Genomic DNA, 72,089 nt, shown 5'->3' with positions numbered 1-72,089 from the left:
TTAATTATTACAGAAAATAATCCAATCATTGGGTTTGACGGTACCACAACAACCCCAGTAGGAAGAGTCTCTCTACTAGTCACGCTCATGGACAAGTCCATCGACATTGAATTCCTCCTGATGAATTGCAAGTCCCCTTACAATGCAATCCTAGGAAGGGACTGGCTCCACAGCATGGGCGCAGTAGTCTCTACTTTTCACCAGGCAGTTAAGTTCCCATCTCTTGACAAAATTTGTAAGGTGCGCGGCGACCAGATAGCTTCCCATAGCTGTCACGAAAAAGTCTTGGAGGAATATTGTCAGTCAGATATGCGGGGAAATACAATTCTCAGTAATTCGCAAGCAGTGTCTAAATCAGAATCAGTCCCACACAGTATTTACACTGCTAGTTCACGAAATGAAGGACCACCGACTATCGACCACCTCTTAGAAGTTCAGATTGGGAATTTAGGTGGAGAAACAACTTTCATATCGGCAGAATTGACGAAAAATGAACAAAAGGAAATGGTAGCACTCCTCAGAAAAAACAAAAAGATCTTTGCTTGGTCAGTCGAGCAGATGCCAGGAATTAGCCCAGAAGTTGCATGCCACACACTTGACATTGATCCTACCATCAAGCTAGTTCGGCAGAATCCTAGGCGCATGGCCCCGGATAGAAAACTCAAAGTCAGAGAGGAAATTGATTGTTTACTCTCAACTAAGTTCATACGGCCAGTTTCATATCCGTAGTGGTTGTCTAACGTGGTTGCAGTACCCAAGAAAGATGGTAAAATGAGAGTGTGCATTGATTTCATGAACCTTAACAAAGCTTGCCCGATTCATCCCTACCCTCTTCCACGAATATTAGAATTGGTGGATGCCACGTCTGGCTACCCACAATTATCATTTATGGATGCGTATTCGGGATACCACTAGATCCCGCTAGCTATTAAGGACCAAGAAGCAACTACATTCATAAATGACCAAGGGATTTTTTGTTACCAAGTTATGCCTTTCGATTTAAAAAATGCAGGGGCTACGTACCAAAGGATGATCAACACCATATTCGGAGATATGTTGGGCAAGACAATGGAGGCTTATATTGATGACATGGTTGTAAAATCCAAGCACAGTGGAGATCACATCTCTGACTTACAATCAGTTTTTGACAGAATTGACGAATTCAACATGCGGCTAAATCCTTTGAAATGTGCTTTCAAACTGATATCACGGAAATTTCTAGGGAATTTGATGACTCATCGAGGCATCGAAGCTAACCCGGAACATATCCGATCCATTCAAGCCATGCCCTCTCCAAAAACAAAAAAGAAGATTCAACAGCTCACAGGGCGCTTAGCAGCACTAAATCGTTTCATCTCTAAGTACTCCGACCGGTGTCGTCCTTTCTTTCTAACGTTAAAAGACTCAGCAAGATGGAATGATGATTGTGAAAATGCCTTTCAATCAATCAAGAACTACCTGGTCTCACCACCAATCTTGGCCAGCCCAGCTACAGGGCAACCTATTAGAGCATACTTGGTTGCTACAAATACTACAGTAAGTGCAGTCCTATTCATCCATCGATGGAGAAGACGGTCGGCCGATCTTCTTCATTAATAAGACACTAATGGGGGCGAAAACCAGATATTTGAGAATGGAAAAAATTGCTCTAACACTGGTTCATGCTGCCAGACACCTCAAGCCATATTTCCAAGGAAGACTGGTCAAAGTATACACGAAATATCCTCTTCGCAAAGTTTTCCGAAGTGCCTAGGAATCAAGTAGACTCGCGGAATGGGACATCTACTTGAGTGCTTATAGCATCAATTTTCAACCTCGCGTTTCAAAAAAGGGTCATGCACTCGCATCCCTAATGACAGATTTCCCTATCGACGATTTCATCCCCGAAATCAACCAAGATGACGGCATCTCTAGAGAAATGCTACAGTTGGGGGCGAGGAAGCGTTGCCAAAGCATACTAACCCTTCATCCGATTCATGGATCGTTTACACGGATGGCTCACATAACAAATCCGGCTCTGGATTAGGATGTGTTTTTATCAAGCCAGATAAATCAACCATTGAGCGCTCAGTTCGTTTCGGGTTCAAGGCCTACAATAATGTAGTAGAATATGAAGTTGTCCTGTATTCCATGTGCACAGCTTTGGACTTAGGAGTTTAAAAATTGCAAATTTTCACTGACTCACGGTTGGTGGCAGGGAAATTCTCCGACTCTTTTGAAGCCCGAGACGATAAAATGGCAGCATACCTAGATCTAATTCACAGACTTGCTCACCAGTTTGAAACCATCCAGATTATACAGAGGCCTTGGAATGATGTTCGGCATGCAGACGCCTTAGCATATCTATCCGTAGCAGTACACATTGATGGACCAAGACAAGTTAAAGTTGATTTCCAGCAAGACCCAAGCATTGACTTGTCCATAAAACAACTCGCAGACATCTATATTAATGTGTGTTGCTTTTTCAGTGTTGATATGGAACATCTACCATCAGACATTAATGTTGTCAGTACGAGGAAAAGGAAGTACGATATTCCCCTACAAGACAAACCCAGCGAAGAAGCTTCCTAGAAAGATAGAAACATGATTCTTCAAAAAAATGATGCAGACTTCTTCCATATACCTGCCAGTAACAATCAAGGTGACGACAAAATTGCATAAGAGCCCGACAACTTCACTTACCCAAACATCGTGGCAGATATCGACGATTGGCGCACACCGTTTATTGTATTACTACGCAATGGCATTGTCCCTTCAGAGCCCAAAATCGCAGATAGCCTCAAAAGAAACGCATGGAAGTTTATACTGGTATCTTCATCCTCAGGAACTCTGCAATTGTACAGGAAAGGTCATTCATTGTCTCCTATGCTGAGGTGTCTCACAACACAGTAAGGAGTAGCCGTGCTACAAGAAATCCATGCAGGGATATGCAGAAATCACTCGAGTGGTCGAAGTTTGGCTCATAAGGCAATGACGCAAGGATATTGGTGACCCCATATGCAATTGGATGCAAAACACATTTTCCAGACATGTATTCCTTGTCAGAAACATTACCATATTGGTACTCTTCCAGCTACTGAGCTGCACCCAATTTTCTCACCATGGCCATTTGCAAAATGGGGTTTAGACATCATTGGGCCCCTACCTAGAGCTCCAGAAAATGTTAGTTTTCTGCTCGTAGCTACAAATTACTTTACCAAGTGGGCAGAAGTACAACCCTTGGTGCACATACAAGCTTCGGACGTCAAACGGTTCCTATGGAAGGATATAATTTGTCGATTTGGTATCCCCGCTGAGTTAATATCAGACAATGGAAAGCAATTTGATGCAGAAGAAATACACAGGCTTTGTGCTAGTCTCCATATTCAACACAATTTTTCTGCACCCTATCACCTCCAAACAAATGGGCAAGCCGAAGCGACAAATAAATCTATCTTAGCAATCCTCAAACGTCGACTCAAATAGGCTAAAGGCAAGTGGACAAGAGAGTTACCAACCGTTCTATGGGCATATAGAACAACTCCAAAGCGCTCGATAGGAATGTCACCATTTAACCTGGCTTATGGAGCAGAAGCGGTATTACCCACGAAAATTTTTTGCTGGGACCACCCGCACCGCTGCCTTAAATGATGGCCATAATGATGAATTACTAGCTCATTCAAAGGACAATCTAGGTGAAGTGCACGAGGAAAGTATTGCTTGTCTCCTCCATTACCAAGCCGCGATGAAGAAGCAATATGACAAGAAGCTTCGCTTGAAGGTTTTTCATCCGGGCGACTGGGTCTTGTGTAGACAATCAAAGATCATTGATGCAGGGAAACTAGGTGAAAATTGGGAAGGACCTCTTATCATTGACCGTACTACTTCTAAGGGATCATATTTCCTTCACACAATTTCAGGAACCCCTCTCCCAAAACCATGGAATGCGCTCCATCTTAGGCGTTTTTATCGTTAAATTTGTTTTCCATTAGTACAAATTGGTAGCTTGATTGACAGCTCCTTAATGCTTGTCCATGAGACAAACTAGCTATGTTTTTTCAGATTTCAAATCATCAATAAAGTCCATTCTTCCACATTTAACTTCTTTACTTCCATTCAGCAAGGCAAACATAGTGTATGTCAATTACTCAAAAACAGTGTATGTCAATTACTCTAGTTTAGTCACCACTACCTTAGTTTAGGTGAGGTTAGTATTTAACCTATACAAATTCAAAGTCGTGGAGTTTGCGTTTGTGACACCTTACTCCACGCATCAAAAAGTCGTGGAGTTTGCGATTGCGACACCTTATTCCACACATCAAAAAGTCGTGGAGTTTGCGTTTGTAATACCTTACTCCACGCATCAAAAAGTTGTGGGTTTGTGTTTGTAACACCTTACTCCACACATCAAAAAGTCATGGAGTTTGCGTTTGCAACACCTTACTCCACGCATCAAGAAGTCGTGGGGTTGGTGTGTGCAACACCTTGCCCCACACACCAGAAAGTCGTGGAGTTGGCGTTTGCAACACCTTACTCCACACATCCAAAGTTGTTAAGTTTGCATTTGCAACATCTGACTCTGCACATAAAAAATCACAGAGTTCGTGTTTCCAACACCTTACTCCACTCATAAAAAATCATTGGTGAACATTTGCGACGACCCCTTACCCTATGCATCAAAAGTCAAGAAGTTGTCCTTGAAGAAAATTGAATAAATATTGAAATGTCGATATTACAACAAAGCTCAAGTTTCACCGATATTTTAGACACAGCTTAAAACTGGGGGCGAGCATTGGTCGACATTGAATAATTGGAGTTCCTATCCAACTACCGTAGAACATGGTTGTTTCTCTAATGAAATGCCAATAATTGGGGGCGACTGCAATACATTTAACGCCTAAAAGTTTCTCCATTTCATTAGTATATATTGAGTGTTTTCATACCACTGGTGTTGCCTGAACTAAGCAACGAACAAAAACAACGATCAATATTTCATGGTTGTACAAACAACCTTACACATTCATGTCAAGCAAACAACTTTTGGTTGCTTTCTTTTCACAATCTTCACCTCTGTCTATAACTTCCACTATCGCATCCATTTTTAACCAGTTTTTTTTATTATTCTTCACCACAAGGAACTAGTTCCATCCGGTAAAGAGGGGGCGGTGTATGTGACACCATATCTGCACCCCTATAAACAACCATCATTGGGTACCATTATAACGCCACTCACTACTAAGCATGATGCCCAAAATTATGGCATGCCAACGCCGCCCAAAATTATGGCGTGCCTGCACTACCCAAAATTATGGCGTGCTTGCCATGCCTAAATTTATGGCGTGCCTGTCCTGCCCCAAATTATGGCGTGCCAACGCCACCCAAAATTATGGCATGCCAGCACCGCCCAAAATTATGGCGTGCCTGCCCTGCCCAAAATTATGGCGTACCTGCCCTTCTCAAAATTATGGCACCACAAGCTAGATCGATATAGCAGGTTCATATTTAGAAAACATGTTTGTCAAGATATGCTTCCATATTAAGACTTTACATAATTACAGAAGATTTTCTAGCAATTAACAAAGGAAATTATATTTCTTATTATTATCCTATAAATACCCCATTCCTTTAAAACAAAGAACTACGTGCATTATTGAGACTTGATTCCAGAGAACAATTTGGATACGTAGGCAGCCATTGGTGGTACAGTCTCTCTCTCACTCCCTATCAACCTCTCCAACAAGATCATTGGTGTGTTTGCGTGAGTTCTCACCCAAACAATAACCATGATGATAATATGTGGCTTTCAACGTGTTTTCTATCTTTCCATCAAATACTTCTTCAATCTCCAATGATATCTTCTATCTAACCAAATTATGCGTTAAGTGGCATTCAATATACAACTCTAGGTGTCATAGAAATCCACATGTGGTATTAACCATACAACTAATTGAGGTGCCATAAAGAATCCAATCATCACACTATAACACTAAAAACTAGAAGAAAAGAATCTAGGGTTTGTGGTATTTGGCTCTACACAATTATGAATTGCCCTAAAACCTCCTAACCTCCACAGGAGCATTAGATCAATGGATGAATAAGAAGAAACTCAATGAGGGATTTAAACTAAAACATGATAGAAGAAGAACTAAACTAAAACATACAAAAATGGCTTCATCTCCCCTCCCAAGAGAAGGGAGATTAGCTCCTCATACTATGCCATGAACACAATATGAAAAGAAATAATCTTTATAGCTATTAATGGTGAAAAGGTTTGAACTTTCTTCTCTCTTAATTCTAGATCTAAGATGCAAACACTAAATTTCCTAGATAATGTAAACTAAGGTTTTTGTGCCTTATATATTGGCTTACATGCTCGTCTGGATAGAGATCTGAATCCTATGTTTATTTGGTGTCAAACTCTCTGTAATCTTTCTAGAAGAAATCCTAGAAAAGTTAGATTCGTTTGCACAAAAGTGAGACTTGGCCCACTTTGCCCTGCAGGCTATTTCGCAAGCTGCAGCTTTTGACAGCTTTCGGTTTCCTAATTCTTGTGAAACTCTGACTTCTTTTCCATGTTGATCTCCTCTTCCTATGAAGTTGAAATTAAGGCTTTGAGATCAGATTTAAAACTCTTCTAACTCAATTATTATCCTCTTTTAGAGTTTCATTAGGTTTGGCACTTATGAAGACAAATATGACGTTTTTGCCCTAGGCCTTTAGTTGTAATTCTCAATGACTCCTTTTTTTACTTGTTTGACTTCTTTTCCCTCCATATTTCACATTTAGGTTCTTTGACCTGCAAAAACTCAAATTGCATCATATTAGAATATTTAAATATAAAATGGATACTAACATACACATAATTTGGGATATTAATCATTACTTTTGAGCATTTATCAACCACCCACAGAATTATGGAGGGCTTCGATTATGTGGCTTCTGGCCCACTATTGTCTATCTCTTCTATCTCCAGCTCTCTGATAACCTCCATTAGTCCTTCGGTGAGTGTTCCTTGAACCATTGTATCCGAATTCTGAGGAATCTGAACCTCCAAGACTATGATCAAATCTTCTATTACCTCGAGCTGGTTTGTATTGTCCTCTCTGTGGTATCAGACTGCGAGAGCGTTGCATGTCACGCTCTAGATCGATTTGATCCGGAAAGGAATATTCGAAAACTGATCGACACTGATCGTTCCTTAGAGCACTGGGAACATCTTGATACTGATCTGCTTCGGTGATGTTGTGGGCTACAAACCCGTCCTAGTACAGCATCAGCACCACCTAAAGGTTCCACAATTGGAGTTCTGTGGTTTTGGGTGCGGCTGGAGGCGTGGCTCCTTGGATGATGCCTCCTCTTTTGAGACCTGCTCTCCCTTGGTATGGAAGATTCCTGCTAAGAGTTTTCTTCCCTAGGCATTTGGTCATCATTTCTCCTAAGTTAATCATTTTCTCCAGTCAACCTAAATAACATGGACATTAGAGTTTCTTCATCAGATGGGTGAGCACTTTGGCTCAAATCCTGAGGGCTCGATGAAGGCCCAAGGTGCTCTTGAAAACGTCTAGGCAGTATGGATGGTCCATATCTAGTGGAAATAGGACCCGACCTAAGTCCAAGGCATTGCTGCAGACGCTGATGCAACATCAAAGGTCTTGCCCCAGCAGATGCAAATCCGTCTATGTGTGTGACGACTCGAGTATCCCTAGTTGCATCTTGTTCCACTGCTGGAACAATAATTCGCAGGTTTTCCACCAAATCTTCTTCTTCATGTTGGACGTCTAGATTCTGTGGGGGAATCTGATGCGTATATTGATGTTGAGCATGAACCTCGTCAGTAATTGTGTGATATGCTGTTTCAGCATTAGGAGGAAGGTTTTGTGCAATTTCTGGAGCCTGACTGGTGTCAGCCACCTTTTGATTTCTTTTGGGTCTACCAGCAGTCATTGATTGTGATATTCAATAAAAACAGAAGAACGTGGTGAAGGTATTTTCCCCACAGACGACGCCAAAAGATGTTGGGGCAAAAATTGTAAGCTACAAATCTACCAAAACACTCTTGAGAAACTGATCTTCTGAATATCACCACCTATAAAATTATGCACAAAATATTTAAGTAACGATGAATTGGTTTGTTTGAGATGTTAAGACTGAACCACTTTTTAGTTCAGTGGCTGCCTACATACCCCAGAGGGATCAAGTCTCTGAAAGTCTACAAAGTATATAGATTTTCAATGTAGTTCTGTTGCTGAAAACTCTTCAATATGTAACCATCCGAAAAACTAGGGAATCTCTGGATATGGACCCCTATCCCTAGTTTTTAGTTACATTGGATGGAGTCAAAATCTATCCCTAGTTTTCAGGTACATTGGATAGTCAAAACCTCTGGATTCTGTGAGATCCATTTGGTCCTTGTTTTCAGCTAATTATGGGCATATAGTGAGGCTTGGCCCACATGCCATGTTGTGCCCTGGCTACGAACCAGGGCTAAGCCTATAGATATGAAGAGTCCAGTCTGGGTGTCATGTCCAGAGAACATGCCCAGCTGGTCCATTGAGACGTTGTGCTACTGAGCATCCTGTGCCCTAGCTACGAACTTGGGCTAAAGCCTGCAGATATGAAGGGACCAGTCTGGGTGCCATGTCCAGAGGACATGCCCAGCTGGTCCATAGAGACGATGTGCTGCTGAGCATGCCATCGAGTTGGAAGTCTCACTGCCCACAATTGGTCCAACGAAGCCCCAGAATAAGAGTATCAGACAATTCCATGCAGACCATTTATGAGGGTCCACACACTTTTCAAATTCTGACTTCAGATTCCATTGATTTAACTTGCTTAGGTGCTGACCACACTTCAAAGCTCCATGCTCCTTCTAAAACAACAAAGAGTCAATGAGGAGAAGGTTTCATAAAAAAAACAAATTAAAGTACTAAGTGTATATTATATGATATTAATATTACCTGCCCCTCCCAAACATCACGAGCCGTGCACTGCATAGTCATACAAAAGCTGCTCATAATCACGTCCATGCTCTCTATAAGGCCCACCACCATATACGCATACTTGGTACTCCTTGTCTTTCTTCGATTTTCTGACAATATTTTGAACTAGACATACTTCCACCGGTGTTTGCACTGTTTCCTCCACCGCTTCCTCCATATCATCATCCTCATCCTCTTCCGAATCGCTCATCCACTTATTTACATTTTGATTGTGCTCATGTGTACGGACCCTTTGGTAAAACCTGTTAGTCATTTAGACAAGTTATTGAATGTTAATTAATAGAATCCAATTGAAAACTTATAATTAATAAATAGTTGAAGATAGCTAGTTACCTATTGTTCCATGAGCAAAGACGATATATGATAATCTGGTAAGTATAAATGTTGCATAATTTGTAGTCTGTCCATGTTGCAGTGTGTAGTAGGAACTAGACTAGTAGAAAAAAGTTAGCCGAAATAATTAAACTAGAACAGTTCATACAAGAGATAAGAGATTAAACAAATTGATGAACATGGATTGAATATCTTATGATAAGGCAGTTAAAATTAATAAATGGAAAGTAATGGCGGGACTGCTGATTTTGTTATTTTTAGTACGGAAAGGTGGTGATCTTAACTCCATTTCAGTACAACCAAGGCAAAACAGCAAGCAGACACTTAACCATCAACAAAGAACCATGCAATTGATAAGAAATAAGTAAATATTTGTTTACTAGGCAATCCACATAATAACTTATATAAATGAGTGCATGAATAAAAACTTATATATAGCTTGATACTGACAATATCAAGGATACCATAAGAATGACCTTATTCATCTACTAGTATGCATGTAAAACAAGGAACTACCAACACATGTATATCTTATGGTCCCCAGCTGAACTTATATACTCACTAGTTGTGTGGTTCACCAAATTAATTCATTGGTCTAACTAATCACATTCAACAAATACACAAAGTACAAGTCAGTGCCCAAGGCATAAAAATTAACTTGAGAGCTAATATAAGAAAATTACACCATACTAACAGAGTTTCCTACATCTATGCATGCAGTTTCAATACAAAATCTTTAGCTTATTGTCCAAATTTGAAGATGAGATTTAACTTGATGATGACCTGAGATAACTCATTGTGTAAATGCTCTTCAATTTAAAACCAAATCAATTGATCAATCCAGGAACCTCACACATAGCTTACACACAGTCAGGTATCCCATACCTAGATTACAAAAATCCATCTCCCTTTTTCCTTAATGAAAAACAAGAGGCAAGAACCCCTTTCTAAGACGAGTTTTTCTCTTTTTATGAAAAGAAAAATAATCTCAATGACCCGAATTTCAAAAAACTCCTCTTCACGCAAATTATATCCATATATGAAATTTATATTAATTGTCTAATTTAAAAATAAAATATGAAACATGAGTATCACATGTATACATGGATGGTTCGATAATCAAACTATCTTTTACAAATTTAAACAAACAAAACATGCATGAAAATAAACAGGCTATATATTAGTTATGTAAGTTCCTACCTTAGCACGCTCCGTTTCCTTAATCCCTAACAAGCAAATAAAACCGTATCCAACTCCTATAAAAATCATATATCATAACTGTAAATCTATTCGAGTCCGAACAAAACTAACTAACATTTCCTTTCAACTTAAGTCAAAATGAATAATTAATCGTTGATTATATGAAGTATTGATGTTATTAAATAAATGTTCTACCCTTCTAGTTACTAAATTTTATGTCCTAGGCCATTTCCAAGCATTTTACAAGACACGACATTGGTGCTGTCTTTGCCGGGGCCGGGAAGTCACCGCATGCCATCACTAGGCCGATATAGGCCATATGATCAGTTCTGACATCTATTTTTATAAGTGACTTAGTTCCCTATTCCTACATCATCAGTACCTTTAATAAATAGATAGGAGAGTCAAATGCTAATTCCCTCCATTATATATCAATTCAACCATCATTTAAACCATACCCATGGCAAGTGATTATATGGCTGGACATAACTTATATTTTATGTATACCCTAATGTCATACAAGACCTATCACTTGTAGTAATCCAATACCAACATCAGGACTACCATCCACAATATATCATTTGGCAATAACTACATACCAGTCACTCATATGCAACTATAATCCAACAACTACCAAACCCTTACTCCATAGTTATGTGGCAGGAAAACAAGTCGTCCAACTAGGTAGCATAGTTATGTAAAAAATTCAGTTTACATATAATTAAGAGTCAATCAACACCACATGGTTCTCTTCGACTCTTTCGACAATAATTTACAGATATTTGGTCCTTGTTTCAATCAACACAAGTTCACTATTTCTAAATTAATAATAAGGGCCTAATAATAATAATAATAATATATATATATAAAAAAAAAAAACATAACTCTATGCAAGGCAAGGACTGGATACACTAGAACAACTTCAAAATCAGCTCATTGTTTTCTTCTTTAACAACGAACAATTAAAGAGCTTCTTACCAAGTCAGCAAGCAACTCTAAATTTAAGTTATAAACAACATATCGCAATCCAACTAAATTAACAGCTAAAACAATCTAATTTAAACTAGGCACTTTAAACTAACTAACCCAAAGACGAAATCGTTCTAACCTTTCGATTCCACAAGATGTAATAAAATTGATTAGGAGTTCAAGAAATGATTGTGTTACCAGAGAGAGAGAGAGTTTTTAGTAGTTGGGGGAGATAAACGTAGGGCTTATCTTAGATCATTGAGAGAGAGAGCATTTGTTTTAGGGGTTTGTTCCTTGTTTCGGTTGTTGGGGTTCTTGCAGAGAAAAATAAATGGCAGAGGAGCCAAAAGAACAGAATAATGATACGGGGAGCCTAATGATATTTGGGTCGTACAGTGTTTACAAGGGTGGCTTTTAGGACATGATTCAATTCAACTTTTTTGGTATGAGCGCCAACAACGAAAAAACAAGACCGCCCAAAAACTTGTGCCAAATTTGGGTCATACATCAACCGAACTCATATCATCAACCCACGAAATATCGGTCCTTATCGTCAATTTATCACATTCACTTGGGATTACACTGTTATATATACAAATTTCAACGATATAAGGTGAAATATCATTAAATTATCGATATTTCATGATACATCTATATAAACAAAACTGATATCATCGATATATATACCCCTCCCCCCCTTTGTTAGGTCATTTATTTACTGGGGTTCTAAAGCCTCTTCTTTCTAAATACAAAAGTTAGGTCATTCGGAAAAGAAAGAAGAAAGAAACAAAAAAAATTCAATTAAAAGCCGAGCCTTAAAAGCCAATTAAAAAGAAAATAAAAATGGAGGATATGGGTCCAAAGAAATATACATTGATAAATATCGTTCGTTACATCATGGAATAGTATGAATTAATTGTTACATGCTAAGTTTTTATGCAAAATAGGGGTCACAGTTTAGTACAGGATCTGCGAACCCAACACAAATCCGACTCTTTTGTAGCGGTTTCGGGGTAGGGGTTCGATAATCTTGACATGTTAATTAACTGGGTTTAGGTTTGGGTTTGCTCCTTCAACCTATGATTCATAACCCAGCTCTAACTCTAGATCTTATTTTTTATTATTACATTAGCACTAGTCAACAGCATATGATAGAAAAATGTACCGTTAGTGGTTATATCTTCCAAAAACCTACTATCCTCTCCTCAAATTATACTCGTCTTCTTAACCTTATTCAATACTCTAATTTTCTCCCTTTTGAGGATCTATGAATGTTTGTATCTCTTTCCAAACCCTTGTTTCTAATGGAATATATTATGGCTTTATAGCTGTAATTTTCCAAAACTAATCTCTAACCCTATTTGTTCCTAAAAAAAATGTACACGTTTGTTATTACAGTCCAAAATACATAAATAGTAATTGATATAACCAACTATTGAAGTAAGAAGAGGGTGAGTGAACTTGTAAGTTTATTTTCTTTCAATTCAGTAGTGATTCTACTAACTCAATAATAGGGACTAGGGGTGACAGTTTGTACATGACCCACTATCCCGACACGAATCCAACACAAATTTAGCTGGTTCGGGTAGGGAAAAAAGGTTTTTGGTTCATTTAAGAGTTGACCCAGCCGAACCCGTCAAATAAATGGGTCCGTCTAAGGGCACATATGTTAACCCAAGTAACCCGTTAGTAGACCCGATTTGTTCTCAGGTCTAATGGGTCGGGTCATCAACCCGTGACCAATATAACATGTTTTAAGATAACTTTTCCTATTTTTTAAGATCTCATCATCCCAACTTCCTAAACTAAATTACTAAAATGAGAAAGACTAGCCATCAGATTCATTCGATAAAGATATATTTCGTTATTCAATTTTCATTGATATGTAGTAGAATTATAGATGGTTTTTTATACGGAATATATCAAGGGTATCGGATACTAAATATTATTGCTCGATATTATTTGCCTTATTTTATGCTGTATTTTCTTACATACATGTCATCTATGAATCCAATCCGAAATTGACCCGCTGCCTTAACGGTCACCTGTTAGGTAGCCCGTTATATAGGCAGGTTGGGTTTGGGTTTGACAAAATTAACACAATTAGTAATTGAGTTGGGTTTCGGTTTGCAATTGAGTGGGTCTCGTCGCAACAGTCGGAATGTATGCCAAATTGAATGCAATCCATCTGGTTCCAAAACCGATAATGCGATTAGCGTCTGACTACACTTAATTGCAGATAGTTGGGATACTGCATTACAAGCAAGACAAGCGCAATTTACAGCATTGAACTTTCCCAGTCTAGTATTGGCAAACGAGCACACTAATGATGGGTCCAAAATACCAATAGTACATGTTATCGACCAAGTCCATTTAATTAATGTTCATGTGGTTAGAATTTTCATTTGGTCAATCCATCTAGCTCCAAAATTGATGCGCAGATGGCATACAGCTCAACACTTAATTGCAGATAGTTGTGATACTACATTACAAGCAAGACAAGAGCAATTTACAGCATCGAACTTTCCCAGTCTAGTATTGGCAAACGAGCACACTAATGATGGGTCCGAAATACCAATAGTACATGTTATCAACCAAGTCTATTTAATTAATGTTCATGTGGTTAGAATTTTCATTTAGTCAATCCATCTGGCTCCAAAACTAATGCACAGATGGCGTACAGCTCGACACTTAATTGCATATAGTTGTGGTACTGCATTACAAGCAAGACAAGCGCAATTTACAGCATTAAACTTTCCCAGTCTAGTATTGGCAAACAAGCACACTAATGATGGGTCTGAAATACCAATAGTACATGTTATCGACCAAGTCCATTTAATTAATGTTCATGTGGTTAGAATTTTCATTTGGTCAATCCATCTAGCTCCAAAATTGATGCGCAGATGGCATACAGCTCAACACTTAATTGCAGATAGTTGTGATACTGCATTACAAGCAAGACAAGCGCAATTTACAACATCGAACTTTCCTAGTCTAGTATTGGCAAACGAGCACACTAATGATGGGTCCGAAATATCAATAGTACATGTTATCGACCAAGTATATTTAATTAATGTTCATGTGGTTAGAATTTTCATTTGGTCAATCCATCTGACTCCAAAACTAATGCGTAGATGGCGTACAGCTCGACACTTAATTGCATATAGTTGTGATACTGCATTACAAGCAAGACAAGCGCAATTTACAGCATTGAACTTTCCCAGTCTAGTATTGTCAAACGAGCACACTAATGATGAGTCCGAATACCAATAGTACATATTATCGACCAAGTCCATTTAATTAATGTTCATGTGGTTAGAATTTTCATTTGGTCAATCCATCTGACTCTAAAACTGATGCGCAGATGGCGTACAACTCGACACTTAATTGCATATAGTTGTGATATTGCATTACAAGCAAGACAAGCACAATTTACAGCATTGAACATTCCCAGACTAGTATTGGCAGACGAGCACACTAATGATGGGTCTGAAATACTAATAGTACATGTTATCGGCCAAGTCCATTTAATTAATGTTCATGTGGTTAGAATTTTTATTTGGTCAATCCATCTAGTTCCAAAACCGATGCGCAGATGGAGTACATCTCAACACTTAATTGTAGATAGTTGGGATACTGCATTACTTGCTAGACAACCACAATTTACAACATTGAACATTCCCAGTCTAGTATTGGCAGACGAGCACACTAATGATGGGTCTGAAATGCCAATAGTACATGTTATTAACTAAGTCCAATTTGTTCTCAAATTTGATGTGGCTGGGTCGTTTGGAACTAACCAAATTTGATGTGGTTATGCTAATTTTGTTTTTAATTCAATTTTCTTGAATTTGATGTCTACATTGGTAAAATTTGTTTGGTTTTGATGTATGTATGTTTGAAATTTGGATAGGAAAAAACTAAAAAAAATCATATTTGTTTTGGACCCAACAGCATGGTGGAGTCGTTAAATGTAGAGTTGGATGGTTTGTATAACTCGTTGAGAGTATACTCGAGCGATTCGGTAAGGTCATTATAAAATACTAAAACCGGCCTACCTAAGTCATGGTATGGTTTAGTGGACGGTCGGAGGGGATCGTTCAGAGCATAATCGAGCGATCTTGGTGATAGTAGCAGAAAGAGTATTCTGCGTATTGCTTTTTACATTTTCTACCCTTTTATGTGGAAATTTCATTTTTACCTTTTTACTGTTCCTTTTACTCAAACTAGACCCAGCCAGGAAAATTTCAAATGAGTGGTCCACAAGACAGCGCACCCATGCACCCTGCACACCCTAGATTTAGCCTGTATTGAAAAGTGCAAATTATACAGTATATTTGAATACATTATTTGTTACACTATTCGCACATTAATTTTACATTTCTGTCAACTTCAAGGCCTACCGATCCTTCTGCAGCTAGTATAAATATCCAGAATGTGTACATTCCATCTTACAATGTACATTACATGGGACAGCTTGTCAGAACTTCACTGAAATTCATTTGAGATGCACTCAATAAACACCAAAACGAGTGCCTTAGTTTACATCCTTGAAAATTGGAATTCGAATCTGTTGAAGGCCATCATATCAAATACCTAGCCCACAAACATTTCCACCCTTCTATCTAATCACCATCGAAAAAAAAAAACCCTCTATCTAACAACAGTCTCAGGCTCTCACCTCTCCCAACTCTCAACTCTCAACCTGTCCCTAAGCCCATACCCAAACATCTTAGCCCAGATCAAACCCAGAGAGCCAGCTGCCATTTTTTCAGTGTCTGGGGACTTGTTTTAAAGATGCACTAAGTTTTTATTTTGTTTTAAACAAGTGTTTGTTTTTTCATTGGTTTTGGGATTAAACTAATAGGATTGACGCTAATCATGATTAGCTTATTAAAGCACCATCATAGCAAAGTGACGGAGGAGGAGTTTCTCGATGATAGTTTTGTGTTGGAACTCTAAAATACTGGTGTTTTTCTCTTTGCAGACTGGTTTCTTCTACGTTTTTGTATGATGAGATATTATCACGCGAGCTGGAGACAGAAGCTGATGAAACAATGGAAAGTCTATTTAAACCAACCTTCATTGTTTCTTCATCATCTCAACACCAACTTTTGCCCTATCTATCATAATAACCATGGCCAGTTCCAAAGAACAAACCACATTTACCCAAGATCACTCAAACAACATTGAAAATCTTTCTTCTGACTTTGCCCAAAAAGTTCGTTTGCCATACAAATTTGCCCCTACTATTGTTTACTCAGACCGTATGAAATCAAAATTGTTGGAGCCTAATAAACTTAGCATTTTTATTCATGTCTTGGATGGTAAAATAGTAGCTGGTAATCTGCGTGCTGGTCTAGAAAAATTGTGGGCACCTTCCAAGATAGTTAAGATGGAGTTTTATAGAAATGAAATCTTTCAGGTCTGGCTAGAGAACCAACACCAACTGGAACTGATCCTCAAAAGGCAACCTTAGATTGTGTCATAACATATCTTGCAGATTGAACCTTGGATAGATGTGAAGGAAAGCAAGGAACTTGATTTCAACAAGTTCTTCATATGGGTCCAATTATTAAACTTTCCGGAGATTTTTCAGGACAAGGAAATAGTTGAGAACAACTTACTTGAATCTGGTTGCTTCAGACCTACCCAATTGATGCACTTAGAACTATACCCAAAGCATAAAGAAACGGCTGAACTAACAAGAGTCAAGGTGTTACTTGATGTTAAAGACCCTATTCCACCTGGTTTTAAGCTTCCTGAATCGATTAATGGGGCATAATGGATCCAATTTGCTTATGAGTATCTACCAATTTTCTACTTTCCGGTGTGGTTTCATTGGACACATTCAAGCATCATGTAATTACAACAATGTTGATTTCTGTGCTGAACCTCAATTCACCTCAACTAGATTGAAGTTTGAACTCTACAATGCCAAGAACCGCATTTTTCCTAAACCAATTGTTGAGTGTCCTCTCCAAGAATCTCAAGTGATATCGCCAACAGAACCACCTCGAGGACATTACCCTTTTCTCATCAAGAAATTTTTTAATGAAGGAGGACTGTATACTTCAATGAAAGGGCCAAATGACGATGGTTACAATCCAGGCCTACCAGGTAAAGGTAAAGGTCCAATGATAATGGAAATAAACACCCCTGATTCTAATATGGACGCAGGCCAGCATTTTAGTGTAGACTGGATGATCAATGACAACCCTGTCAACACTGAAGCCATTCTTCCTGATCAACTTGGTTTTAGCCATCAAATCCCTGTCATTCAGTTCAATACACTTACACAACAGCCTTTCTATGCAGGAACATCACAGATAGAAACGTCTACTCCTAATCCTTTCGTTGATCTTATTACACAGTTTGAAGGCGGGGAAGCGGAACAGTTGAACCAGTTCAAAAGGCAAGAAATTAGTCAAGGAAAAGCTGCTAATACTGATGGAAACTATACCCAAGTCCAGACTGAAGTGGTGGACAACTATAACAGGGAAAGAGAGCAGCGGCGAAAGACTCCACTAAATGTAATTATGGAGGATCGTGACAACTCCATCTCTTCGAATAGTAATACATTGTGCCTATCTGGCAGGCGTAAGAGAAGCCAGACTGTGAAGGCAGTTGCCCGCAAGTAGCTCCACCCCAAGCCATGAATTGCATTATCTGGAACTGTCGGGGATGTGGTCGTCCCTCGACTTTGGAGAAGCTTAAGAAGAAGATATCTTTTATTATGCCTTTTTTTTATTTTTGTAATGGAAACTAAATGTAGTAACCTAAATAAAGCTACTAGTATGATACGTAGATTGGGTGGATATAGTTGATTTGTAGTGCCAAGTATGGGTTTGTCAGGTGGTCTATATGTGGTTATTGTGGGAAAGTTTTGTGAAGGTCAAAGTGTTGGGATCCGACAGCTGGTTTATTCATTGTAATGTTGATCTATCTATGAATGGGAAAGATGAGAGTTTTGTTTTGTCTTGTGTTTATGGAAATCCAAAAGTGGCAATTCGTAAGATGCAATGGGCTGTTTTACCTCTGCTGAAGCCACAAAATGATGCAAAATGGATAGTGATGGGGGATTTTAACGAAGTAACAACCCAGACTTGAAAAGTGGGGTGGTCAGCCTTTCAACTATATACAAGCCATACCTTTTTTGGATATGCTTGCAGCATGTGAATTGATCGATTTGGGTTTCATTGGGAACATTTTCACATGGACAAATAAGCAAGTTGGACGGAGAAGAATATGGGAACAACTCGATAGAACTCCGGTTAATACTGCTTGGATGCTGCAGTTTGTGAACACAAATGTTTATCATCAAATGTCTATGACTTCTAATCATAAGTTCCTGGTTATCAAAGTTTCCAATGAACCAAATCACCTCCCAAGACATTTTCGATTTGAAGTCATGTCGTTACAAGATAGGAGTTGTACATAACAAGTTCAGTTGGCTTTTGAAGTTGTCGTTGCGGGCTCTCCCTCTTTTACCTTGTGTAACAAGCTAAAGCAATGTCAGAAGAACCGCAAATGGTGGAATAAGAACATTTTTGGTCTTTTAGACACCAAAATGCAAGAAACATAGCAGAAACTTGAGCAAATTCAATATGAAATCCTTACTCACACCGATCCTGGGGATGATTTGTTTGCGGCAGAGCACACACAAATTCAAAGATACAATGATCTTCTGGTCCAACAGGCTACTCACTGGGGCCAGAAATCTTGCTCAGACTGGTATAAGTTCGGTGACCTGAACACCAAGTATTTTCATGCTTTAGTCAAATGTCGACGGCAAAAATCTTTCATTCATCGGATTAGCGACCCTACAGGTGCTATACTCACAAAAAGGCAGCAAATTGGAGATATATTGACGGAATTCTTTGCATATTTAATGACTACTTATACACCTTCTTTTGATTCGGAGATTCTAAATGTCGAGACACCAGCTTTGTCCACTAAGGATCTTCTTTGTCTCGCGAAGCCGATTGATAATAAGGAGATCTTGTTCGCCTTAAAACAAATGCACCCTTTCAAAGCTCCAGGGCCTGACAGTTTTCAAGCAATTTTCTTTCATCACTTATGGCACCTTGTCGGACCACAGGTTTGTGATGCGGTAAACAGATTTTTTACCCAATGATCCTTTTCACTCCAGCTTAACTATTCTTTCATTGCATTAATCCCAAAAATTTCACATCCCATATCCCCTGAACATTATCGCTCCATCAGCTTAACTAATGTTGTGTACAAATTAATCTTAAAAATTATTGTAAATAGGTTACGACCTATTCTGAGGAAAATAATCAACCCTTTTCAAACCGCTTTTCTTCCACAGAAAAGTATCCATGACAATGCTCTTCTAGCAAATGAGTTTTATCATAAAATTAGGGGTCATGGCAATAGGAAATCCAAGTTCTTTGCCTTAAAGATTGAAATGCAAAAAGCTTTTGATAAACTTGAATGGTCTTTTCTTAAAATTGTACTTACCAAATTTGGATTTCCTATTGACTGGATTAACCGCATTATGTTTTGTGTGGAGAAAGCCTCGTACTCAATTCTTTTAAATGGAGCTGCTCATGCATGGTTTCTTCAAACCAACCAGAGGTCTCAAACAAGGAGACCCCTTATCTTCGTATCTCTTCATTCTTTGCATGGACATTTTGTCATTGAATTTTCTAAATAAGTTGCAAAGACAAGGTTTAATTTATGGTTGCCGGCTTGCAAGACATTGTGCTGTTGTTTCCCACCTTATGTATGCCGATGATCTCTTTGTGTTCGAGAAATGTGGTCTGCCGGAGCAATATCACTTGAACAACTTGTTGACAGAATACTACAGAGTATCTGGCCAAACATTTAACAAAGACAAGTCTCAGATTCTTCATCATCCAAAGCTCCACAAGAGGCTTGTTTATTTTATCTATAAATCCTTCAGAATGCCATCTACCAGCTGTATGCCGACCTATTTGGGAATACCAAATCTTACTGGCAGAGGCCACATCCATAAATTTGCTCTGTTACTTCAGCAATTTCAAAATAAACTTGCTGGCTGGAAGTCGAAGATTCTATCTAAAGCGGGTCGTCTGACCTTGGTCAATTCCGTTTTATCTTCAATACCGACTCACACTATGTCTTGCACGTTGCTACCTGCAAAGATAATTGATACTATGGATGTGATAAGAAGATCTTTTCTCTGGGGGCACTCTCTTTCTGAATGCAAGATGCATTATTTTTCTTGGAGGATTGCATGTACTGCCAAGGGTAATGGAGGACTTGGTATCAAAGACCTACAGCTTCAAAATTATGCTCTGTTTGCCAAAAAAGCTTGGGATTTGTTGCAGCAGAATTCCATGTGGGCAATACAGATGAAGAGCAAGTACTTCCATTCAACATGCTTTCTAAATGCAAAAATTCAAAGTAATGATTCTATCATGTGGAAGCAACTTTGTGCGGTGCGAAAGGTGATTAGAGCTGGTGGTATCTGGAATATTGCAACTGGTTCATCAATTAATTAATGCATGGGAGGATGCTTGGATCTTAAATGACAATGAATGTCTGTCGATGCCTTTAAAACCACATGCATGTGATTTGGAGTTAGTTGCTAATTTTATAAACCATTTTAATAACACCTGGAATCTAAAATTGCTTCATCAATTTTGGCCGGCTGATTTTGTTCATAAAATCGCTTCCATTCTGTTGTTTCACACGACTGATAATGATAAACTGGAATGGAAATGGACCAGTTCGGGGTGTTTTTCTGTTAAGTCAGCATATAATGGATGTCTACAATTGGTGAATTCCGGGAGTAGTATGGTGTGCGAACAAAGTTTTTTGTTCAAATTTGCATGGAGACTCAAGTTACCCTTTCGAATCAGATTTTTCTTGTGGCAATGTTTGCAGGGTGTCATCCCAACAGTGGATCATTTGGCATCCCTTCATTTTCAAGTTTATGTGCGATGTACTCTATGTGAGACTACTTCCGAGACTCCATTTAATGTTTTCTTCGAATGCAGTTTTGCAAAAGCCGTATGGTGTGGCACAAATTGCATGTCAATGATCGACGACGTCCTCTACTCATCTGTTCAGGATTTTAAACAAAGAGTTTTCTAGATGTTTAATACAGTAAGGAAGCAGCCTGAAGGGGATATTCAAGTTTGCCTGCTAGGACTGGGTTTGTGGTTTATTTGGCTTGCAAGAAATGATTCACGTTTCAACCGCAACGCTCCGAATCCTATTTTTTACATTAGAAAGATTCATGGACAGCTGGAAATTCTTAAGGACATCCTTAATGAAAAAGAACAAAAGGAGCTCATCGATCACTATATACATTAAGTGGCATCCACCTATTGAAGGATGGGCAAAACTCAACACAGATGGAGCGGCTCTTGCGAATTCGGGATTTGGAGGTGCTGGATGTGTTTTACGAATGGCTAATGGGCAGTTTATCATGGGTGCGGCGATCCCAATACTTTACACCTCTAACAATTTGGCTGAGTTTTTGGCTATATTATATGGTATCCAATTGGTGGTGAGACTTTGCATCCGCAAGATCATATTGGAAACTGATTCTCAATTGTTGTACAAATCCATGACTGCTACCACGATTGATTCAAATTGGATGTTGAAGAAAATTAACAGGGAAATCTTTTCTTTGTTACAAAATTTTGAGGAGTACAGTATTCAATGGTGCTACAGGGAGGGGAACTCATGTGCTGACTGCCTTGCTTCTCATGCTGCTAGTTTGGCATCGAAGGATACGTGGAGGCAACACCCAAACGCGGAAAACACTTCATGGTCTTTAGATGACTTAAGTTTTTTACCTCCTTTCTCTTATGTATGGTTGCATCGTTCACCTATTTTTGCTGCTTTAGTCCTAGCTTTTGATGCTTGGGGATTTTGTAAATATAGACTTATAAGTAAATAATGAATTTAGCTTTCAAACAAAAAAAAAAATATCAAATACCTCGTGTTCCAGATGAAGGGAAAATGAAAATGGCCATTATATCTCCGGACTTAATTCCATAGTAGTAGCGAGTTTCGAAATCTTCTTTTTGGCTGTAGGAAAGGAGGGGCCATTTTTGTCAAGAGGAATTAATTTACCCAAAAGTAAGCTTTCTATGATCCAGTTTGCTGGCTGCAACAAAAGATTCACTTGTAATGAGAAAAATAAAAACTAATATTGACTATTGAGGATAACTAATGTAGTTACTTTCTCCTCAGGAACCCACCTGAGATGGGGTGAAAATACTTATAAGTTGTAAGTTGTAACTAATGTAGTTATATCATTATGCACGCCTTGTTAGCAATTCGGGATACGGTAAAAATTCGATACGGAAATAATTCGAAAATTATTCGGTGATTTAAAAAACGGTACAGTCAAATATTCGATCAAAAATTTGCAATACGACAATTATGCGGTGTTTAATTAATACGCGTTTTAAACGTTTGGTTGCAAAAATTCGGAAGCCAAAAATTTGTGATATTATGTTAGTAAATATTAATAATAGTTGTTATTTTTTAAAAACATAACAAACATATCTAAACAATTTAGCTACAAAAACATTGAAACCAATTGAATAGTCCACATAGGTACCTTCATTTATTTGTTCTTTGATTGAAATTACCGTTCAAATTTCAAAATATACACACACCATAACATGACAATTTAAATATTGCCCAAAAAGTATAAAATTAAAGCTTTTGGATTAATTTATCACTAAAAATGTAAGAGTGAGGACTTAAAGTAAGAGTAAGAATATAAAGTAAATAAAAAATAATTAAAACGCAACCGAATTTTCATTCTTTTTTTTTTTTTTTGAGCCAAATTTTGAAAAATTCGGCAAAATCCGTATTTTTCGTTTCAAGGCAATAAATCACAAATTAGTGCGAATCTTTAAAACATTCGGAAGTATTATACGTTTTGTCCTTCAAAAATTCGATTCGCGGGCGAATTGCTAATAAGGTTATGCAGTACTAACCATCATAGGTAGCTTTTGCTCCAAAGCATAGTGCCTTAAGTGACAACATGCACCATTCTCATCCTCAATTACTATAGCTCCCAGAGAGACCCTTCCATTGTTGAGATTGTGGACCAACCACTGGAGAGTCTTGAATACCTGACCACCTCCATGCTGCACAACCAATGGAAGTATCAGATAAAACACGAAAAGGAGAGGCAGAGATTCGACTGGTACGTGCTAACCTTGATAATTTTTCCATATTGGTACAAAAGCTGTGCTTCCCATGGAGCATGATCCCGACTTTATCTAAGATGTAGGTAAGATTAGTACTGTGGACTGGCTGCCCAATTCTCTGATGCTTCTTGCTGTTATTATTGGGCAGAATCATGTATCTGGTAAGAACATAAAAGAAAAGTTATATCACCATGTGCGTTAAGTAAGGGTATAATGCATGAAAAAAGAACAAATAGAACATTTTCCGAATTATTTGTATATCTTTTAAGGCGTACCGAAGTCAGGTGCATGCCTTCAGGTGAATATATGTATATCATTTGAATAATAGTTGATCATTACAGGAGCATTAGTCATCACTAATGTTATAAAACATACTAAAAGCTTACTTCTCAGGTGGTACTAGAGAATTGGCAACAATTGAATCCATAAGCCAATTCTCTTTCAGCACGAAGGCATTTACAGCACAGCCATACAAGAATTTGGATGTTTGTAACTGCATAAAGATATAACAACCAGTAAGTCGATAAGAAGTTGCTGTCATGTCAACACAAACTACATAATGCAAAAACCAGTCTCACATAAATGGAACACATTACACAGAGCTGAGCAGAACTGGGGCACCATGTTAAGTAACCATGCTAAACTTAAACTATATAAAAACTTCTAAAGCTAAATCTACAAAATGACTGTTAAGAAAGAGAAAACTTAGCTATAATTATGAACATTCGTATTCATGTGATATTTGTAAGCTACCATTTGTATAGATTCTAGAATAAGAAGCTAACATTGAAACTTGGAACATTTAGTGTCTGGTAGGCTGTGTACAAAAATTAGTTAATTAGTAGATTTAAGCCAATCATGTGGTTAATGGACTAGACATGAGCTTAAATAATGACATACAGGTCAGAGAAGTAGAGTATAGTTGATTAGCAGGAAACAAAAAAATTCGGGAATGGCCCTGGAATATGCTTTACACTAACAACGTAATTGCGTCTTGTCAGGTAACGAATCTTCAACAGTTCAACCCATAATAGTCATTGAGATACCAAAGATCGCACATTTCAGGTGACAAATAAGCAAGTGCATAAATATACTTGTAGGTTCACAGTACGATTAGAATTCAAATCAACTGCTCACATAAAGATGAGTCAGGGCTATTTCCGATGAAGATGGGCTTCTTACCATGTACACCATGCATAAACACACACAAGTACACAACAGTTCATTTCTGAAATAACTCATGGATTTAGAAGACTATTGTAATATTGTAGCATATTCCTGTTCCAGTTTTTTCAGTTATAATGCTAATTCATCATAAAAATCTTATTTTCCATGACTTCTGTGCATTTGTGCATTTTTTAATTATTTTCGTTACTAATTATTTGCTTAAGCAGCACAATTGGGCCAGTTCAGTTGCCGAATAGCAGCTGACCCACCTGCAATAGCATTTTAATTCTCAAAGTCATAGATTTGAAGCATGTACTACACCAACCTTCTTCGGTAGATAACATAACAGGAAGCTGCTGGTATTTCCATTTGAATATTCGGTTTTGTCCTGATGTTGGAGGTTGAGGGACATCAGGAACAATAAAACCTCCATGTTTCCGTATCATCATTTCAATTTTCAAGTTCACGTTATTTCTTACTCGAAAATCCTGTCAATAAAAACTCTAAGCCTTGTAACATCATTCTCTTCCTATCCTTAAGATGATAACTTGTCAAACAGGCGTTCTCTTCTTTTCTCGAGACTGGCTGGTGGTTGGGCCTTTTCAATCTTTTACCACTTCTGGTACTTGATCCTACATTGATGGGAACATTCAAAATACCATCAGGGAAAGCATTCCAAGCAAATATAAAAAAAACAAAAAAAAAAAAAAGTTCAGTGAAGATTCCAGATCGAAAGGAAGTTTCACAAAGGCAAACTTGAGCCTATCTATGGATATATAAGACGAGCCTTACGTGTTCGGTATCCAGAATGTGGTTTATGACTTCTCTGCTGAAACGTATCGTCAGCTTCCAAGAAATGGACTTTCTTTTTTGGTGGACCTTGGTCTTCAAATGGAGGGGTAGGATGACTTGAATGCAAAAACGTAAGTGGTGGAATTGTATTTTGCTCTGCGTAACAAACTTCATCTCTGGTTTTCAGTTCTTTAGGCGCTGAAGCTGTTTCTAATGTTACATATCCAGTGTCATTGCTTGAAACAATTTTAGAAGCTCGAAGACGACGGCGCGTCCTGTGATTTAGAACAAGAGGTGAGGATCTTTCCTCTGGGTGGTGAACATCCAATTCAGCTTCACGATCAGCAGTCTCATCATGGTCTTCCATCTGATTTGCTAATTTGGTGATTGGCATCCCTTGGAGATGATCTTCATGATCTTCCTCATTATCTTTGCAGGAAGCAATTCTAGGTGTAGTTTTCTCAGAACTAGTACAGTATTTTCTGCTTGAAGTCTTGAAACAATCAATATTTTCTTCAAAAGCAAGAAATTCAGAATTGCCAGATTTAAGAAGAGATAGGATTCGGTAATCACTCCTCGTATCTGAATCAGTATTCCGAGGCATGATCATGCTATAATTTTTAAGTGAGGCCAGCTGCCTCCAAGTTGTAGATACAGAATCTTCGTTATTGGTTTTACAAACATGTCCTTCCCCATTACCAAATTCATCATGAGGCCCTGTGGTCCTTAATTGCACGTCCTCCAACCCATTTTTCTAGTGTAGGATTCAAACATTTATTAGTTTCTTCTTCTGTTCTTTTCTTACTGATACCGACATTGACATTTGCATCTTCTGAAGAAATACTACATGGGACAACTGAACAAAGAGGGTCAGCCATGGACAAATTGTATGAAGACATAAGCTCTTGAGAAAATTCTATCTCGGAATTTGTGCTGCATAAACCTTTGTAAGCGACACTTGACTGTGAAGCTGTTATTGGCCCAACTTCCTGTTTCTTCACCAACGAGTTTTCATCAGGGAAAATGTCTACAGATTCTGAAATAAAGCTGGTTTCCCTTGCGGCAAATTTGGTTGTTCTTCTAATAGTATTCTGGTCTTTCGGTTCAGAAATTTTGGCATTCTTTAATGTCCAACCACCCAACCAGCGACTTCTAAATTTGTCTGGAGCTACATGAACTGCTTCAACTTTTGCTCCTACTGTACAAAAGAAAGGAAGAATGGTTTGTGTTGGGGTTATCCCTCACATGAGAAGAGAAAACGAAGTTCATTCTACGTGGAAATGTCAGAGCACGATCCGGCGCTCAGATTGGCTTTGACCAAGGCGCGACCTGTGCCCATGCCATGGAAGACTTCCAGTACCTTCAGCGTGACCCGCGCTCGACTTGGTCTTGCCCGAGGCGCGACCCGCGCCCAAGTCTATTTTCAGAAGAAAATTTGGACCACGAGTTTGCAATAAGAGTTAGAGTTTTTGGCAAAACCTAACACCCATAAAACACACGAGAGGTAGCACAAAAGTCAGAGAAAACCCAATCTTAAAAGCTATCAAGATTGAGAGATAACATTTACAGAGATACAACCCTATAAAGAGATAAGAGTGATCTAGTAAGGTGAGAGGCTGAAAGGAGAGACTGTAATCTTCTTTCCAACTTTATATAAAGACGAGCTCTTGTAGAAGTAGGCATCATTGGCCGAACCACAATATATCTTTGTGTTGTGGTGTGCGTTTAATTCTGCTTTACATTATTATCTGTTGTTAATAGTTGTTTAGCGAGTTGGGCATATTAGTATAGGTTGTAGTTGATATTTAGAATTTGTCTGGAGTTGACTTGTGTTCAAATACAAGTTATCTGTGTAGTGGGGGAATTGATTGACATTGGTATAAACCCCAACAAGTGGTATAGAGCCTTGGTTAGATTAGCTTAGGGTGTTATCCAAATCTTGGTTGGAAGGTGTTTGACAAAATTCGAGAGAAGATTTGAGTTTAAATAACTTGTAGAGATGGACAAGTCCGTAAACACTCGCATGATGAGTCTGAATAGGAAGAACTACACTATCTGGAAAGCCAAGATGGAAGATTTGCTATACTACAAGGACTTAGCACTACCCATTGAGAATGAGGGAGTAAAACCAGAAAAGACTTATGAGGCTGAGTGGAAAAAGCTTGACATAAAAGCGATTGGATACATTCAATGATGGATTGGCAATGTGTCTTTCACCATGTGTCCCAAGCATTGTCACCAAATCACGGTCACGGGTTTAAAAGCGGTATACTTGAAAAAACTTAGTTCGTGTTTTAAGCGGAGCGTCTCGGAAAAAAAAAGCGGAAAAAAAAGCGTAAAAAAAGCGTGGGGCATAAAAAGCGGGTTTAAAAGCGGTAAAGCGGGTTTAAAGCATTATATCATTATAATACGTAAAAGAAACGGTAAAAACCGATGATAAATAATATAATAGATAAGGAGTTTGATTTTCTATAAAAGTAGAAAAAAAAATAGACACATAAAATAAAAATAAAAATAATATAAATGAAAGAAATTCAAATACATGAAAGTATCAAATTATCATTACTCATCCAAATACTAGAAGTTTTAGATTCAGTGCCAAAACACTATTCAAAATAAGATACTACTAATTACCAACCATAATGGCATAATTAAGTACTACAAATAAGTTAATAACTTTAAAAAATTTCAATTAATTATTAATAGTCCAAAGCAAAATAGAACGGTCTCAATAAGTCAATGGGAGCTCACTTTTTAAAAAGGTAAACTCCATAACCCTTTTTCTTTTTTAGCGTTTTTCTTTTAGAAAAAAAAAAGTTTTAAGCGGGAGATTTTCAAAATATCGGGTTTTAAGCGTTTTTAAGTTAAAAAGCGGGTTTAAAAGCGTTTAAAAGCGGGTTTAGAACGTTTAAAAGCGCGTTTTGTTGAAAACCGGGTTTTAAAGCTGGAACTAGGCGCCTTGACAATATCTCGGGTTTTTAAAAGCGTTTTAAACCGTATTTGGTGACAATGGTCCCCGAGGGACTCTGACCCCGACTTGAGGAAGAAACTCGAAGACCTTTATGAGAGGAAGTCGGGCGGAAACAAAGTGCTAGTCGTTAAGAAGTTTGCTGACACGAAGTACCAAAAAGGTTCTTCAATGTCTGAGCATCTTAACGAATTACAGAATACCATCAATCAGATGCATGTGATGAAGATTGATTTGGGAGATGAAGTTGAGGCTTTGTTTCTATTAGGCTCTCTACCCGAAAGTTGGAAGACATTAGCAGTCTCTCTACACAGAGCAGCCAAGGATGGAATAGTTACCATGGAGATGGCTACCACGTCTTTGTTGAATAAGAAGACTAGAAGGAGTTTAAAAGGCAGCTTCTCTCACTCAGAGATCCTTTCCACAGAGAAACGGGGGAGAGGTAAAAGCAGAAAACCATCTCGTTCTAGAGGTGATGACAGAAGTAAATCTAGGGGTGATGCTAGAACTCTCAAAGGCGAGAGAGAGGTAATGTTACTATTATGCCACCAAAAGGGCCACCGCCGGATATGAGTCGCGAGAACGAAGAGGGATGAGAAGAATAATTGTGTACATGAAGACATGGTGCAAAGGAACGGAAACACAAGCAGAGATACTCCTGCACTAGTCGACGATCTAGTGGGAATTGTATCAGATTGTGGTGTGTGCTGTCTTAGTACCTCATGTCAAGATACAGAGTGGGTGATAGATACAGGCACATCCTATCACGTCACACTGCACGGGGATTCTTCACTACCTACAGTTATGGTGAATATGGTGAAGTGAGGATAGGTAACAGTGGCATCTCGAAGATTATAGGCATTGGAGATGTTCATGTAGAAACCAATGTTGGCTACACCTTGACACTCAAAGATGTAAGACATGTCCCTGACATACGGTTAAGCTAATTTAATTTTCGGGGGAAATTAGATGATGATGGCTTTGTAAACTAGTTTGGTAGCGGGTATGGAAACCGAAGCGAGAGGTTCCATTTAGCTTAGCGGAGGGAAGAAAACTTGCTCTCTTTACAAAACACAGGCTAGTTTGTGTAAAGCAGAAGTAAATGCGGCAGAAGAAGAAGCTTCCTCTGAACTGTGGCATAAGAGATTGTGTCATATGGGCATAAAAAGGATGGAAGTTCTTGCTAAGCAAAAGGCATTGCCAGACATCAAAGGTACACATTTAAATACATATACTCACTGTTTGGTAGGAAAGCAACACAGGGTGTCTTTTCAAAGATTCTCGTCTCACAGAAAGGACAATGTCCTTGAACTAGTACACACAAACTTATGTGGTCCTATAAAAGTGAAGTCCCATGGGGGAGCTTCATACTTCGTGACCTTCATTGATGATGCGTCAAGAAAGATATGGGTCTATAGTCTGAAGACCAAGGATGAAGTACTTGGCGTGTTTGAAAAATTCCACAGCATGGTGGAAAGAGAGACTAGGAAGTTGTTGAAGTGTATTCGCTCAGATAATGGGGGTGAGTACATTGGGCCGTTTGAAGAGTATTGCCAGAGTCATAGGATTCGTCATGAGCAGACCATTCCCAAGACATCGCAACAAAATGGAATAGCAGAGAGAATGAACCGTACCATTGTAGAGAGGATGAGATGCATGATGTCTCACTCTAAGCTACCTAGAACCTACTGGGTAGAAGCAATGCGTACAGTCGTGCATGTGATCAACCTATCGCCGTCGAAGCCTCTGAATAGTGACTATCCAGAGAAAGTATGGTCAGGCAGAGATGTTGATTATGGATACTTGAGGGTATTTGGCTGCAGGGCATTTGTGCATATTCCGAAGGATGAGAGATCCAAGCTTGATGACAAAGCCAAGCAGTGCATTTTTCTGGGTTATGGAGATGAAAAGTTTGGTTACAAACTCTATGATCCGATTAACAAGAAGGTAATCCGAAGTCGAGATATTGTGTTCCTGGAAGACCAAACCATAGCAGACTTTGAGGAGGGTGAGAAGCTATAAGCATTCACCAATGATCTTTTTGATTTAGAACCAAAAGTTCCTACTGTGGAACGTGCAGAAGGCATTGAGAATGCAGAGAACCATGAGCCTGAAGCTCATGATGAGAATCATATTGCTCATGATGGGATAGAACATATTGGTATAGAAGATGTAGATAAGATGCATGAACCACCACCAGAGCAAGCAGAAGTGCATCCTCCTGAGGCACCAACAGATGGGGCAAGGAGGTCAGATAAAGAGAGACTAGCTTCAACCAGGTATCCACCACATACGTACGTGCTACTAGCGGATGGTGGAGAACCTATGTACTATCAAGAGGCACTTGAAGGTATAGACAAAGAAAAGTGGTTGAAGGGCATGCATGACGAGATGGATTCTTTGCTTAAGAATCACACTTATGAGTTAGTTGAGAAATCGCAAGGATGAAAAATTCTCAAGAATAAGTGGATATACAAAGTCAAGAATGAGGAGAACAATCCTCACCCAAGGCACAAAGCTCGCCTTGTTGGGAAGGGATTCGGTCAAAGAAAAGGGATTGACTTTGATGAGATTTTCTCTCCTGTAGTGAAGATGACTTCTATCCGAGTGGTATTGGGTATGACCGCAAGTATGAACCTAGAGGTTGAGCAGCTAGATGTTAAGACATCTTTTCTTCATGGAGACCTTGAAGAAGATGTCTACATGGACCAGTCAGAGGGGTTTGAGGTCAAAGGCAAGGAGCACCTAGTATGCAAGCTAATAAAGAGCTTGTATGGGTTGAAACAAGCACCGAGGCAATGGTACATAAAGTTTGATTCCTTTATGGCGAAGCAAGGATACAAAAAGTCTGCTTCCGATCATTGTGTGTTTGTCAGAGATTTCCAGATGGGGATTTCATAGTGTTATTGCGTTGTATATGGATGATATGTTGATAGTTGGCCCAAACATCAACAAGATATCCAAGCTGAAGAAAGACTTGAGTAAGTCCTTTGAGATGAAGGATTTGGGTCAAGCAAAGCAGATACTTGGGATACGGATCACTCGTGACAGAAAGAGTGGGAAATTGTGGCTTTCTCAAGAAAGCTACATTGAGAAGGTGTTGAAGAGATTCAACATGGATAAAGCGAAGCCAATCAGTTGTCCGCTTGGTGGCCAGTTCCGCATGACCAAAGAGATGTGTCCAAAGGGTGAGCATGAGCAGAGTCAGATGGAAAAGATTCCATATGCATCTGCAGTGGGCAGCTTGATGTATGTAATGGTGTGTACAAGACCGGATATAGCTTTCGCCGTGGGCGTTGTAAGCCGTTTTCTGTCAAATTTGGGTAAGGAACATTGGGAAGGTGTTAAGTGGATATTGAGATATCTCAAGGGCACTTTCAAATCGTGTTTGTGCTTTGGTGGAAGTAAGCCCTTACTTTAAGACTACACTGATGTAGACATGGTAGGTGATGTTGACTCGATGAAGTCCACCTCCGGTTATCTGGTTACTTTTGCAGGGAGAGCAGTTTCTTGACAATCAAAGTTGTAAAAGTGTGTTGCCCTCTACTACGTAGCCGAAAGTATATTACGACCATCGAGTGTTACAAAAGAGTTGCTATGGATGAAGAGGTTCTTCGATGAACTAGCTAAAAAAGAAAGCAGTTTGTAGTTATGTGGTGACGTCGAGGCGCCATCCATTTGAGCAAGAATCCGAGTTTCCATTCTAGATCCAAGCACATACACGTGCGTTATCATTAGATTAGAGAAGTACTCAAAGACAAGCATTTGTGTATCGAGAAGATCCATACCGACAAGAACGGGTCGGATATGATGACCAAAGTCTTACCGAAAGGTAAGTTTGATGTTTGTTGTGCTATTGCCGGAATGGGAGCACACTCCTCCTGTTGATTTGGAAATTGTATGGAGGTATCCCTCCTCACTGTTCGGGAGGGGGAGATTGTTGGCGTTATCCCTCACATGAGGAGAGAAAACGAAGTTCATTCTGCGTGGAAATGTCAGAGCGCGACCCGCGCTCAGATTGGCCTTGACCAAGGCGCGACCCGCACTCGACTTGGTCTTGCCCGAGGTGTGACCCGCGCCCAAGTCTATTTTCAGAAGAAAATTGGGACCGCGAGTTTGCAATAAGAGTTAGAGTTTTTGGCAAAACCTAACACCCAGAAAACACACGAGAGGCAGCACAAAAGTCAGAGAAAACCCAATCTTGAAAGCTATCAAGATTGAGAGATAACTTTTACAGAGATACAACCTTGTAAAGAGATAAGAGTGATCTAGTAAGGTGAGAGACTGAAAAGAGAGATTGTAATCTTCCTTCCCACTTATATAAAGACGAGCTCTTGTGGAAGTAGGCACCATTGGCCGAACTACGGTATATCTTTGTGTTGTGGTATGCGTTTAATTTTGCTTTATATTATTATCTGTTGTTAATAGTTGTTTAGCGAGTTGGGCATGTTAGTATAGGTTATAGTTGATATTTAAAATTTGTCTAGAGTTGAATTGTGTTCAAATACAAATTATCTGTGTAGTGGGGAAATCAATTGGTATTGGTATAAACCCCAACAGTTTTCATATTATCTCTTGGAAGATAGAGACAGCTCAAATTCAAACTGAAAGTATGACCCCACCATTACTTCCGGGTTTACAAATCTGCGAAGAAGAGAGTATACTTTCTAAACAATTACTGAAATTACCCCCCTCGTGTTCGAGATTTGAGCCCAAGCCCAAATACAAGAGCCCAACTCTTTAAAACGTATCGTACCGTATGCTTGGATTTTGGAAGTGAAAAAAGTGAAATGCTACTTTATCCACTTATCAATTTGTGGTGAATAAAAAAATTGTTACGGAGAGGTAAAAAAATTGTTACGGAGAGGTAAATTCCTAATCAAAATATGATGATGGAAAATTTTACAACATCTAACAAGCCTCTTGATGCTATGACTGGTGGCATATAACAGAAGTACACGAATTGTCTCCGTCTACTACCCACATTCCCATATCTCCAAGCCGTTTCTGGATCAAATCTAAGCTCATCTCTGAAGACCAATATACCATTTTCTGTCCATCCCGAATAGCAGTTTGAGAAGCACTATCTACACCAATGTCTAATGCAAAGCTCAACTCGTCAACCCTTCTGATCCTGACACTGTTTCCTTCCAATGTATTCACTGCAAGATGACCAAAATGCGTCTGCTCTTTATGACGAGAATTACTGTCCAGCAAAGATTTTGCAACTATTGCAATCTTGTAAATGAACTTTTCGACCCAAATCTTGGCAGTAGTTGGTGAACTCCGAACAAATAAAAATTCAGAGTTTTTCATGTAAGAAATATCGTAGGAGAAAACATTCATAAAAGCAAACACATCAGCGCTGACTGGAAGCATATTGCCATCTAGCAACCAAGTATTATATCCAGATTTCAAACACTCCTTTACAACATAGGCTTTTACGAGAATCTCCGCTTGGGATCCTTGAAAACCTTTCAGTTTCGAATCTCTAATACTTTTCAGCATTTCCTGTGTCAATTACGGGATGCCCCCTCCTGGCTAGATCAAGAAGGAAGTCCAAATCTTGACCAACGAAGATGTAACTGTGGATATCTAGTTTCTCAAAGTGGCACAGCATGTTCATTGTGACTGTCTGAGACACCCCAAATAGGGTCACAAGTATAACAGTTTTATTTTTCTGCACAGAATGAAGAACAGACCTGAGTTCATAAAAGCTCTTCACTTCTCTGAAGCAGAAGTCATACCAATTCAGGTTACTCAGGGACTGCATTTCGAAAAGATTGAAATCAAGGGAACTTTCATCCAGTAACTGAGAGTCTGGACCAGCTGTTTTTCCATAGTTAACACCAGCCTCCCTGTTAGAAACACTAAGAGCTCTTTCTTGTAGAAAATTTGTGTAAATATTGAAGTAACCACGAGAATGGATAAACTTAATGAACCAAGGTGTCCATATTCTCTCGCCCATTTTTTTGTACCACCCTGTAGTCACCTGCAAAGTCAAGTTTTACAAAATGAAAATCAATCATCAAATACAGCAAGGTTGGTGTCTGGCACACAAACACATGTTTTTATGACTAACACACGCAATGTCGTATACACAGTGATACACTCATACACAAACTCAAAAAAAAAAAAAAAAAAAAAAGGTGCAATGCAGATCCAATGACGTTCAGTTTTCAAACAAGGTCCAATTCACCAATAAAGAAAACAAGATGAGAGTTTATTTACCATTCCTTGCAGAATTGGTTTGATGCCCTTCGCCTTGTGCGAGTCATACCAGAGACGGAACTCTTTCCATGGTTTTGGAAAGAGAAGCTGACCCCAGGTACCAACCAGCTGGTACAAGAAAAGTCGAGTTCCACTATCCAACTGCAGCTTGTTTCCATGCTTGCCTAGAATTGGTAACTATCAATGAATTAGGATCTAGAAAGTAGATTTAGAAGAACAAGACTTGAAACAGAGAAATATAGAAAAGAAAAATAGAAATTTGATAGATTCAAAACCTACATAACAACGCAACTGATGAGAAGTTTGATCTGCTAAAAGAAAAACATAGAATTCTGCACAAGTTGTGATTTCTATAGATTTCTGGCAATCTATTCCTAAATGACAGTATACCTATTCTAATAAACCAATATAACAAAGAGATTAAGAGAGTATCTTGCTAAATCTTTACTAGTTACTTTTGCCTTAAACTAATCCTTTTTTTCCCAACTATTTGTATTGACAGATAACAACATGAATCCATAGTGCCATTCAGCTCTTCCTTTAGTTGTATCACTATCACCTACTCTTGTTAACTCAGGAAGACAAATAGTATTGTTCACAACTGACACATGTGAGTTACCTGGAACGAACCTTGGTCGTTCCAGCGACACCCCATATATAAAAGGATTATAATTGGAAGAATTATAATAATAATTCACAATCAAAGCCCTCAAAAATTTATAAAAAAGCGGCGAAACCTCCAAATCATCTTCCACCACAAACGCAAACTCATCATCCGAACTCGGCCACCAAGCTTCTAACCACTGTGATTGTAACCCAACATTCCCAGTCCTATAATGCACAAACTTGTCCCCATATTTCCACACAAACCCATCAACAAAATCCAAAATTCTCCTTCCCTCCTCAATCTTTGACCCATTACTTAAATCTTTGAAATGGTCAATGTATATATGAAGATTTACTCTGTGATTGTTATATTGGGCATTGGCTAGAGAACGAAGACATCTAGAGAGGGAAGTGAGACGGTTATAAGTGAGAAGTTTGATGATTAGGGTGAAGTTTGAGGAAAGGGGTGAGATTGGGTATTGATGGGAAGTGATATTGGGTGATGGGGTTTTGAAAGATGAGTGGTAAGAGTGAATGATGAAGAGGGATATGAGTGAGAAGAGGAAGAGAAGTTGGAGACTTGGAGGGTCTGTTTTTAGGAAACATTTATCATAGGTTAAATGGACGGTTGTGATTGAGGGGCTATTTGTTTATTTATTTTTTTGGGTTAAGTTATAAGACGGTATGAACATGTGTTATAAGAGGGTATTATAAGATGGTCTTATAAAGTGGTTTGTTTTTCATTTTAAGTTCCTATTATAAGTACTTGTAAAAATAGAAAAAACAAATACATCACATCCTATAGATGGTTTTTTTAACAAATATAACCCTATTTTACACTGCATTTAACTTGAATAGATTAATTTGAAACAAGCGTATAGTTTGATTTTCGGTTTCAAATCAATTTTGATAATTAGAATATTGATTTTATGAAACTACCTTAATTTGCGGCGGTGGTGGTAGTGGTCTTAATAGTACGGTGGTGGTAGTGAAAGTGGTGGATGTCTTAATAGCACGGTAGTGGTGGTGTACGATGATAATCTTAATAGTACGGTGGTAGTGGTGGCAATGGAGGTGATGATATTGGTCTTAATAGCATGGTGGTAGTGATGGTAGTGGTGGTGGTAGTGGAAGTGATGGTGGTCTTAATAGCACGGTGGTGGTGGTGGTCTTATTATATTTTCCGGTGGTGGTGGTGGTGGTGGTGGTGATAGTTATTTAAGAAGATAATGAAAAGCGGTGGTGGGGTATATAGGCGTGGGTGGTCATTTTTTGAGTTATAAGACTTATAGAATTGAGTGGTGGTGGTGCATTTTTAATAGTTTGGTGGTGGTGGTGGTGGTGGTGATTTTGACATTTTTTAGGGCAATGGAGTTATTTGGAGAAGAAGATAATGAAAAAGAAGAAAGAGAAATGAGGCTACCACCAAATATATGCCACCCCTTATATAGGCGTGGGTGTTTGAGTCATTTTTGAGTTATAAGACTTATAAACCTCCACCACCACTACCATCTTTATTAAGTAGATCCATTTTGGTACTTATAAATCACCACCACCACCTCTTTGTCTTTATTAAGACATTCACCCTTCTACTACCACCACCATCTTGCTATTAAAGACAATATCATTCTAGTAGAATGCTATTCTTATACCACTACCAAAAACAGTTTCCTAAAAAATGTCCAAAATTGATTTTGGGTCAAACTATACTTTTATTTCAAATTAATATAAGTTAAATGGTTATAAGAGGGTTATAGGTCAAATAACCAGGCAAAACAAATTTGTTTTTCCCTTATAAGAGGAACTTAAAATTTCTTTTAAGACCATCTTATGTTCCATCTTATAAATACAACAAAACTTAATAACTTAACCGAAAAAACAAAATGATGGATCTTTGTTTAGAGAAGAGAGGCAAAAAACAAACCAAAAATTTTGCTCTCTTATAAGAGGTTTCTCTCTTATGCAAAACATCTTCCCTCTTGCTTTTCTCTCTCCTCTCATTTCGTTTTCTAGTATATCATCTGCTACTACTCTATGTCTCTATGTTCTTTTGCTTTGTTACCCACCTCTTTTGCTTTTTTGACATGTGGAATATACTGACAGATCTGTCTATATTCTTCTAATAATAACAATCATTTATTGCACTAGGTAGTAGAATTGAACAAGTGTTAATTGTTAGAGCAAGTACTATGGAGTATGCTAAAGTTAAATATAGCACCCTAACTACAAAGATGTCATTCCAATAGGGCTGCTAAAAGGGTATTAAATTTGGAAGCAGTTAAAGTTAAGACCTTCACTAGCAGCTACCATAATAAGTTTCGGGAGACAGACGATATAGTTTATGCGGTTTGTTTGTTGTTTATGTCTGAGACAATTGATGCGTCTCCGTTTTTAATATAATGGGCCGGACGACGAGAAAACTCGCCGATGCGTACTGTGAACACTGGCGAGAAATCTCTTTCTTCTTTTCATATCCATTCCACTCACTCCACAATCCATTACCATTTATTCCACAACTCAACAATCCACACATCCATTCAAGTAACCAAGATTCATTCATTAAACAAATATAATTCAATTTCAATTCATTCAACATAAATCCATACAAACATCAATCAATACATACATAAATAAAAAATAATAATAAAAAAAAAACTAACTTCGACTCGAACCCTTGCCAGGTTGCCTCTTCTTTGATTTACTCTCTCGCCGTGATTCTCGCAATGTCATTTCTATAATCTGCGCTTCTAACTCTGTGACTCTATCATGTGACTTTTGCTTCTTTTCTCGCTCGGCTACCAAATAATGATAGTATTCGTCGGTTGTAGTCATAAACGAATCGCGCATCTTATGCATCATTAGTTGCGACTCGACATATTGCGCTCTAAGTGTAGCCTACAAAAAAATTAATAACTTTAAAAAAAATTATCACTATAAACCAAATATAATTCAAGTTTCAAAATATAAACCTCATCTAGAGTGTCAAAATCCGGGACAAGGTTCAGAAGATAACTTTGAACAACATGAGGTATATGTATGGCGACATTCATTCCCTGAGATGTAACAATGCCATAGCTCCATGGGTTATCCGGATCGGAAGGAGCTTGAGCAAAAGCCTCAAAAGGACCTTGAGATAAAGAGTAGGGGTCAGCAGGGTGTGGGATGCGCAAATCACTTCTAATAGCCTTATGTCCCACAAAGTCCATGTTAGCAACTTTGTACATGTTAGCAGGCAATATAGGACCCCTTGAGACGTGATCCCAGTAACTATCATAGTCACCATCCACATCTAAATATAGATAAGTTTGTGGCCACAAGTCTTCATTCATTCTAAGATAGGACCTCCACTGACTAGCTCTTCCCAATGGGCACATATTCTCCGGAGGAAGGTGTGGGATGAAAGGTGTCCCAACGATTTGGTGCCAACACCTATCACCCAAGTACCACACAATGATACCTCCAAACTCAAAGACGATTCGGCGCATTGTAAGATTATACGAACAAGTACACAGCGAATCGCCTCATGCAACCAAACATCATCCATGGTATCTCCCTCCATATCATCAACATTTAATTGCATATATCGAGTATGAAACCATGGTGTCCACTGTATCGCCAATGCCAATCTAGTCTCGAGTTGGTTACAGTCTAAGTGAATGTTGTGGTGTCCTTGACCACTTCGGCGATCTTTAAAGTCATTCATCCATGCTCTAATCCGTATGACGATATCATGGTCCATGTTCAGTCTCAGAAGAGGAGCCATGGTAGGTAATTTAATATAAAGTTGTAATACTAAAAATTTAAAACTTACTTGTAAAAGAGGGGTGAAGCCACCACATTGACCATCCGCAATATTAACTGTGATTCGACACGCTTGATCCAACGCGTAAATCAAAGCTCCAAACATAGCACCACCCCAATCATATTGATGCATATATTTTAACCAAACCAAACACTCTATCCAACCTAATCTCAGTGAACTATTATAGTGGAGAAGAAACAATGCGTGACTAAGTAAAAATATAATGCTCGCAAATATCTCTCCCGATCTGTACCCGTCGGACACCAAACTTCATCACTCTCTTTCGTCTTCTCCATGAACTCATTCAAAAAAAAAAATAGGGTTTGATACCCCCTTTAGCCCAATGCTCCGGCTTTATATTTGGCCAACTTTGTTATATGATAATAGTAAAATTGATAGTTTTATTAATGAATAAAGCGATGAAACTCTAAACGCAAGTAAACCTGAAAACTGGACTTGTACTAGACTTATCAAAGATTTCTACTCTCGATACTATTGAAGTAGAGTTGGAATAGAAGATTCGTTCCACTCCTAGTTCTTAGCATTCAAGTTTCCTAAGACTATCAATCCTACCAAAGTCAATGAGAGAATTACGAATTATACTACAAAATGCTACGGAATACTAAGGTTGAATCTAGAATAAGAATTAGGGGGGAGTTGAATCCACCTTGAATCCAACTTAAGAAACTAGCATAGATTGTTGTAATCTAATTCTTACGTTCTTACGGTAAGAATTGGTCGTTCTAATCCCTAATTATACATGACATCTCTACCAATTCATAACTAGTATGTGAGGACGTCCACCCATTCTCATGGCGAATCAATGACCTTCTAGAATGGAATAGACTCTTACATCGATTCTAAGCTAACAAAATCAAGTTTTCATCAAACCCTTCTAATGGAGGTTTAACATCAATTCATCAAACTATCATTTCCAAATGAAATTGAATAAGACATAATATAAAAATTCTAACTTTATTAAATTTAACTAAACAATAATTGAAATCTAAATTAACAACTAAGAAATCATTAAATAACAATAATCGAAATTAATCTAAACAATCGTTAAATAACAAGATCGAATTTAACAAGAACTAACTATTTTATTTATCTAATGAATGATATTCAATGATTCAAATAACTAATCTAAAACAAGGAATGAAACTAATTAATGGAATGGAAACTAATTAATTAAATCCAAAAACTAGATCTAGAACTAAGCTTTTTAATGGCTACTCTAATGGCTCCCTTCTAACCTAAACTAATTGATCCTTAAGAGCTAAATCTTGTGTGTGGAAATGGAGGAGACCAGATCCACATTTTCGTGCATGGGATGAGGGTCCATGTTTTGGGCCGGAAAATTGAGCCCAAAGCCCAATTTCTTCAGTCCACAGGGCCCTTTTCAGCTGGCTTTAACTTCAAATTCAATAAGCTTTTCATCCACTTTTGCTCCTCTTATTGGGTCAAGGTTTAGACCATTGGAAAGCTCTTTCCGAGACGGTCGTTTTGACATAAGGTACGCCCAATTCTGAGGCCTGAGTCCAAAGATACAATATTCGGAAGTTCTGCTGATTTTTGTGTGCTGTTTCTGCCCGTCTTGGCCTTTAATCCCAGAACTTCTTAGAAACCAACCCTTTGCTCCTTTCTATCACCAAAGTGGCACATTTCTGCATATAATTGACTTCAATATCTGAAATATATAAAAGCACGTAATTAGCATTAACTCTTATTTATTACTCGCATAATTGGTCTAAAAGTATTATTATTAAGGGGTTAAAACTGTAGTTTTGGGCTCTTATCATTGTACATAATCAAAAGTCGTGAACCGATCTTCTCCAAATGTAACGGCCATTCCCCTTCCTACACTCATTCCCGTGAGCATAGTAACATCCATTGGAGTGATGCCTATCTCGTCTTGTGGAAAGTGGAAACTGTGAGTTGTGTCCTACCATCGCTCGATCAAAGCGTATATCAAGCCACGATCGGCGTTTTAATAGCCACATCAAAACAATGACCCAAACGGAGATTGTAAAATTTCATTTCTTATGCCTTCAAAACAATCTCCTTTGGCAACCATTATCTTCCACCAATTGTTCACGGATGCCCAACAACACCGCAATTTCATCTCCCCTCCCTAAATATTTATTCAAAACATTTCATTAAAATTAAAGAAAATACAAATTATGATGTTAAAGAAACCAAATTTAACGATCAAATGCTTACCATATTTACACGATAAGTGATGTGAGTTTCTGGGTTTCTAGCCAATGTAGCATGTGTTAGTGGATTGATTGGGTCCGGAAATTGAATTACTGGAGGATTTTGCAAATTATAGACTTCTTTTTCATCCTCATCGGCGTTTAGTATTGACGTTGACTCATTTGTTAATCTAGTAACTGATTTTCGACCAAAAAATCGTTTACCCTTGTTACTCATTTTGCGTGGCACCTGGAATTCAATCAATAATATCCTCTTTATAACTTCAACTTAAACAAAACGCACAATTTTAAACTAACATTCATCAATTCCAACATTCTAATTCCAACATTCTACTTCAATTCAATTCAATTCAATTCAATTCAATTCAATTCAATCACAATTCAATTCAATTCAATTCTAAAATCAATTCAATCACAATTCAATTCAATTCAATTCTAAAATCGAATTTGTAATTCTAATTTAATTCAATACAATTCTAAAATCAATTCAATCATAATTCAATTCAATTCAATTCTAAAATTGAATTTGCAATTCTAATTCAATTCAATACAATTCTAAATTCAATTCAATTCAATTCTAAAATCAATTCAATCATAATTCAATTCAATTCAATTCAATCACAATTCAATTCAATCCAATCATAATTCAATTCAATTCAATCACAATTCAATTCAATTTAATTCTAAAATTAACATTCAATTTAATTCTAAAATCGATTCAACACAATTCAATTCAATTCAATCACAATTAACATTTCTAAAATCGAATTTCAATAGGAGAGAGTGAAACTTACGAGTATTGAGCACAAAAATGAGTGAATTGAGGAATGAAGGAGTGAATTTTTTTATTATTATTTTTTTTTTAATGTTTTTGGGAGTGAGGAGAGAAGAAGAGTGAGGGATTGAGGAATTTAAAGAGTGAATTGAGAAGATATTTGTACGTTATAGTGTCTGGAGTGTACAGATGGCAGAGTTTCTACCGTCTGTCGTCCGTATCCCGAACTTAACAGCTGCTAAAAGTCCCCATTGGACTGGTTTTTCGAATTTGGGCTGCCAAATTTGGCTAGGGCTGCTAAAGGGCCTATGTGGCACCTTTTAGCAGCCCATTATAGCTGCTCCCCATTGGACTTGCTCTTAGAGTTTAGCACTGCGAGCTTTGTATTTGGCTTTTTCTTGACATTTAACCATTTCTTACGAATGTTTTTATATAGACTTCTCATTTGAACTTTTTTTCAGGTTTAATTTACAACTGGTTATTTAGCTGTCATGAAAATGAAAAGGGGTAAAAAAATGTATGTCATTTGGGATTATTAGCGAAAAAAAAAGGAATTAGATATACTCCCACATCCCACTTCCAAAACTTAATGCAAGGATGACTTGATAAAATCATATGAGGAAACGCATCCAGAGAATAAAAAAGTTATAGTGGGAATTTTCTCTTCGATTCGCATGTTCTTTAGATGGTAAAGTAATGCAGAAATTTCTTCTTCCTCTTCTTCTTTAGATGGTAGAACTATTGGATGGTTGGAAGAACTATGGAGTACTTAGTGATTTAGTGTTTCTTCATGTTAGTTGATTTCATTTTTGTTTTTTTTTTAATTGGTGTGCCTACTAAGTATTAATTTGATTAATTATTCGAAACTTTGACCATTTAAAATGCGACTATTTGTTGCATAGTTAAATAAAAATAATGAATATTTGGAAAAGCTTTAACAAATGAGTATATACACACGAAAAAAATGAATATAGTAGAAATAACATGGGAAATTAAATAGAGGATATGTTGAGTGAGTTGATTTGTAATTATTATTGATCAAGCTTATTTAATGTGTTTTACACTGATGTAGAGAAATCTTTTCTTGGCTGGTGCATTAGAATTGATTTGCAGGTGCCAATTAGCAAAGTCGGTAAAACCTTTGGGTGATGACACCAGAGGTCTGGGGATCGAACCCCGCCAGCATCAAAGAGTTACTGATCTCATTTAAAATAGGCTTATCAATAAAAAAAAAAAAAAAAAAAAAAAAATATTTATATATATATATATATATATATAAATCGCATTGGTGGTTTATGTTGTTTTAAGTATGTGTAGAGGTATGTGTTTCTACCTTCAAACTAAGGTTGTGAATATGGAAAACTAGATGTGCTCTTTCTTTGGAAAAGAGTTGCCTACGTATCAGGTTCCTTCACCCAACCTGAATCAAGCCTTACGTAGTTCATTTAGTTCTATTTATAGAGGTTACAAAGTAGAGATCCTTCTTTTGTGCCCTCTTGATGATCTGCCATTACTCTTGTTATTACAAAGTAAATATCCCCTTAGATGCCACGTTGACTGATCTTAAAGAGCAAGTGTTCGTTGGAGATTGTTTGTTTCCATATATGGGTTGATTGGATATATGGACGATATGTGCTTAGGTCGTATATACGACCTTGTGGTGTTGCCTGATCTGGTGATGATATGTGAAGATACGACCTGACATATGGACACGTCTGTTGTAGTGCTAGGTTTGGGAACGGAGGGTACTAACGCACCCCCCTTTATTTTTATGTTTTTCTTAATAGGAAAAAAACATTAAAATAAAGTTGGAAAAAGGATTGGGTAACACGTGCCCAACAGCTAGTGGATTTTCGAATAAAAACCGGTTTGGAAATTGTGTGGGAAATAGGCTTAGGTTTAACCCATGTGCCCCAAATTACGGCGGTTTTATGGGCGAGGGTGTTATAAGTTATGATTACTTTTTATGGGAAACACAATCGTTGGTTTTGCTTTGGGTTTTGAGTCTTAATTACGAATTCTGGTACAGTTCAAACGTCAGAAGCTTAAAAAAAAAAAAGTAATGCAAAAAAAATCGAAACTTTTCGCTATCAGGTGCGTTTTCTTGTTTTGGTTTAAGATTTGTTTATCTTTTGTCAAGCTTTGCAATGTCTATCACTTCCAATAGTACGAGTGGTGAGGTGAGGTTGAGGGAGAGTGAAATGAGTGGTGAAAGTAGTGGTGTTAAGGTTTGTAGTGAAGAGAAGGGATCTTCTTCTTCGTCGGTGGAGAGGACGACTGGGGATGTAGGTGTTAGGTCGGTTGAACCCATTGTTGATATGAGGGGGGAGTTTGGTGTGGAGACTTCGGATCTAACAATATACGACCTGAGTGGAGAGAGGAATAAATTTGGTGTAGACTACATTCCTCAAGATGGGGGTGTTGTGGTTTGTTATGGTCAAATGAAGGCGGGGTTGAGGCTACCATACTCACGTCTTACTTTGGAGGTTCTAAACTTCTGTGGGAAAGCCCATTCTCAATTGTGTTAGATTTGTTGAATGACATCGGATGTTCTTGAGCATTTTTCAATGAAGAGGTCGGCTGCTTTGAATTTTAGTTTCCAGGTGATGAAGGGTAAATCTCCTGTGATTGTAGGTGTGAGTAAAGAAGATTGGGGGCATAGGCCTTTATTGGTTGTTGGTAATTATTGTGCCTCTAGATGGGAGTTGGAGAATCGTACTATAAAAATGGATGGTAGGTTGTTATGTTTAATTTATAGGTCATAGTATATGTAGGTCAGTTTATATTACAACGTTCTGATTATTATATTTTGTTTTGCAGAGATCGTTATTCATGGGTGTACGAACACTGGAGCTATAGAAGAGTTTGCTAGGTTGAGTTGGGAGAAGAAACAATCTGTTTTGGGGGAGGTTGTGCATTATTTCAAGAAACGTGGAGGTGAGAAGATCAATCTGAAGAAGGTTGAGCAGAAAAAGAGGCCAAAAGTTGATTCTTGACGTTTCTGACTATAGTTCAGATACTTATATGGAAAGAGAAGAGCAAAGGAGGGGGCCTATTTCTGGGGCTAAAAATGTTGGAGGAGGCTCTGGTAGTCGTCCTGTGAGTAGACGACCTGTGGATGGAGGTGAAACTGATAGAGAGAGAAGTGGACGTTGTGGTGGAAGTGGTGGAGGGGTTGGTGAGGTAGCTTCTTCAGTTCGGAGACCTATGTTGAGGAGGAGAACTGAAGGTAACGAACCTGAGGGGGTTAAGAGGATGCGACTTGAGTCTGGAAGTGAAGAACGTCATGTTATTAGGGGTGGACATTCTTCCTCAGGTCGGGCACCTCTAAAAAGAATGAATTTGAAGCAGCTGGAAGTAGATGTTGTTGGGAGGGACGCTAAGGGTAAGAGGAATGCTAGTGATGCTGAGCTTGTTGTGCAGAGATGTAAGGGGGGTGGAAGTGTGTATGAGGGGAAGGAGAAAGGTAATTTTGACTTGCTGGATAGGACGGTTACTTATACCGATCTTGTAAGTGGTAAGTCCCATTTGGTGGAAAATAGTGACTGTAGTTTTAAGTCACATTGGATTGCCAATGGTTTGCTTGAAAGTATTTTACTGGATGGAGATCGGAGGGAGCTTGATGAGGGGAAAGATGTGGAGGATAATTTGAAGGACATGGATCGGTCTATCTGTTTTGTAAGTATTTTTCTGAACTAAGCTTTGTTTTGTGATGTAAGCTATTGAACTCTAACTTCCTTTGATGGTTTTATAGATTTTGGCTGGGTACAAGAAATTGAAAGACATAGCTATGATCTCTGATATGTACAAGAAGGAGTTGGAGAGTGTTAAGGAGTTGTATGACTGCATGGTTATTGTCCAAGAAGTGGAATGAGCTGAGGTTGTTGGCTTGAGGGCTCAGGTCGTTGATTTTTCTGGTAAGTTGGCTTTGTTGCAACCATCTTTCGATTATGCTCAGGTTAAGGTAGTGCACTAGATTGCTGAGTATAAGCGATCTCAAGCTGTTGCAGAAAGAGCTGAAAATTTGTACAACGAGCTGGTTGACCAGCTCGAGGGTGGTGAGGTGACGTTCTGGTGGAAGATTACAACAAGCTGGAACATAAGTACAAAGCCCTGAAAAGGTCAGTTGAAATTGGTGTTGCAGCATGTGTTATGGGAGGCACTGCTGCAGATACGAGTAAACGACCTAACACGTCAACCGACTTGAGTAATTGTAAGGAAAGTGGACAACCTGATCATGCCACTTCTATTTTAAACACTATTCCTGCTAGCTCATCTCATGCTGAAGTTGTGACAGAGGGTCTGGACCTTGACCCTCTGAATGTAGAGGGATTGCCTCATGTAAACTGATGAATTAAGTTTTTGTTGTGGATTTTATACTTTCTAATAACTGATGATTGATGGAGGTACTGAGGTTGTTTACCTAGGATAACCTGGGGACCTCTGGTGTCTAACTAATTTTGTAATATTTAAGTAAGATAACTATGTACTTACTTGCCTTTGAGCTGATAACGTTGCAAATTGGCTACGTGCTTGATTGTCTTCCTGGTAGTTTACCTTGCCTACCATGAACTACTTCTTTGTGTCCTGCCCATAGGTCATGATGGTAGGTCGTAGATTAGTGTAATGCCTGTTGTGTGCAGGTCGTAAGTAGGTCTTTAAGTGGACTGTGTTGTTCCTTTTGGGGGAACCTATAATTAGAGTTGCCTTATAATTTAGCTTTTATTGTAAATTATAGTTGAATCATACCTAACCATTTTATATGTGTCAAGTTGATTTGTGGTCCTTTTGAAGGTACCTTGGATTGTATTTGATTGATAATTAGTCTTTGAGTATAAATTATAGTTGAACCATACTTAACCCTGTAGTAGGTGTTAAGCTGATTTGTGATCCTGTTTGGGAAACCGTGGATTGGATTTGACTGATAATTAACCTTTGAGTGGAAATTACAGTTGAATCAAGATTAACCCTATCGTGGGTGTTAAGTTGACTAGTGGTACCTTTGGAGGTACCTTTGACTGGTGTTGACTAGGTATCGTTGTGCTGGTTTGCTTCAATAATGCGACAAACCATGCCCATTGTGTAATGCTTGAAAAAAAAAAGATTGTATAATCGAAATGAGAATGAAGTTTTATTCATAATAGTTGACATATCTTGATAAGAGATATTAATAAAAGTGCTTGAGTAGAGCTGTGTTCCAAGGTCGAGGGAGTCGTCACCGAGTTGAGTTTTTATCCAGTAAGCCTTGTTTCCGATGACCTTGTGAACTATGTACGGTCCTTCCCAAGTTGGGTCAAGCTTGGCTGGTGCTAGTGTCTTTTTGAGGAGTAGGTCGCCAACTTGGAAAGATCATGGGATGACCTTCTTGTTGTAAGATTTCTGAATGGTTTGATGATAACGAGCTAGGGAGATAGCAGCGTTCTCTCATCGTTCTTCCAGGAGATCGATTTCTTTGGATAAAGTGTTGTCGTTTTCTCCTAATTCAACAATGTCATAACGTGTGGTTGTGATTGTTAATTCTGATGGGATGACGGCCTCGGTGCCGAAGCAAAGTGTAAAAGGAGACTCATTAGTGCTAGCTCGAGCTATTGTTCTGTATGCCAATAGGATATTCTCGAGTTGATCCGGCCACTGGTTTTTCTTACTTTCAAGTTTCTTTTGTAGATTTTCTTTGATAGCTTTGTTTGTGGCTTCTACTTGGCCATTGCTTTATGCATATCTAGGTGTAGAAAATGCTTAGGTGATACACCACTTTTGTAAGAATTCTTTGACCTGTGTTCCTGCAAATTGGGTTCTGTTATCCATGACGAGTGTGTGTGGTAGACCGAACCTTGTGATGATGTTGGTCCAGATGAAATTGATTACGTGAACTTCTTTGACCTGGACTAGCGAGATTGCCTCGACCCATTTGGTGAAGTAATCAGTTACGACAAGGACATATTTCATTCCTGTCTTTTTCTGTGGGATGAATGGTCCCATGATGTATAGCCCCCACATATGGAAGGGCCATGGGTTGGCTATATTAATCAATTCTCTCAGCTGGACTTAGACGATTGTGGCCAAATGTTTGACATTGGATGCATTAGGACATATTTCTTTGCTTCAATGTGCATGTCTAGCTAATAATACCCTTGGGCGATTGCTTTGTGAGCCAGTGATATAGCACCGGCATGGTTGCACCTTAAATGAGGACCTCCAGCCAATTTTCGGAATAATCTTCCATTGATGGTTGTGTATCTGCGTGCTCGAAATTGTACAATACGAGCTATTTTTACGTCTTCTGGGAGGTTTCCATGTAGAATGAATTTTAGGAATGGATCTATCCATGAGTGTGTGATCTCCTCTTCGGATGCTGGATGGAGATCTGTCAGGTTGTTGATGCTCTCATGTTGGTAGGCTGGACTTTCCATTACATCAATGTAGATTGTTTTGGGGCTTGATTCTTGGATTTTAGAGGCCAAGAAGGCCAAGTTGTCTGCATGTCTGTTGTCCTCCTTTGGGATGTGTTCTAATGAGAAGGTGTTGAACGCTCTTGCCAGGTCGTCCATGACCTGAAGATATTTGGATAAGTTTTTGCCATTCGTGACGTATTCTTTTGTGACTTGTTTGACGACCAATTGACAGTCACTGTAAGCCTTGAGCTTTTGTACTTGTAGTTGTTTTGCCATGCGTAGTCCTGTGATTAATGCTTCGTATTTTGCTTCATTGTTAGATGTTGTAAAGTTGATTTTTATGGATTTGTGTAGTTGGGCTCCTTCGGGTGATGTCAACACAGCCCCCAGTCCACTACCATTATTGTTACAAGCCCCATCCACGTGTAGTCTCCAGGTGTCTGGCGTGGTGGGTTAATGAAATGTGGTGGCAGGTTCAAGTTCCCAATTGATATCCTCGATAGGGAAATCTACTAGAAAGTCAGCTACTATCTGGCAATGAATTCGATGTGATGTTCTCCGAGTTCTTCAGCCCACCTGGCTGTGCGAGCTATTTTATTGGTTGAGCTGAGAATTTGTTTACTGGGTACCTTGGTGAGAACTTTGATTGCGTGTGCTTGGAAGTATGGACGGAATTTTCAGGTCGAGTATAATAATGCTAGCATTGTTTTTTCAATTGTGGAGTAGTGTTTTTTCTGAATCTGACAATGTTCTGCTAGTAAAGTATACTGGTTTTTCGACTCCTTCGTTTTCCCAAAAAAGAACTGAACTGATGGCGAAGTCAGAGGCTGCTAGGTAAAGTCCCAGTGTTCCCCCCTTCATTTGGTTTAGATAGAATGGGTGGAGTCAACAGGTAGTTTTTCAGGTCGTGAAAAACTTTGTGGCATTCTTCTGTCCATGTGAAGGTGGCACCCTTCTTTAATATCTAGAGGAATGGCCTGCATTTGTCAAATGCTCGGGAGATGAATCTATTGAAAACTGAGATCATGCCAGATAACTTGTAGATTTGTTGTTTGGATGTTGGCTCTGGCATTTCAAGGAGAGATCGTATCTAATCTGAATTTGCTTCAATGCGTCTTTGTGAGACAAGGTATCCTAAGAATTTCCCTGAGGCTACTCCAAATACACATTTGACTGGATTGAGCTTCATTTTGTTCTATCGTAATCGAGCGAAGGCGTCCTCTAGGTGGGAGATATGGTCACCTGCCTTGGCGCTTTTGACTACCATGTCGTCTATGTAAACTTCCATAGTGTCTCCCAGCATGTCTTTGGAACATCTTTGTGGCGAGTCTTTGATAGGTCGCTCCCATGTTCTTTAGTCCGAATGGTAGGACATTGTAGCAGAACATTCCTTGCTCGGTAATGAAGGTTGTCTTATCCTGGTCTTCTTCTGCTAGCAGTATTTGGTTGTATCTGTTGTACACGTCCATAAAGGATAGCAGTTTGTGACTACGTGTTTGGTCTAAGAGTCGGTCTATTCGGGGTAGTGGGAAGATATCCTTTGGACAGTGCTTGTTAAAGCTGGTGAAGTCGATGCAGAGTCGTACCTGACCATTTTTCTTGGGAACAACAACAATGTTAGCTGACCAGGTCTGGTATTCGATCTCTCTGATGAAACCAACTTTCACGAGTTTGTCGATCTCTTCATTGATTGATTTTTGAAATTTAAGTGCTAGTTTCCTAAGTCATTGCTCGATGGGTTTGACTGTTGGATCGATATTTAGTTTGTGGCAAGCGACCTGAGGGTCGATTCCGGGCATATCAATATACGACCAAGCAAATACATCTTTATTGAGAGATAAAAAATTGACAAGTTGCTCCTTGAGCTTAGGGTCTAAGTCAGCCCCTACATAAACAAATTTTGGGTCATCAGTTGTACCAAAATTGACTTTTTCTCCTTGCTCGACTTTTGCTTGTTTGGCGCGCTAGGCTTGACTGCTTCAGGTGTTGTTGTGGTGGTAGCTTTGGAGTCTTGTTGTGTCATGACGTCTGTTGGCTTTGCTACCTGAGATTTCCCCTCGGTGGTTGTGCTAACTTGATTACATCGGTGGGCTTCTAGCTGCTGGTTGCTTCAAAGTTCCATAATGCCTCAAGGTCTGGGGAATCGGAGGACTTGGTGTAGGGTTAATGGAATTGCTTGAATCTTGTGAATCCATCGGCGTCCTAATATGGCAGTGTAGGATGACTTGACTTCTATTACGCTGAAGTAGGTTGACACTTTCACCATATCTTCTTTCTCTCCGATGGAGACTGGTAGGACGACATCTCCAAGTGCATATGTCTGGCTTCCGCTGAACCCATAGAGCCGTGTGTGTGAATATATCATCACTGAGTCGGGTAGATGCATGTCTTTGTATGTTTGATAGAAGAGGACGTCACAAGAGCTGTCGAGGTCGATCAAGAACCGCTTTACTGTCCATCCGTTAATTTTTACGTGCACTACCAATGCATCATTTTTGGAGGTCTTCCTCTATGAAGGATATCTCGGTAGTAGAATGAGAGCTCGTAGGAGCGATCATCTCTGCTTTATGGGACAATTGATAGATTTCCTGCAGTGCTCCTACGCGTCTGTGCTTCTCGTGTCCTGATGTGTCATTGCTGGAGCTGTCTGTGATCATGTGGATTACTCACTCTTCTTCACAATCTGAGGAGTGCTGACGTCTAGCATGCATGGATCGACCTAGAGATCTTGACCTTCTGGTCGTTCTACTTCTTCTTTTTCTGTTGGCAGGTCGTTCATGGCTACGACTCCTGCTTCTGTTTCGTCATGTCAATTTATGTCGCAAGTCATTGTCTGGTAAGAATTCCTTCAATTTACCTTCTTCTGCCAGGTCTTGGAGGTAGTGCTTGAGGCTCCAACACTCATCTGTATTGTGGTGATGCAGCTTATGGAACTGGCAGAAGGACCTCTAACACTTTGTTGATGTTAGGCTTAAAGAAAGGTGCAACTTTGATCTCCCTCAGGATGTAGCTAGGAGGTTTTGAGAACATAGAGAATTCTCTTTTGGTGTAGGATGCCTTTTGGGAGACTGTTCCCTTGTTGTTGTTGGACTGATGTTTTCCTCCCCTGGCTTCCTTTTTATCGCTAACTAGGAAGACTTCTTTTCCTTTGTGTTGGGTCATGCGCTCTTCGTACTTTATGTATTTGTCTACTTTGAGATACAGGTCGTCTAGACGTTCTAGCCTGTTCTTCATTAGTGACTATGCTAGGTCGGAGTTGTCCTGAAGAGAGTTAGAGATGCCAAAGGTGAATAGATTCCTCGCGGGAATAGGAGTCTAGGTCGACTGCTTTTCCTTGACCCCTAGCTTGGTTCCAATGAAAGCAATTCCGAAGTCGGGGTTTTTGTTAGCATTTGAACAAACCCGAATGGTTGACATGGGCATTAGCTTTCCTCGTGAAACTTTGGCTAGATGAAATCAATAGGAGTTCTTAGGTGGTGAACTGAATAGATTTCTTCTGTTTGGAGTCCGCTGTTGTTTCTTCTGTTACTGAATGTGTGAATGTGTCAGCTAGCTTGTCAAAATTGTTGATTGAATCCGGTGCTAAAGTGTAGAACCAATCCAATGCTCCGTCCTTCAAGCTTGCTGGAAATAGTCTACACTTGAGGTAGTCGAAGTCGGGGGTGTTGTAGAGTGTTAGCATTTGAACAAACTAAGCGATGTGTTGACATGGGCATTTGCTTCCATCGTACATAGGAAACTTTGGCTAGATGAAATCAGCTAGAGGTTGCTTATCTCTGATTTCGGTGGTGAAAGGTGATGCTCTGTATGACTGGAGCATCCTCTGGACGATCTGGGCAGCACTGTCCTTTTCAGCAGATTTCTCCAGGTGTTGGGCAAGGTCATCGAGGCGTTGGTTGGTGGTATTGGTGAGTGCTCTGGCGTTGTTATCAACTGCATCTGGAGCCACGTTGTTGGTATTTGAGGTTGCTTGATCGCGCAGGGCTTGATTTTCCTGTTGAAGAGTCGAGAAAGAGTCTTGTAGATTTTTCACTTGATTGCCCAGAGCTTTGAGTCGGTCTTCCATTCTTAGTAGGTTTCGTGGGCTTGAGAAGTAATTTGAGTATTCATTCTCAAGAAAATGAACCGGCAGACAGCACCAATGTAGATGTATGTGTTTCTACCTTCAAATTGAGGTTGTGAATATGGAGAGTTGGTTATGCTCTTTCTTTGGAAAAAAGTTGCCTACGTATGAGGTTCCTTCACCCAACTTGAATCAAGACTTATGCAGTTCATTATGTTATATTTATAGAGGTTGATCTCTCTTTCCTTATTTGCTTCGGGCTGTTACGAAGTGGAGATCCTTCTTTTGTGCCCTCTTGATGATCTGCCATTACTCTTGTTGTTACAAAGTAAATGTCCCTTTAGATGCCGCATTGACTGATTTTCAGGAGCAAGTGTTCGTTGGAGATTGTTTGTTTCCATATCTGGGTTGATTGGATATATGGACAATCTGTGCTTGGGTCGTACATACGACCTTATGGTGTTGCTTGATCTGGTGATGTACGATCTGTGAAGATACGACTTGACATATGGACACGTGTGTTATAGTGCTAGGTTTGGGATCGGAGGGTACTAACAGTATGGATTTGTAATGGGTTTATAATACAAGGATCATCTTCTTTGAATGTTAAAGATGCTTGAACGAGTTTACTATCTCTTTAATTGTTGTTTGGATATAACTAATACGAAATTACAGTATAATCTTAAACTGATATATACCTTAACCAATATCTCAATACGCCGTCAAAGTTTAAACTTAACCTATCATTGGATGGGAGGTCATTGATAGTATTTGTGAGCATAGGTGCTCTACTATTGTCCTAATATTACTCAAGCTTTGACTTATAACTCAGTGTATAAGCAAGTTGTAGGAATTCCCCTTAACTAGGAAAACTCTACTCATTAGTAGAGATTAAATCATTCTCTGGCAAAACTCAATTGAACGTTTAATTTCGTACTTAAAAAATAATTAAATTCTTTCCATAGCACCACCATTGAATGGAAGACAACTGCTTTTCATAGTTGTTAAGTGAATAGACTCATTTGTTTAGTTCAAGATATATAGCCTCGTTGAAATTGGTGAAGTATTGCGATTCTTAAACCATTTCAATAGCCATCCCATATTTTATTAGCAAATTTACATTCCCATAAGATGTTCTTGCTGGCAACAAGGACATCTCAGCTCAATGCTATTTTGACACAATGACACCTATGCTTTTAGCAGCAAGGTTTGCATGCTCTGTCTAATTTTTATACTTCTAGGCTATAAAAGCATATTTGTGATGAATATGGTGGTTCCACACTCCAATTTTAGCTCTGAGCTCTCTGCATTTTATAGACAAATGTTATATTAGCAATGTATTACTTTAAAACTTTGTCTCATAGAATAGCTTTAGTACTAGTAGAGTCTCTTCCATTCAAAACAAAGTCTTCTATTATATACCAATAGAAAAGCTAAGGTGCACGGGGTGTATCGGTGCATAGGATTCTTAGCCACTCATGTTTAATATCATGAACGGGTGAATAAGTTTCTCATATAGGGGGAAAAGGGTAACACAAAAGCACAGCAACGATTTTCTTTCTCAACCTTAACTTCTACCTCTTGAATTTCAAGACCATATATACTAGAATTAGGCATCATATACTTCAAGTTGGTTGCATGCATGTTTGTCTCTGTGCTATCAAGAAAATTAAAAGTCGAAAAAAAATAATGACAAAGTTAAAAATAACAAGAAAAATATAATCACTAGGTGAAAACATGAATTTTTTTGACTCCTGGTCCGGATAGGAATTGACGGGTACTAATAGTCAAGAATATATTTGACGGGCTTTTTATTAAATTGACGGTCCATAACCGTCAAACAAAAAATTGATGATCCAAACCCGTAAAGAAAATTTTCACCGAAATCCCAGTCGAAGCGCGAATACCTTCCCCCCAAAATTTTCGCTCCTTTCCAATTTTCTCTCTTTCGGTTTCTATTTGGTTAAAACTCAACCAAAAACTCACCGTCATATACAATCTCCTTCCATACCTCACAAGCGGCAACTACTTCACGACTCCATTTGCAAGCCTCGCGGATAACTTCAAACAACTTCCGCTAAAGCTAACAAACTCAGCAAGCTTCAATTTCACCGGTTTGTTTATTTTATTTAGAAAAGATGTTATTTTTTCTTTAATTAGTATATTGGGATGATGCATCTTTCTCATGAAGTCTGTTTTCAAGTTTGTGTTCTACCCTTTGAAAGTCATAATCCGGCCATTCTCTAAAACTCACAGGACTCTTCTAATTTACATCTAACAATGGTAAAATATATAACTATAATATGAAATTTATATTCTGAACTGTTAGGTGTGACACAGTAAAGTTTTATTTTTGGATTCAAAGAATAGAAAACCATATATTTTTCCATGTACTGTAACAGCAATGATATAATTGTGAAATAACAATCTAAGTACAGTATGAAATTGATGAACTTATTATGTGACACAATGCGACCAACATGTTTAAATAAAGTTATGTGCTACAAGTAAATATATATTCTCAGTCTGAATAGAGGGAAAAAATAAATAAATTAATATATAGGTGTTGGCTGGAATGACATTAACTTAATTGGTTAATTGCGGTATGATGGGATATTGAAAAACAATGTCACCGGTAGTTGGCGATGATTGCCAACAACTATTTGTCAAAATAAGCATTATGCAAAAATACACGAAAGAAATAAAACTAGGCATTATGAAGTTGAACCTAATACGTGCATGCACAATATCAAGAAACAAAGTAACACAAGCTAAGAAAGAAACATAATGAATATACAAGAAACTTACTAGTGCCATTGCTATTGGTGGACGAATTATAAGGAGGAATACCAAACATCATTGTGGCTTGTTAATTCAATAAGGGAGAGATTGATGGAGAAGATACGTTCTACTACTCTAGTTATCTAGTTATCTAGTTATCTAGGTATCATAACCCTTTTTTTTTCCCATTCTTGTAATGGGTTGCGTCAAAACTCTAACTTTTTAAATTGGTCGTTTTGCATATACACTACTACAGCTAGTTTTGATCGAATTTTAGTTAGTTTGCATCTCCTAAAGGTTTGTGTTTTTTTTTCTTTGTTTAAAAAGACTTATTTGTTTTAAGAAATGAAACACATATCATTATCGTTGTTATTGATATGATATTGTTACTGCGAATTAATATTGTATAACGTTGTGACTTTTTATTGCTTTATCAAAAAAATTGAGTAAATTATTGTTGTTAAAATTGAGTTTTCACCATTCGTTTTACTGAGTAATGGAAGTTTTCATCCTTTAATTGGATGCACTTCTTGGTGAAGATGTTGGTTTGTCGTGTTGAGGGTGTTGTCTATCAATTCTAACAATTTTTTTTTATAAACTATATTTTGTTTAACATGGTGAGGGTGTTGGTTTGTCGAAAATGTTATTCGTGTGGTGATTGTCTAATGTAGGGGCAGAACTTCTGAATTTAGAGAGTGGGGGCATAAACTTAGTAAAAAAACTTAGTTGCATATCGACTCATGAAAATTTTGATTATATGGCTTTCACTACCACAAGTTTAATTTAATTAGTATGTTCTTGGTGATGTAATATTACTCGTTTTTGCGTGTGTCTTTGCAAGTTGTATTAGTTAGTTAGTATGACACTTTATTTGATATGCAAGTGGTATTTGTATTGATTTTTTTGTTGTAAAAGATGTCTATGAAAGTGCCAAGCAAGGCATGGATGAAGGCACCGGCGTTATCTCACGGAATACATTGAAGGTGCTCGTTCATTCATTAAATTTACCCAAAATAGTTTGGGAAAAAAATTGATTGGTACTGCTGTCCTTGTATTGACTGCGGTAACCAAGAGAAGAGATCAGCTGAAGATATTTTTTACCATTTGATTCGTAAGGGTATAACAAGCTCTTACACATCATGGGTTCAACATGGAGAGCGTTCTTCCAGAAAAAATGTCAATGCTACTGTTGCTAGTACCTCAACTTGTGTCGGTAGTGAAGAGATGCTTCCAAGAATGGTGGAGATGGTGAGCGATACATTTGGGCATAGTCAACCTAATGACTTGGATGCATGTCGGATGAGGTGGATGAGAATCAAGATGAAGATGATGCTCGATGGTGATATTTAAGCTAGATGATATTCAAATCAATATACATGAGGATGTTCGGTACAAGAAATTGATGGAAGATGCATTACAACCCTTGTATCCTTCATGTGAAGGTGAACATTCAAAGTTGTCGCGACAATTGAGCTATTGGGGATGAAGTCTAGAAATCGGTGGTCCAATAATAGTTTCACCACGATTCTTGGGATTCTTAAAGAGGATTACGCGGATAAGAGTACATTGGTACATTAAAGCGGATAGTGCTAAAAGTATGATAAAGGCATTGCATTATGAAGTGTGAGGTTATCCATGCATGTCAAATGATTGTATTTTATCTTTGGGGAAGGAAAATGAAAATAGAGTTAGTTGTCCCACATGTGGTGCGAAAGCGGATGGAAGCCGGTGATGAATCAAGCCAAAGGGCTAAACCTTTGCCAATGAAGAAGCTAAGATATTTTCCTTTAATGAGAAAGGTTGCGAGAAGATGTATAGTGTGCGTGGCTTCTCGAGAATATGACATGGCATGCAAAATCAGTTCCAAACCAAAGTTATATGCGGCACCCAGTAGATTCTTCTTGTTGGAAGTCTGTTAATTATCGGTGGAGCGATTTCGCTGCGGAGCCACGTAATGTTCGATTAGGACTTGCAACAGATGGATTTAATCCATTTAGTAACAACAATAGCATTCATAGTTGTTGGCCTGTAATGATCGTCCCGTACAATCTTCCTCCATCCTTGTGCATGCGCAAAGAGTTTGTAATGTTAACACTATTGATTCCAAGTAATCCAGGAGATGAAATTGATGTTTATTTGCAGCCGCTTATTGAAGAACTCAGAAACTTGTGGTCCAAGGGGGCTGAAACTTATGATTCTTGCAGTAAGAAAACTTTCAACATGAGAGCAATTTTATTGTGGACTATTCACGATCTTCCAGCATATGGTCATGTTTCAGGACGTAGAATAGCGAGGAAGATGCGCTTGCCCGATTTGTAGTGAAGGGATAGAGTCGAAATGGTTAACAAATGGGAAGAAATTTTCTTACATGGGGTGTAGGAATTTTGAAAAACAAAACCATCCTTTCGAACACAGAAATCCCAATTTAATAGGAAGGAAGAACATGGAGAGCATCCCCGCCCGTTTGGTTGGTTGGTAGTGAAGCAGAAAAAATGAACAAAATTCCTTATGTATCACGGTAAGGTGAATGGTAAAAAAGGAAGAAGGGGCTCAAACGAGGTTAAGTTATTTGGTTTGTTGAAGGATTCCATCTTCTTTAAATTGGATTACTGGGAGGTATTTATTACCCTTTCTTTTCAATGTTCTATGTAATAGCACTGTAATTTATTGTTGACCACATCCATGAACTTCTTCTTGCTGCCACCATATCCTTGAACTTCTTCCTGTTTTTAGGCTTTTTCTTGTTGCCGGTACCATCCTTAGACTTCTTGCTGCCACTAAAAAAAGATAATATCACCTTCCCTTTAGATTTTCTGGTAGTACCTCCATATCCATTTCCTTATTGTTGGCCTCACCCATTGGCAGTTGATCAGACTTGTAGGTCTTTAGGGTAGCAATGCCAAGTCTCTGTCTTTAGGCCTCACCCTTGTTTCTGTATTATGCCCTTTTGATATTAAAATAAATGGTTGCAGCAAGACTAGTTGACCAGTCTTTTATCTCAAGCATGTCCTGCTACTAGTTACTAGTATTGCAATTATATTTTGCATATACTAATACTCTTCTCACATTTACTCTGACATCTTCCTATTCCACATAATGTAGATGTGATGCACGTTGAAAAAAATGTTGCAGATAATCTCTTCTCTTTAATCATGAACACTAGTAAGTCGAAGGATGGTATGGCAGCACGTAAAGATCTAAAGGCTATGAAGATCAAAAAGAAGTTGTGGCCTGTGAAAATTAATGGGAGGTTATCGTATGCTAAGGCTCTTTATTGTCTTTCCGCTGAGAGATCCTTGATTTGTAGAACTTTGCACCAATTGAAGGTTCAATCGGATATAGTGCAAATTGGAAACATAATGTGAACTTGGATGATTTTCAATTGAAGAGTCTAAAGTCACATGATTATCACATCCCCGTTACGGCACCTATTGCGGTGTTGTTGATGCATGCGTTCAAGAAACATAAGCCGTTGCGTGCGACTATTCGACAATTTTCTTTGTTCTTTAATGTCTTGTGTTGAAGGTTATTTGTCGGCTGAACTTGAAAAAAATGGGACAGCGTGTTGTGGAGTCACTATGTGTGTTTGAAAAGTATTTTCCGCCATCTTTTTTGTGTCCATGACACACCTTGTTTTGCATTTGGCGGAAGAGGCTCAAATTTTGCGGACCGATTAGATATCGTTGGATGTATCCATTTGAGAGGTCAGTGTTATACTGAAACTAATTATGTTATTCATTAGTTTTTGTGTATATTTACATTGATTAATTACACACCACGGGATGATGAAAACATACAAATCGCATCGTAGGGAACCCCAAGGGTGTTTTGAACAATACCTTATGGATGAAGCAATGAAAAACTGCATGGAATATATCCCGTCAACAAAAAGAAATACATAAGCAAGAAGAAAAGGCTGCCTTGGATGATAAAACTGAGTGTGGCTACCCTATTGATAAAAGGGGAAGGACTACTTGCTTCCGAAGTTTGCAATACCAGCAAAACACATAAAATGGGTTTTGAGAAAGTCAAGTAAAAATGTTGAGTGGGAAAGGTAAAATTAGATACTGCCTGCGTTCAATTTCATTTATTATGTCTCTCTACATTTTTAATAATAAATGTACATTGTTTACAATTACAGGAAGTACGAGACATACCTCCAAAGCTTCAAATCTAGGGGTAAAAGTCGTAGGGTCATTGCATCATCAGAAAAGGAGATGGAGTATATTCCTTGGCTAAGGAAACAACTTGAGAAAGAAAAAGAGTCTAAATTCAAGATGCTTGCTGATGGGCCATCCTTTACTGCAAAGTCATATAATTCCTAATGTGATAAATTGATATGTTTTTGTAATGCATTATGATTGAAGTTTAACTCAACAACCCAAAATAGTGGTGTCTCAATGAAGGTTTTACTAATTTGAGCAAGTGCCAAAGACAAAAATTTAGTGGAAGATGAAGCCACTTATTATGGAATCATTAGGCAGATACTTGAGCTAGATTACCATAAGTTTAAACAAGTAGTGTTCTTTTGTGATTGGGTGCGTATTGAAGATAAAAGAAATGGATGCGTTGTTGATCCAGATACAAATCTGGTATATGTTAATTTGAGAAGGTGCCAAAGAAATACGAATGAGGATGATGAACCATTCATTCTTGCTTCTGAAGCCGCTCAAGTTTTCTATTGCAAGGATCTTAGTAGAGATAATTGGCATGTCATCTTGCATGCTCCTAAGAGATTGAACCATGATGTGGATGTTTATGAAGACCCCTTAGTCTTTGAAGCAATGGCAAACTCAGATGGTTTAGCATCTGCTTTAATGGGTGATATTGATGGTGTTGAAGTTTAGTGGATAGTAAAGTGAAATCAGATTAGTGCACACAATTGTAACTCTTTTTTGGCGTGTCTGCTGATTTGGATATTGCATTTTTTTTAATTATTTTGTGTCTGCTGATTTGGCGTGTCTGCTGATTTGGTGTGTCTGCTGATTTGGTGTGACACTTACATATTGCATTTTATTTCTATTTTGCGTAAGTCGAGCTTTTTGAATATATCTAATCTTGAATGGTATGATGTTCTTGTTTGAAATCAATTTGTGTTTGGTGAATTCATTACTTACATTATGTCTAGAATTTGGTGAACTCATTATTTAGATTTGAATCAGTTATGTCGCAAACCGGATCTGATCAACCTAGTGACTATCAACTTGACTTTGAACCTAGTGACTCCGAAGAAATCGAGGAACAACATGAAAGCGAGGAATAACATACAGGTGACTATGATATTGATTTATTTTCATAAATGTTTAGTTGTTATTGCTTTTGCTTTGTTGTGTAATCTAAGATATTGAAATCTTTAGGTCCAAAGAAGCAAGTTCGGTTCAATTATAATGGGCTACCTGTTGGTCCTGGTTCTACTCAATTTGTCACCTTTATAGGCAAAATGGCTAGAATGTATTGTGCACCTATTTCTTATTTGACCGGCCCTCTCATGCGCGAGGATATCAAGAAACACGTTTTTAAGAGAGTAACAGTAAGTACATTATACTCTTATTTTATTTTTATTTTTTCCCCCTCTAAGTACATTTCTAAACACATTCTTCTATGTTGAATGCATCTACGGCCAAGGAATCAGTTTATACTATAATTTCCTTGCTGCCATGTCTCAATGCCATGCCCATACCATGTGCCACTGCTCGCAGTTCAACTGACGAGCCATTGTTGGCTGCTATAACCTCTGTGTCATCATTGAGTAGTCTTTGCGACCCATTCCCCCCGATCCTTATAACGTCCCATTAGTGTTTAGATTTTGAACCCCGTTTCTCTATTTTCCCCTTCTTATCGACCTTTATTTCCTTACGCTTGTGTACTCCCTCCTTAGCATCATCATTCGAATGAAGGTTATTTCATATATAGCCTTACCCATGAACACTATCGATGGATACTAGGATTCGAGCAAATACTAGGCAAGCTAGACTACACTTAGAGTGAAGAAAATAAAAACCGCTCAAGGATCGGAGTCTAGTTAGAGTGTTCTGTGATATGGGTTATCGAATAATTGTGTATCAACATCTGTTGAAAACCTTGAAATTTTTGGTGGTTTATAATTCTAAACAAACACAATGTCTCATTAGTCAAATTTTCTTAACTTTTTGGTTAGTTGGTTATGGCTTCATAGTTAACTCGGTATCTGTCCTGAAAATTGGTTATTTGAGAAATCAATAAATGTCAAGTTCCCTAAACTTGAAGGAATATATCCTTTCAAATGGTTGCCACCTAATGAGAGGGTCTTAAGTGAAGCCAACTGACCTAGACTTGAAGGTATGGATCCTTCAAGAATGTTGTCCTCAAAGGACAAGTTGAGTGAGGTGGACTAGCTTTGACAAAGTATTTCAGGAATGTTTCCTCCAATTTGTTTCATTCCACTTGTGACTAATGCCTCCAGGAACTGAAGTTCACCCAGTAAAGTTGACAATGTGCCCTTCATGTAAAGGGCACTGCTCCTGTCTGAGGGTACTTGTAACTATAACGTTACTATTCTCCCTGTCTTGGGATTACACTAAATGCCCTCCCAATCTCCTGCACAACAATCACTGCCAACCCATGACGAGAGTACACCTGTTGTGTCTTTTAGGATTTTGGCTTTGAAGCTGAGAAGAGCAGTTCTGTACACTTGATTTTGGCTCTGCCAGCACAAATGATTTGTTTCTTCACTTAGAAAGCAAGTACCCCATTATATATAGAACGAAATGAGTTGATAAAGAGCGGAAAAAGTTAAGATTGCACTGTTTCTTCTAACCTTGTCTTCTTACATTAGCCACTTTAACTGTATCTCCATTCAATGAATGAGCAGACCATCGCTTGCTATATTCTCCCTCGTTTCCATCTGAGGGAGAGTAATAAATTTTTGTCCTCTGTTTTTGAACTTCATTTCCCTGACAGAGCGAGTACTGAACTTGTCTAGGGTCCCTTCACCTTCTTGGGACGACTCAGGTCTCCTAAGCATGTTAAGAGCCATATTCCCGCCGTGAAGCAAAGACACTTGAAAATGCTTGGAAGACTATAAAGTGCTTGAAGCCATATTCCCATAGAATGTATCCACCTTACCTTACCCACTGCCTCTTGTAATTCTAAGTGTCAATTCAGTGTTGAAAATTCGAAGTGTTGGTTTTAGCATTTAGTCTTAGCAATTTGTAATACCACCTGAAAATTCTAAGTGTTTCTATCTGTTTTTGCCTAATTTCAAGAGTTTAGTCCTCTCTTTTTGTTAACAAGTTTTAAGCTATTTTTATCTTTTCTTGTTTTATGTTGAAGGATGTTTATGATCTTTCACCTACTCGCCAAGTTGGTGTTTTGCTAAAAGCCAACATATCTTGGAAAAATTGGAAACACAGACTTCGCAAGGTTTATGATCGATATTCAACCAATTTCCGGTATATGGAAAACATACCAAAGCCGCAAAAAAAAGAAGATTGGGAAAGCTTTATAGAAATTTGCTCGACCGATGAAGAGAAATTAAAGCGAGAAAAGGGCAAATTATCTAGGGAGCACATGAAGTTGCCACACACACATCGGTAGACTTGGATGTGCTAGAATCAAGAGGAGCTGGTATTTTCTATTGTTACTAACAACTTCTGGATTTACCATAATATTGTTATATGCTTAAGAGTTTGTTTTCTTTTTAGATTAAGGAAAGCCCAGATGGTACGGTCACAAGAACGCATGTGTTTGTGGCCACATATACAAGTAAGGACGGATCATGTCCTTTTCTTGAATTGAGACCAAGTCTGGTAATTGGAATTCTTATTCTTTTATTGTTCTTTAACTTTAGCTCTTAATTTCATGGTGGAAAAATTTGTGTATATGACTATAAATTTTGTTTCTAGGATGAAATCAAGCGGCTTGTGAGCCATGACCACCCCTACTTGGGAGAGAAAGATTTGGATAATGATCCTGTGGCAAAGGTATATATATTTAGATAATGGTCATGTTAGAGCAGGCATCTATTTAGTATACTCTGAAACTTTTCAGTGGATGTATGTGATAAATGTCGTCCTTTGTTGAATGTAATTATTTTGTCTTATGGTTAGGTCATTGGTTGTGATGGCAAGGGTCGCGTTCGAGGACTAGGAACTGGTGTTACAAAGACTGTTGTACATGCCTCCGCTCCTTACATCAAAATTGTTGAAGAAGAAAAGAGAAAACGTGAAAGTACAGATGAAAATGTCAAACTAGTGATGCAACGTCTTGATGAAGAGATGAGGGCACGTAAAATTCTTGCTGAAAAGTTAGAGGGTTATGCACCAGAGTTCGAAAATACTTCTCCACAGGTAATGAAAGATGACTTAGTGCAACATTTCTTTATATATGTAGTAATATATATCATGTTATATAGTCTACACGATTTTAGTATAGAGTCAGCAAAGCTGATCTCAACACTACTATTTATTTCTTCTATTGTTTATATTATGTCTCGTATTGAAGAAGAAATAATACTATTATATGTTTGGAGTTTGGACTATCGACTAGGTTTTATTGTTTAGAAAATGGAAATAAACTATTTGTTGGGTGCACACATGAATAATACATTGTGCTATGTGGTAGTTCTTGCTGAATTAGTTATGCTCAGTCATGTTTTGACATCCTTCAAGTTCCTTTAACTTGTTCAATCTATTATATCTGCGCCAAATTTAGTTAGTACTAGTTGTTTTGTGTGGAGGTATTAGTCATAAATCATTAGTGATATGGCTGTGATCCGATTCTTTGGAACAAACTTATCAATGGTCTATCTTGAATCCAAACTTATCAATGTTTATATCTCTGGCCTGCAACTAGGTGCTTTCCCAAGCCTGACATCTATCCTCCATTCTTCTGCGACCCGTTTATCATGTAAGGTATTGAGTGCAATACCTTTGGAAATGTAGGTAGTAGTGCGTACACCTGATTCCACATAGTTGGAACTGCTACTGCTAGTTTTGAAAACCTAGCGTTGTTAGTATAAAAGCAGTAAATATCACCGTGAATTGCCCTCTCAGACCTAGTTGGAGACTTGTCTTTGTCCCTTTGTTGCTCTTATTAGTATTCTTCCATGTGTGTCTGTTCTGTGTCGTCTCCTTGGGCAGCCTTCTATGATTAATGTGTTTGATAAAGCTAAGCTTTTTCGTGAAGCGACACAGCTTCTTTATAAAATGAGAGAAGCTGGTGTTGTTCCTGATACTGTTAGTTATCTCCTCCTAAGCCTAAAAACTATTATTCTCAACATTCCTCATCAGCTTCAAGAAGTGCAACCCCACCTCTGGAAATATTAACTTCTCTATTTTTTTTTTTCTTTTTAAGTTATAATAAGTTTCGTAGGAAATATCTGTCAGTCATGGCAGTCATAACTTTTTCTTGAATAGTTCTGAAAAATCTCCCAACATTTCGCATATGTACCTAGTCTTTTGTCTTTGATACTTCAAAAACATCACTCCTAGAAAGAGTTTAGTGATGCCAGAAGTGGCTACCTCAACTTAGCAAGTAAAGAATCCTGTCCAACTCAAACTGGAGAGAGGACAAGTCCTGCTGAAATAGCACTTAGAGAGATCTTCTTTAGATTCTCATGGTAGTGGATTCAGTAGTAATATACTCATTTTTTGAAAATCAATGAAGGTCCGACTAAGTTCTATCAGGTAGGCCACATTATTATCTTAGATAGCAAGTAGTTCTATCGGGTACTGCTTGCTGCTTTGCATTGATGTTTGCATAAACCTAGTCCCCAAATATCATTCTAATCGTTAGGAGTGTTCCGTGATCATTGCATATTGCATACCCGAAATAAAAATAAAAGGGAACATATGCTAGACAACAGTTAGGCAAGCTAAGATTTATGAGTAGAGTGTTGGAAAACCAAGAAAGGTATATCATATGTTTGGAGTAGCTATGACGCTGATCTTAAAATGGATCAGCAGTACCCTAGGATTAGGAAGGATAGGAGTTGCTCAGATAGGTTATAAATTATGTGTAGCAAATTGAGATCGTCTGCCAATAGAAAAAAAAAACAGATAGAGATGGTCTGAACTTGTAGATTAGACTGCAAATGACGATAGTTAGAGGGTCTGCACAGAGTTGAGGCCTTCAAGCGAAGAAGATATAAGCTCGAAGTAATATGGACTGGGATTTAAGGATCCAAAACTATGGTATTGAACAATATTGATTGCCAGGACATTATTTGCTCACTCAACCTTGACATTTGTAAGCCTTTGCTGTTCTTGTTGCATTTCTCTTATGCGAGCCTTTCTTAGTTAAATAATCGATGTTGCGTTATTATATAGATATTTGCATAGACACTGCTCCTCCACTTGTGCACCTAGGCTAACCCTTTGTGTGTATCCAGCACCTGCGTCTTTACCTGTGTAACTGTTAGGTTTCAATAGAACGACAGAACACAGCAGCCCAATACACTGGAGAAATTCTTTTTTCAGTTATGTTTTTTTTTTTTTTTTTAAAATAAAGTTTAAGATTACACTCTGACGTTGACTTAAAAGATGAAGTATCTGTATGAGGGAGTACTAGGTTTGTCAGTCCAAATGTAGTACGTCAGACGTTACATCCATGCATATGTGTCAATGTCCCTAGTGAAATGCGTATTATTTCCATTGTCCGTAGACAAAGACATGCATAAACCAGGAGCTGCAGCTTGTATAGAGACGGTAGAACCCAAAGCATCCTTCCTGTCTTTGTAGTCCACAAACTGATCTGAATCGTCCACATTCGAAGGCGCTGCTTCTTGTTTGATTTCTTTCTTCTGAGTGTCATGGATATCCCCGAGCCATTGAGGTTTTCTGCAGTGTAAGCAGGACCTTTGCGTTCAGTTGAATCAGTAACATTGTTTTCAACTTCAGCAACTGTAACAGCTTGGGTGGTACCCTCATGAGTACCTTCTTGATGGGTGGAGTCATCTGTGAGCTTTCCTGAACCAGATTTTTTGTTTCGTTCTCTTGGAAAGAGTTTAGTGATGCCAGAAGTGGCTACCTCAACTTCATTTAACACAGATGTTTTTACATTCAAGTATCTTTTTTTAGCAGCTTCCCCTGTTGGGTTTGCAATCTTTAGCAAGTAAAGAATCCTGTCCAACTCAGACTGGAGAGAGGACATGTCCTGCTGAAGTTGCATTGTTGAATCAAGTACTGAAAAAATAACAAAACAACACAGAAAAGCATTAGCATGTCGAAGAACAGGCAGATGAAGTAGTACTAGAGGTGCTACTCGACTGCCTGGAGGTGCTTTTGAGAGAATCTAGCGGAGACTTTTGGAGGGAAGGGTCTGTGCTTAATGACTGGCTCTCCTCAGTACCAAATGCTGAAGGTGGATAGTCTTTGCGAGCAAGGTCTGAGGTAGTCAGTGGCCTTATCTTTCCTTCCAAGAGTCATCGTCTTTTGCCATAACGTCCCAAAATAAGGAAATGTCGTTGGTGGGCCAAAACTTAGAAGTGTTGCACCCCCCCTGAAATGGGCGTTACGCTTCAATAGAATGAATTCGGTAAGGGTAGAATACGCCCCATGGTCGATCGAAGGTCCTGTGCCACTTGAACTCAAATCTTACCCATTCAGCTAGCTCATAACAAAATGTTAGACCAAGTAAGGCTGACAGTTACGAATTGGTTGAGGAAAAGGAAACCCCCCAGCAGCTTTGCCCAGCATCTTCTGCCGACTGTCAGCCTGTTCAGCTGACCTCAGAGGATTCCAGTCACCCGGCACAGCATGTTTATTCTCGGCGGCGATTACATTATGTTTCCCAGACTAAGACTACTCCAAAAGATCAGCAGTCTAGCCTCAGTAGATTCCTGAGCGACCCGCCCATGACTTCTTTTTCCCAGGCGGTAGCATTGAACTACCATCAAAGGATCCTTATATTTATAAATAGGGTTTCATCAAAGCATAACCGGGCTATTTTGTTTGCCTGAAGAGAAGGTCCTTTTGGGCCACTCCTCTTTCCTTCCTCGCTTAAGGTCTCAAAGGGGAATTCATGAGAAAGAGATCGTACGCTTCAAATAGGAAAGTGAAAACAGTAGCTGTAGGTTCCAGATACCTATTAGCGCTTTCCGTCAAGTGTATTCCCTTCAGCTCTTCCTGCTGAAAACAGGCCTAAAAGTCAGTGGTTTTAACTACCTTTGAAACCACCCTCATAAGCCTATTCGAAAGTACTGCTCCTGCTGACAGTGGACAGTGCTAACTGGTTCTGGGCGACCCTCCCTCTGCTCGGGAGTTGAAACTTCCGCTCTCCACTCCAACAAGCAACGCCTGAGCGCAACAACGAAAAAGCTGTTGCGCTAATGCGCTTTAGTGTTCTTGCTTCTTTGGCCAGAACAACCTGATGGTCGCTAACTTGAAGTATGCTTCTTCTCATGTAGTTCTGGTTGCTGACTACACTACACCTAAAAGAATGCAGGTTAGAAATGGGCGCCACTACCCCAGCCCGGATCCTGCCAGGTTCTATTGATCATGTCCCCTTCCCAACAGTTGTACCTTGTCTTGGGGCGTCTTTGGCTTTACGAGAGAAAGCCCGCCAGAGAAAAAAGTCTTTCTCTTCCCGTCCCGGGTCATACTCCGGTGCGTCCACAGAAAAGGAAATCGCAATGCATCTTGCTCAGCAGGCGTATTGGAGTGGGAGTGTACCGGGGGTAAGGTAAGTAAAGTGGCCGCCAGAGAGGAAGCAAGACCGGCTTATTGAGCGCAGCTAAGCTAATATGCGCCAGAGAAAACCAGGTGCCGGAGGTAAGCTATATTCGGCCCGGTTTGTTTCCCGCGAAACAGAACGTCGTCGAGGATGTTAGCTGGATATCTATCCCCCTCCCAACTGCACTGGAGGCGAATGCTTGTGGTCAGCGGAGTATTACAGCCTTCATTCTGTGTAGACTGCTCCATTGATAAGAACAGCCTTCCTCCGATGTGATTCGCAAGGATGAACTTGCGTTGGAATTATATTCTATCAAATTTGAGAAAGAATCTCCGCTCGAGTAGGTGCTTTGGTTGACTTTGATTCATCAAGGGTCCAGTCCCAGAGCTTCCGTCAAGTGGGCTTGCCCCGCCCAAAAGTGGTTACATGGGGCTAGTGAGACCCCTCTCTTTTGAGAGGTGGGTTTGCCGTTGCCTGCGTTGATTCAGCAGTCAAACTAGAGAACTACCACCTGTAGATGTTGACAAATTTATTCCAAAGCCAGAACTTGGTCAAAAGTAGTAGGATGGTGTTAGGAAAATGCATAGTTCTTGCTATTTTACAGTAATCCATTTTCGCATAATGTGGTCTAGTTCTTCCAGAGGTTCCTGGCCATTACGACCCTTATGACTAAACTTAATATCAAACTTATATCAATAACTTTTTTTGCTTCCAAATTGATTTAAAGACACCTTATGAGGACCAGTTGTAGTCAGGTAATGATTTACTTTCGTCTTGGCATGTCCCCCAATGTGTTAGGTGAGTAGTTGTTTTGGTACCTTCTCTTCAAATCAGGGCTAGGACCTCCACTGTTGCTCTGTTAGGACTTAGAAGCATCCCTGTATCCTGCATCATGCAGTTCTTGATACTCCACCGAGTTATTTTGCATATAAGATTGGATGTGTCTACTGACTCTTCTTGGATTTGTTCTACAGTTCTCCTTTAAATTCACATTTTTTATTTCCAATTATAATGGATAAAGCATATCTCATAAGAGTTCATTGCAGGCAAGAAGACAATCACCTGTTCTTGATGAAGTGTCACATGTTCCACCATCCACACGATGCCTTCTAAAGACTTCAGGAAAAGAACCGTTGCACTTGGAAGCGTGTCTAATGATGTACCATCTACCAATTCGTATAACATAACAATTGACGGTATCTTTGATTACACAACTAAGTTATATGTTGGGGAAGGAACATTTGGCGACATTTCAATTGGAGATACAATCACATGGCCTATGCCTTTTGTGGAGCCAATTTGATGCGAGTTGGTGAATTTTTTTTTGTGCATTTTAGTAGTTTCGCTTTTTTTGTGCAACCTAGTTGGTTTTGTATATACATGAAGATGTGTGGTTGTATATGGAGTATACTAAAACTTATGTAATGTACTTTGCTATAATATTTTGGTGTTTTGATAAAAGAATCTATTGTATTTTGGCAGAATGTTTATTTGAGTTGGATAGTTTTATTTTTGCAGGAAAAATGGATATGAAATTTAGATTATAAGAATTTCTTTTAAAAAAAACATTAATATTCAGAAAAATGACGGATATAGACCGTCAAGAAAATTTATGTATACAGAAAATTGACGTAACAAACCGTCAATAATTTTCAAATTTGCATCCTAAATTCCATTAAAATTGGACAAATTTGACTAGTGAAATAACAAAGTTTGACGGTTTTAGTCCGTCAAAAATTCTATTTATTAATGACGTTCACCACCCGTCAAATAAATTTAAAATTATTGACGGTAACTAACCGTCAAGAAAAAAAACGACTGCAAATTTTTTGACGGGCCTTACGACGAGCAATGTCAGTCAAAAATAGTGTTTTTTGACGGGTTCTACCAGTCAAAAAAGTCTTATTTTCACCTAGTGAATATAAAATCTCTCCTCAAGCATTTAGAAATCCTTATGAGTAAAAGAAAATTATTCGTCTGCATGAGTGACTCTTTAATACATTGTTATTATATCTTTATCTATGCTATTCATATCGATTATATCGGCCGATTAATCGAGTATCGCTTGTAACCCGATTAGTTTTTACCGATTTTTAAACTTTTTTCACTGAACTGATTTAATCACCGAATTGACCGATTAATCGGCCGAGATGACTGATTTCTCACTAAACCGAGAAAAAAATTATTGAAAATATTGGTTCCCCACCCAAAAAAATACGTAAAATTAACAAATTAGATTTTTAAACTGTATTAATAATAATGGAACTTAATAAACACACAAAGCTAAGAGTTTACTTATTTTCTTCTCTTAACGAATGTTAACTATACAAATTATTGTATTATCTCTCTAATATATATCTCTCTCTCTCTCTCTCTCTCTCTCTCTCTCTCTCTCTCTCTTCTTTTAAATATTTAACATAATTGTTGTGTTTGACATCTCTGTAGTACTTTAAAATTGAGTTGATTAGATATGATTATGAGAATTTGATATTTTTTGTTACATCTCGGATAACTATTTAGAAATATCTTGTATGATTATATTATTATATATTTTGAAGTGTCAAATATATACATCCGATCGCCGATTAATCGCATATCACTCCTCGACCGATTAGTTCCAAAAACTGATTTTAATTGCTTAGATCTTGATGGAGTAGCTGTGAAATTTTCCTTATTTTCTTATAAACATTTCATATGATCTGACCTTTTATTTTCCATTTTAGGTGTCTTTTTTCCTGTTTGTTAAATTTTAACTAATGGAAAGGAAAAGAAATAATTAGAGTGGTCCACTGTGGAATGGAATGGAATGGAAACAGTTTTAAAATTGTGTCTGTTTGGTAAACTGCAGAAAGAAAAGTAAATTGTGTATGTTTTTTTTCCTTTTCCTTCCCCTAAAATTTTTAGGTCTGGAGCATGGACTCCATTTCCCTACTTTTGTTTCTGCACGGAAATCAATCTTTCCTTTCCATTGGCAAACAAACAACTAAAAAACTATGGAAAAGGTGGACCACACCTCTTTTCCTTTCCTTTCCCTGACATTTCCTCCAAAACAAACAGGCCCTAAATGTGTGCAAGATCTAGTTGAGAATGACTGGTCAGAAGATGTCTGGTGCAAATAATATTAAAAGATATGTCGAGTGAGTTGGAAGTCTCGCTGGCCTGTTGCTTTTAATGTTCACATCTACACTTGAGTTTTGTAACAACTTCTAAGTCCTCGTTCTCTTTTGCTCCATGAGGCCTAGTGTTTTCAAAGCTCACTTATTGTTTGGAGATGCGTTTATTTATTATTTATAATGTATCATGGCCTGACATGGTATATATCCGCATATACTTGTCTTGCACTTGAGCTTATTGCTTCCTTGGTTGCTAAATAATTCAATTAGAAATTCATATGTAGGGGCAAACTTTGCAGTGGTCCATTCTGTGTAGGTGTTGCACGATTAAAACTTGTTAAAGTTTCTTATATTCTAGATCTATTTAATACTAAATTGTGTTTTCCTTAATACTTATTTTCCTTAATCAATACAGATTATTGGTTATGCATTGTTCTTAAAAGCTCTGGAGTGTTCATTAAGTTAACATGATGTAAAGGAAAGTAGTGATAATTTTTGTGCTCACGATTGTTGCAGGCCTTTTGAATTGATTGGTTAGTAATGGGCTTCTTATGCAATCCTACCTTAGCATCTTGCTAAGGACCAGGAGGTTTAATAACATTAGTTTTAGTTGGTTCAATTTAGCATAGTTATCATTCTAGGTTTTTATCTGAAAAAATTCCCTGATGTGGTTTACATTCAAAGGGGATCGATATGCCAATGTTGGTGATTCTGCCCTTGGTTTTGACAGTGAAGATCCTCCAAGGCATTTACTCGGATTATGTGGTATGTTACGCTGATTCACTTTTCTTCCTTTAATTATGTGGTACATTTCTTTGCACATTGAATCCATTAGAATTTGCCATTCAAAAATCCAATATG

The 72,089-nt window shown here is 38.4% G+C and overlaps 2 protein-coding genes and 2 pseudogenes across 4 annotated transcripts; 1 reads left to right on the top strand and 3 right to left on the bottom strand.

Annotated features, from left to right (window-relative positions):
- Positions 1-21,317: 21,317 nt before the first annotated feature.
- LOC147494460 (uncharacterized) lies at positions 21,318-26,966 on the bottom strand (annotated as a pseudogene). The gene is made up of 7 exons (XR_015199528.1): positions 26,957-26,966; positions 25,628-26,825; positions 25,166-25,467; positions 24,055-24,165; positions 23,673-23,826; positions 23,453-23,605; positions 21,318-22,608 (listed from the first exon to the last, which is right to left on the bottom strand). The product of XR_015199528.1 is annotated as an uncharacterized LOC147494460 (transcript).
- A 6,397-nt stretch (positions 26,967-33,363) lies between these two features.
- LOC147494459 (uncharacterized) lies at positions 33,364-35,622 on the bottom strand (annotated as a pseudogene). Its single transcript, XR_015199845.1, has 3 exons — positions 35,457-35,622; positions 34,827-34,990; positions 33,364-34,587 (listed from the first exon to the last, which is right to left on the bottom strand). The product of XR_015199845.1 is annotated as an uncharacterized LOC147494459 (transcript).
- Positions 35,623-48,347: 12,725 nt separating this feature from the next.
- LOC147494458 (uncharacterized) lies at positions 48,348-48,896 on the bottom strand. Its single transcript, XM_086568146.1, has one exon. It carries the CDS (start codon positions 48,894-48,896, stop codon positions 48,348-48,350), a length of 549 nt encoding a protein of 182 aa, XP_086424272.1.
- A 13,973-nt stretch (positions 48,897-62,869) lies between these two features.
- Positions 62,870-69,576, top strand: LOC147494457 (uncharacterized). The gene is made up of 6 exons (XM_086568145.1): positions 62,870-62,894; positions 63,040-63,047; positions 63,147-63,251; positions 63,348-63,425; positions 63,552-63,791; positions 69,162-69,576. The coding sequence occupies exons 1-6, from the start codon at positions 62,870-62,872 to the stop codon at positions 69,300-69,302; spliced, it is 597 nt and encodes a 198-aa protein (XP_086424271.1). The 3' UTR covers positions 69,303-69,576.
- The last annotated feature ends 2,513 nt before the right edge of the window (positions 69,577-72,089 follow it).

The sequence above is a fragment of the Coptis chinensis genome, chromosome 6 (assembly GCF_015680905.1).
Source record: "Coptis chinensis isolate HL-2020 chromosome 6, ASM1568090v1, whole genome shotgun sequence".
Taxonomy (NCBI): Eukaryota; Viridiplantae; Streptophyta; class Magnoliopsida; order Ranunculales; family Ranunculaceae; genus Coptis; species Coptis chinensis.
Note: the sequence above shows the minus strand (reverse complement) of the source record. Positions and strands in the feature narration are given on the sequence as shown.

Bases quoted from the DNA above. Each gene is read 5' to 3' on its own strand.
- LOC147494458 (XM_086568146.1), bottom strand. From the start codon at position 48,896: ATGGCAAAACAACTACAAGTACAAAAGCTCAAGGCTTACAGTGACTGT.
- LOC147494457 (XM_086568145.1), top strand. From the start codon at position 62,870: ATGATCGATATTCAACCAATTTCCG. The intron at 63,426-63,551 runs GTATATATATTT...TCTTATGGTTAG, and splicing joins ATAATGATCCTGTGGCAAAG to GTCATTGGTTGTGATGGCAA. The intron at 63,792-69,161 runs GTAATGAAAGAT...AGTTCATTGCAG, and splicing joins TCGAAAATACTTCTCCACAG to GCAAGAAGACAATCACCTGT.